Genomic DNA, 72,089 nt, shown 5'->3' with positions numbered 1-72,089 from the left:
AACCCATTAATCTTAAACAAACCCAAATATTCGAGGTTTTTCTTTAAAAACTAAACTTACCTTCTATTGCATTTGAGATGGAGAGATTGAAAGGGGGAAAGATTCAGAATTTGTTATTTTCGAATTTGATGGAGATGGAATTGAAAGGGGATATGAAATTAGGGTTTTAGATCGATTTTAATTTGGAGTTACTTGGGTTTAGGGGGGAAATCAGTTTGAAGATCCTCTGAGATATTTGAAACGCGTTTCATTTTGTTTAATTCAACTGAAGATTTCATATGGGTTAAATAAGCTTTTGTTTCATTACATAACTATATAGCATGCTTGGCCTGGTGGCAAAGGCAATCCTATAGCACGTCTTTACCCCAGGTTCGAATCCCCTTTTACGCAAGTAGCAACCTTTAATTTATTCTTGCCAATACACACTAGTATGAGAGTGACACGTGTCACTCTCTTATTGGTGCAAAATTCTAATTGAAATTAATTTTTTAAACATAAAAATTACTGACATGTAAGTTCCACGTCAGCATATATTAGTGACGTAGACACACCACGTCATTATTATTGTCCACCTATGCTTGCTTAGTTAGCTGGAGCCGTTGACCGTCAGTTAACTGACGGACTTTTGAATCAGATTTAAACGTTGTGGGTACAAATGCTCTAAAAAAAATGATCTGGGCATAATTGCATATATGGTCAAACGTTAGGGGTATTTGTTTGCATTATGCCCCATAAAAATCTACTTAACATGCTCAAACTTAACTTTCTAGATATCTTACCTTTCTATTGACCCACTAAGGGTATGAAAGAGTTGTGAGTGTGTTACCTGGCCTCCTTTATAACAACCCCAACCCGTACCCGACCCGTATACGGATCTGAGGAGTCACATTGGCTTTTCAAACTATACACAGTAATGAAAAACCATAGAAAATTTAAACTTTCATTAACATAAAATCTGTATTTTACAAAAGAAGTTCAAACCTTACAAAATTCATCAGAGCATACGTAAATTACACATTTGTTCATGCTAACATTTTTGACTCAACAAAATACCTAATGTGTATTCACTTCTGATCTGATCTTTTAGTGAAGATATGTTGCTCCGCCAATCCTAAGGCTAATCCTCTTGTTTTCTTGTACCTATGTGTAAATCAATTACACACTAAGTCGTCGACTTAGTGAGGTATAAACATATCATAATGCGTTTCTCATAAATATAAACATGCACCACAATATTCAAATAAAGTCATCCCTATCAATTTATGATTCCATCACATTACATATGATTCATGATAACTGATAATAAGATGATAACATATAATTCAATACACATACTTTTCATATTCTTTATAGGTCCATACATATACTGAGAACTTAAGGTATTCGAGTACATGGAGGTTGTGTACATCTGCTGTCACCACAGCTCGTATAAGTCCCACTGAGTGGCATATGAAATTTGTCCCTAAGGACCTATGAATATGTCTTGAAGGACCTATGAAACCCTCGACTCTTGGCATGCCGACTATACCTAAAGCTCTCATATCACATAACATGGGCATTAGTGTTATATTTCATATAAGCATGTACTTGTGTCATTTCCCTTGTAATCACATATATCTTTTCTTCTATCACATTCCACATTTGCATATAACCATCAATCTCATATCATGTAACATAAGCATTGGAGCACATTCACATGAGTTATATAACATGTATCAAATCATAGGTAAACATATATAACTTATGCATGTTTTTATAAAAACCATAATGTATGCATGTTCATAACTATTAAACTGTGAAATTAGCCTAGGAAATAGACTTATCACAAGTCTTATTTCCATTAAATTACCCCTATATTATGTACTCACCTTGGCCTCACTAAATTTCAAATCCATTTTAACGATTTCCTTTCTTTCGATCGAATCTTAACTCGATAGTCGTTCCGAAACTTGTTTGCTCCCGATGCCTACATAATCATACATTAATACATATCAGTATTCCAAAAAAGTATACTCTAATATTTCGTTTCTCAACTAAAGAAAATGTGAATTTCATTTCTTATTTAAAGTAGGTATCGGTACCCTCTATAGGGTATCGGTACATTACTTGACTGAGGTATCAGTACCTTGCCTAGGTATCGATACCCATATTGCATTCTGTAAAATTTTCGTTCAAATATGGTATTGATACCCTCCTTAAGGTATTGATACCCTTGGTAACAACATTGTTCTTCAAGGTATCGATACCCTTTGAATTCATTCCTTAATTTTACTATTGAGGTATTTGTACTTGTTGAATGGGTATCGATACCCCTTGCCAAAAAATCACTTTTAAGCCCGAAAATTACTTCATTCTAACTCAATTGATTCATATTTCATCCCCTTTCATATACTTAACTCACCTACATATGCTTAACTTACTTTATACTCATTCAATACATCATTAACTTCAAAATCCTATCCTCTATATAGAATTCAAGAATCATACTCAAATTCCAACATGTTCTAAATCCAATTCTAACACTTCATACTCTTTAATTAGGTTAATGACAAGTCAAATTTTGTCTGGAAATCTAATTAATATCTTTCTACCAAGATTTCACTTATTCACTTCCTTTCTTTAATCATTCTTATACCTTTCATCTTGTTGTTTTAAGACAAATTAAGCTTTCTTTAACCTTAATTATCATCTAATGATCATAAACCAACCTTAAATTCAGCAAAAAACTAACTAACAAGAGGACTCACCTTTGCTTGGCTCTCACGTATGAAGAAGAAAGGAAGAGAAGAGCACTCTGGAAGCTTAAATTTGCTTCATTCCCTTCCACGTGAAATATATAGAACCATAACAAATTAAATTATTTCCTTGCTAATGACCAACTTGTCCTTCAATTCTTTATTTTTGTAATTCAATCCTACACTACATTTCCCATATAAGTCCTTAAACTATTTAATTATTATACTTTAGTCACCAAATTATGAAGTTTTATAATTTAGTTACTAACCCGTTATTGGGGATGTTAAAAATCTCCCCTGAAGAAAATTCATCCTCGAATTTTCATTATACAAAGAAATGGGGGTACTGATTCCTCATATCTTCCTCACGTTCCCATATTGCTTCCTCCGCCTTGTGATTTCTCCACAATACCTTAACTAATGAAATAGTCTTATTTCTTAGTTGTTTCATCTCATTAGCTAATATTTGGACATGTTCTTCCTCATAAGTTAAGTCAAGTTGAACCTCAATCTCTTCTGGTATCACGATATGGGAGGGATCTGATCTATACTTTCGAAGTATTGAGACATGAAAGACATCGTCTATCTTTTCCATTTCCGAGGGCAAAGCTAGCTGGTATGCCACTGGTCCCACTCTTTTTACAATCTCATAAGGTCCAATAAACCGAGGACTCAACTTCCCTTTTCAAATAAACTTCAACACCTTTTTTCATGGAGATATCTTTAAAAACACTTTATCTCTAACTTGAAATTCAATTTTCTTTCTCTTTAGACCCGCATATGATTTTTGTCTATTATATGCCGCTTTCAGATTATTCTGGATCACATAAACTTTCTCTTCCACTTTCTGAATCAATTCAAGACCAAGAACTTCTCGATCCTTGAGCTCGTACCAGTTCAAAAGTGTACGAGATTTCCTTCCATATAAAGCCTCATAATGAGCCATTTTGATACTTGAATGGTAACTATTATTGTAAGCAAATTCGACAAGTGGCAAATATTTTTCCCATGATCCTTTGAACTCAATCACACAGGCTCTCAACATATCTTCTAGGATTTGGATAGTCCGCTCAGATTGTCCATCAGTTTGAGGATGAAATAATGTACTAAAATTCAATTGAGTCCCCAGTGCTCCATGCAATGACTTCCAAAACCTTGATGTAAATCTAGGGTCTCTATCAGAAACAATGGAAACACACATACCATGCAATTTGATAATTTCCCTAATATACAATTCGGCATACTTATCCATGGATAAATCGGTTCGCATCGGAATAAAATGGGCTGACTTAGTCAATCTATCCACAATCACCCAGATTGAATCTCTTTTGTTTGGGGTCAAGGGTAATCCCATCACGAAATCCATCGTTACATTGTCTCATTTCCACTAAGGAATAAACATTGGTTGCAACAATCCTGATGGAACCTGATGCTCAACTTTAACTTGGTAGCTAGTCAAACACTTGGATACGAATTCCGTAATAGTTTTCTTCATTTCAGGCCACTAATATCGACTTTTAAGGTTCATGTACATTTTGTTTCCTCCTATATGCATCGTCAATGGGCTACAGTGAGCTTCCGTTAACAAATCATTCTTCAACTCATCATTATCTGGAATTACTAATATCCCTCGATAATATAGATTTCCATCGGCTTTAATCTCATAATCAGGAAACTCTCCATTCTTTACTTGCTACAACTTCTTTGAACACTTTTCATCTCTATATTGCAGTTCTTTGACTCTATCTAGCCATGATGGCTGAAGGGTTAATTTTTCACATAATGCACCATCACCATTCAATGACAACTTAGCATCCAAAGCTCGTAAGGCTGTAAACATCTTTCGGCTTAAAGCATCTGCCACCACATTTACTTTTCCAGGATGGAAATCGATTACTACATTATAGTCTTTCAGAAATTCTACCAATCTCATTTGCCTTAAATTCAACTCCTTGTAAGTCATCAGATGCTTCAAACTCTTATGATCTGTATACAAGTAGCATGTTCACCATACAAGTAGTGAAGCCAAATCTTAAGAGCGAACACTACTGAAGCCATCTCCAGATCGTGTATCGGATAATTCTTCTCATGCAGTTTCAATTGTCTCGATGCATAAGCCACCACCTTACCCTCTTGCATCAATACACACCCCAATATATTATGAGACGTGTCGCTATAGACCACATAGTTCTTACTAGACTCCGATTGAACCAATATCGGAGCTTCTGTCAAAATCTTCTTCAATATTGCAAAGCTTTCCTAACAATCAAGAGTCCAAACAAATGCTACACTTTTCCTCATCAACTTAGTCAAGGGTAAGGCTATCATCAAAAAGTTCTTAACAAACCTTCGATAATAACCAACAAGTCTCAGAAAACTCCGAACTTCAGATACATTCTTGGGAATCTCCCACTCGAGAATGGCTTTTACTTTCTGAGGGTCGACTCAAATTCCCTCAACGGAAATTACGTGTCCAATAAATGTTACCTCATTTAACCAGAACTCATATTTCGATAATTTGGCATACAATTTCTTGTCTCAGAGAGTCTGGAAAGTTATTCTCAAGTGTGCACTATGATCTTCATTCATTTTTGAATACACCAATATGTCATCGATGAACACTACTATAAATTGGTCCAAATAAGGTTAAAATATTCGATTCATCAAGTCCATGAAAGTAGCTGGTGCATTTGTAACTCTGAAAGTCATTACAATGAACTCGTGGTGGCCATACCTCGTTTGAAATGCAGTCTTTGGAATATCTTTCTCCTGAACCTTCAACTGATGATATCTAGATCACAAGTCAATCTTAGAGAAAACAGAAGATCCTTTTAACTGATCGAATAAATCATCTATCCTAGGGAGAGGATTTTTATTCTTAATGGTTACTTTATTGAGCTGTCTATAATCGATGCAAAGACGTATTGACCCATCTTTTTTTTAACGAACAATACTGGAGCTCCCCATGGTGAGACACTCGATCTTATGAATCTTTTGTCCAACAACTCCTGAAATTGTATCTTTAACTCTTGCAACTCTTTTGGAGCCATTCTGTATGGTGTCATAGCAATAGGCGCAGTTCTAGAATTATTTCAATATGGAATTCCACATCTTTATCCAAAGGTAACCCCAGTAATTCTACTGGAAAAACATCAGGAAACTCTTTGACTATAGAAATTTCTTCTAATCCTTTTTCCTTGGTTCTAGTGTCCATTACATTAGCCATAAAACCCCGACATCCCTGTAACAATAGCTTCTTTGCTGACATCACCGAGATGACGTTTGCCAATGCATTTTATCTTTTACTGAACACTATCACTTCCAATCTATCTGAATTGATTAGTGTTACCCTCTTCATTCTAAAATTGACATTCGCATAATAATGATATAAACAGTCCATTCCTAGTATCACTTCAAATTCGTCAAAGGGTAATTCCATCAGATTAGCAAGGAATTCAATTCCCTGAATCCGTATGGGATACCCTCGACATACTCTATTAACCCTAGCATTATGCCCTAACGGATTTGTCACTATAACATCATTACTGGTGTCTTATACTGAATTCCCAATTCTCTAACCAATTTACTACTAATATACGAATATGTAGACCCTGTATCAATCAATACCATAACACATTTATCAAATAGTAGAAAGGTACCCTTTATTATCTCTGGATCATCACGGTCTTCATTAGTCTTGAGGTTATACACTCGAGCAGTAGATCATACTTCCTGTTGAGTAGAAGATTATGTCTGATTTCTTCCTCTACCTCTACCTCGTCCCCTTTGGGACACTGAAGTTGATCTCTCCAGGGGAACATGCTCTCCGGCCCTCAAAGGACAGTCTCTCATAAAATATCATGTTTCCCCACATCAGAAACAATTTGTTGTTCTGACTTTGCATATCCCACTATGGTTTCTTCCATAAATCTGACACTGCCTAACTTGACTCTGTTGTGCTCTCCTATCACCAGACCCTACAGATTGAGTCTGTCTCGCTCTCATCTAATTTGATCCTCTTGCAGAGGTTGGCACCGACTTTGACCTCGCCTGAGACCAGAAACTAGAATTTCTACCTCTCTCGGGCTGTGCAGAACTTGATGAAGCTCCAATTTTCTTTGACGGCTGGGCTCTTTACTCTCCAAATCGTTCATTCTGAGCTCTCTCTAGAGCTTTAGCACGGTTTACTAACTCTTGGAACGAGGATAGGTTCAACACGATCAACATTTCCTTCAACCTCAAGTACAAGCCCTCCACAAACCATTCGCACGCGTCCTTCTCTGTAGGCACCAATTCAGCCGAAAAATGATTCAATTTGTTGAACTCACACTCATACTCATACACCGTGCGGTTCATTTACTTCAGGTTCAAGAATTCTTGCTTCATTTGTTTTATGAATTGATCGCCTATGCACTTGTGTTTAAACTCTTCAAGAAACAAAGACTGTGTCACCTGATCACTTGTCATCCTTAAAGTCATATTTGTCTACTAGATTCTCGCTTGCCCTCGAAGCAAGGAGACCACTCCGTCTAGTTTCTCCACATCAGAGCAGTAGATTCCCTCTAACATAATCTTTATATCATTTAGCCAAAGGTCCGTGACAACTAGACCTTCCTCAGCTTCACCCTTGAACTCTGGAGCTCGTAATCTCTTCAACTCCTTGGCTACATTCATTCTTGGAGTTGAAGTAGCAGGAGGTTGGAAAAGCATCAATACAATGTCCAACGTCTTAAAGAAAACATCTTGATCACTCATAGGCACTGCAGAAGGTGCATGTTCTTCACCTTGCCTGGCCAGGGCAGGTGAATTACTGCTCTCAGTGGGCCTATTGTCTCCCGCTTCACTTCTAGAACTATCATGTCCGGACATCTATTAAGATATAACCAAATATTTCTATTAGCAAAACAACATACATATTATCTTATAAGATCAGAAGTTTTCACATTTATTGGCATGTACACCTATAAAACATTCTAGACTTCGGTTTATGCCTATAATGGCTAAACCATAGCTCTAATATAGTAATGAAGTTTAAACCCGTATACAGATCTGAGGTGTCATAATGACTTTTCAAACTATGTACAGTAATGAAAAACCATAGAAAATATAAACTTTCATTAACATAAAATCTGTATTTTACAAATGAAGTTCAAAGCTTACAAAATCGATCAGAGCATACGTAAATTACACATTTGTACATGTCAACATTTTTTACTCAACAAAATACCTACTGTGTATTCACTTATGATCCGATCTTTAAGTGAAGATATGCTACTCCACTAATCCTTAGGTTGATCCTCTTGTTTTCCTGTACCTACGTATAAATCAATTACACGCTAAGTCGTCGACTTAGTGAGGCATAAACATATCATCATGCGTTTCTCATAAATATAAACATGCACCACAATATTCAAATAAAGTTACCTTATCAATTTATGATTTCATCACATTACATATGATTCATGATAACCGATAATAAGTGATAACATATAATCAATACACACACTTTCATATTCTTTATAAGCCCATGTATATACTGAGAACTTAAGGAATTCGAGTACATGGAGGTGGTGCACATCTACTGTCACCACAGCTCGTATAAGTCTCATTGAGCGACATATGAAATTTGTCCCTAAGGACCTATGAATATGTCCCGAAGGACCTATAAAACCCTCAACTCTTGGCATGCCAACTATACCGAAAGCTCTCATATCACATAACATGGGCATTAGTGTTATATTTCATATAAGCATGTACTTGTGTCATTTCCCTTGTAATCACATATATCTTTTCTTCTATCATATTCCACATGTGCATAAAACCATCAATCTCATATCGTGTAACATAAGTATTGGAGCACATTCAAATGAGTTATATAACATGTATCAAATCATAGGTAAACATATATAACTTATGCATGTTTTTATAAAAACCATAATGTATGCATGTTCATAACTATTAAACTATGAAATTAACCTAGGAAATAGACTTATCACAAGTCTTATTTCCATTAAATTACCCCTATATTATGCACTCACCTTGACCTCACTAAATTCCAAATCCACTAAAATGATTTCCTTTCTTTCGATCGAATCTTAACTCGATGGTTGTTCTGAAACTTGTTTGCTCTTGATGTCTACATAATCATACATTGATACGTTTCAGTATTCCAAAAATGTATACTCTAATCTTTCATTTCTCACCTAAAGAAAATGTGAATTTCATTTCTTATTAAAGTAGGTATTGGTACCCTCTATAGAGTATTGGTACATCCCTTGACTAAGGTATCGGTACTATGCCTAGGTATCGATACCCATATTGCATTCTATAAAATTTTCGTTCAAATATGGTATCGGTACGCTCCTTGAGGTATCGGTATCCTTGGTATTGATACTGTTCTTTAAGGTATCAGTACCCTTTGAATTCTTTCCTTAATTTTACTCTTGAGGTATCGGTACCTGTTGAATGGGTACCGATACCCCTTGCCCAGAAATCACTTTTAAGCCCGAAAATTACTTCATTCTAACTCAATTACTTCATATTTCATCCCCTTTCATATACTTAAATCACCTACATATGCTTAACTTACTTTATACTCATTCAATACATCATTAACTTCAAAATCCTATCCTCTACATAGAATTCAAGAATCATACTCAAATTCCAACATGTTCTAAATCCAATTCTAGCACTTCATACTCCTTAATTAGGTTAATGACAAGTCAAATTTGGTTTGGAAATCTAATTAATGTCTACCAAGATTTCACTTATTCACTTCCTTTCTTTAATCCTTCATATACATTTCATCTTGTTGTTTTAAGACAAATTAACATTTCCTTAAGCTTAATTATCATCTAATGATCATAAACCAACCTTAAATTCAACAAGAAACTAACTAACAAGAGGTCTCTCCTTTACTTGGCTCTCACGTATGAAGAAGAAATGAGGAGAAGAGGACTCTGGAAGCTTAAATTTTCTTCATTCCCTTCCACGTGGAATATATAGAACCATAACAAATTAAATTATTTCCATGCTAATGACTATTTTGTCCTTCAATTCTTTATTCTTGCAATTCAATCCTACACTACATTTCTCATATAAGTCCTTAAACTTTTTAATTTTTCTACTTTAGTCACCAAATTCTGAAGTTTTATAATTTAGTCACTAACCCGGTATTGAGGATGTTACATCCTTGACTGCTAAAACTTCTCTCGAATCAACTAGGGGTCACCTTTTTCTTACCCCTTACTTTAGAACTCTCTCCTACCTCTTTCACTAACTTGTTTAGAGCTTAGAAATAAGGTTAAGAACACTAGAAATTAAATCCAGTCAAGAATGAATCAAAGCCCAATGATATCCCGGTTGCAGATGAAGAGGAAACCGTGGTTTTTGATCCATAAATGAAACGAAAGATTCAAGCTTTAAGGAGACAAGAAACGAAGAAGAAACGAGAAGAAAATAGAGGAACATCAATGTCATCGAGATGCCACCAAAACGCTGAACTTCGAAGCAAAGACAAAGATGTAACGGAACAAAGAGAATGCCAATGGAACAAAGTTGAAGAATTTTTTGGGGACGTCAGTCTTAATTTAAATGCCCAACTAAATAATCTGTTGGCGTACCCAATTTTTCCAGTGCGAGTCCCGTACCGGTACCCTTATCTCCAGTTTTTCCCCTATTCTTGCGTGAATTCGGTGCCATCATGGGGTGGTGGTGCAAGGAATTGTAAGGTTGCAGTGAATAGCGAGTTACAAACGGGTCATGTGCATCATGCAAACAGATATGATTCAGAGCAGAATAGTAGCATAGATGATGGGAATAAAAAATTTGGGTCCATCCCTTCTTCCAAATATAGTTCCTCTGTTACTTCAGATCTTCAAAGCTCTTCTAATCCAGGCACTACCTCTCACCAAATGGGCTCTGCTCAAAGCATCGACAAGGCGGCGTAGATGAACCCGAAGAAAGTGCCACCCAAAGCTGAAACCGAAACTGAAACTACAAGTTCAACGAAAGATGTCGATAATGGGGAGATCAGGAAACCTCCAAAGACCCGAACTCCTACTATTTACGACATCCTTCGTAACACGCCTTACGTTTCAACAACGGGGAATGGACCCGATGGAAAAACCATTAATGGGTCTGTACAGATATAGTAAATCAGAGGTGAGTATCATCTGTGTCTGCCATAGAAGCTCATTTACACTGGCCGAGTTCGTGCAACATACTGGTGGCAATGATGTATCACATCCTCTGAGACATATTACCATCATTCCTTCGGCTATACAACAAATGTAGCCATGTTTGATTCTTTTGCACGGTGATTAGGCCTTTTTTTCATTTCAAAAATATGGGTAGCAAATTATGGGTTGTATATTTGCCAATGGCGCATTTTCTCCCGAAACTGAATAGACGAGACTCGTCGTTTCTTTTCCTTGCAAAAAGGTTTAACTGCAGTAACTAACAAGAATAGGTCATTTCTTTGGCGATTTTTCTCTGTTAGACACTTTTTTCATCATAATGTTTTGATCTAATACCCTTTGCAGAAAGGATCGGCACATACACCGCGTCTTACGTTGATGTGGCGCCACGTGGGGTAAGGCGCGACTCATGCACCGCACCTTATGCTGACATGGCAACACGTTGGGTAAGGAATGGTGTATAGGTTGCACCTTCTGCCACGTAGGGGTATGGCGCGGTGCATGAGACGCGTCTTCCTGCAATTATGACACGAGTCAGAATGACGCGGTGCATGTGTCGCACCTTATATAATTGTATCCGTACTTCTCAGCTTTGAAGCGTTTCCTCTCGATTATAAATACCTCTCTCCCCGTAAACTTTCACACAACAATCTCTCAACCGAATACATCAAATAATAATTATGAGTCAGGACATGGAAGTAGTAGGTTCTTCGACCTAAATGTGGAGAGCATGAAGGACCATCATCTCCACTAGAAGAACCGCTTCGTGAGCCAGGTATGGATGGTGATGAGACTGGACTATTTATTCACCCAGAATTATTGTTATTCAACTCCGATGGTGATGATGATGTACCCACAAATGTGGCACAAACTGAACCTCCAGCACACATGTATGAAGCTGACTATAGTGCAATGTACGTGGCAGAATTTACGGATATACCTAATCTCGGTGACTATGGATTTTACTCATCTGCAAATAATTATGAGTTATCTTTATGTATGAATTTTTCAAGCAAAGAAGAAGCGATGATAGCTATAAAAAATTACAATATCCGTAATTCTGTTCAATCCAGAGTCGACCGCTCTACGACAGAAAAATATGTATGTCATTGTATCCGACGTGAAAACGGTTGCAATTAGATGGTTTGCGTATTGAAGAGAAAGAGGAAAAACAATACATGGGAACTAACGGTATACAACTGTCCTCACACATGTTGTGCTGGAGGGATCAACCAAGATCATCCCAACTTGGACTCTGAAGTGATCTGCCAAGCCATCATGCCCATGGTAAAAGCAAGCTCTCATATAGTTATTGGTGTGTTGATTTCAGCTATACAATCGCAGTATGGGTATTCTGTCTCATACAAAAAAGCATGGAAGGCAAAGCAAAATGCCTTTAAAAAACTTCACAGTGAATGAGATACATCTTACAACGAACTTTCAAGTTGGTTTAGGGTGGTGCGGAGGTTGAATCCTGGTATAATTGTGGACTTCGAAACTTGCCATGCATATCATAATGATCGAGTTCTTCGCGATCGATGCCAATTCTATCAGTTTTTTTGGACTTACCCACAGTGCATTAATGTTGTCAAATATTACAAGCATGTGGTTCATATCGACGAGACTTTCTTGTATAAAAAATACAAGCAAGTTTTACTATTGACAGTTGTCCAATATGGTAATTGCAACATTATTCCAGTTGCTTTTGCTCTTGTTGAAGGAGAAGATACAGATTCTTGGGTTTTTTTCCTCCGAAACTTATGTTCACATGTTATCACGAGGGAAAACATCTGTGTCATTTCAGATCGCGAAACTGGGATCAAATCAACAATGGAGTCATTGGGTCTAATGTGGCAACTACCGTTTGTCTAACATTGGTATTGTATTGATACATTGCTCGAACTATCATGGAAGGCTCAAGAAGAATGATGAGTGTCAATTACTTGTGCGCGTGGGTAAGTGAAATTGCTGTAGTTTTTTTTTCTTTCGATCATTTTTATTTTTTTTTAAAGAAACAAATTTAGTAAGTTCTATATTTTATGCTCAGGTTACGAACTACTACCTCAAACATTTAAATCCATGCTTTAAGATTTGCGGGCGAAGAATGATGAAGGATACGATTACATCAGCCTTATCAATAAAGAAATATGGACAAATGCATATGATGATGGATATTGATATGGACACATGACGACCAACTTGGCTGAGGCAATCAATTTGACCTTAAAGGGTGCACGCCACTTACCTGTAGCGGCTTTGATAAAAACTATATATTTTCGTTTGGGGGCGCTTTTTACGAAGCTCGGGGGACAAACTCAAACATGGATGCAAGGCGATCATGTCTATCACCCTAGATTAGTTACAGATCTACAAAAAAAAAAGTGTTGCATCAAATGAAATATCTGTAACAAGCTTCTCTAGAACGCATGAATTGTTTCGTGTCACAGAGTTACCGCGACCTCTTTAATGGATTGAAGTTGTGTCGTTAAGAGTAAATCTACGGGATAGATGGTGCGATTGCGGGTTTTTTCAAGCTCTAAAGTATCCATGCTCTCATGCGATAGCAGCTTGCTCGCATACCCGTCAAGACTATAACCGATTTGTGGATCCCGTATGCCTACTATCAGAAGTGTTTAAGGTATACGATTTTGAATTCCCCCATAAGTAATGATAAAGACCCTAATGAGGTTCATAATTAGGTTTCGATTGTACCAGATCCGACTTTATTGAAGGACCATGGTCGGCCAAAATCCACTCGAATTCATTGTAATATGGATATTCGAGAAACATCTAGACACGACAAAAAATGTGCATTGTAGAAACCCATGACACACTAGAAGAACATGTCAACTTCTTTTGTCATCAAGTAACAATTGATGAGGATCTAATGTAGTTGTTGTTTATCAAATAATAATTCTTGTAGTTTAATTTACATTTACTTAAATTTAATTTCATTTTATAACCACTGATTAATTAAAAAATCAATACAAGAAAATGTGATTCGACGTTGTTGTTATATATGATTATAATAAAAGAGATAATAAGTGACAAACTTAAGAAAGTTATCGAACATAATTATTAAATTTTATCAAAGTAATAGCAATTTGGTATTTGAATATAATTTTAAATACAACAAACTTACAATAAGTATTAAATGATAAATAAAAAAATTACAATAACTGGTATTAAATGGTAATAAACAAAATTAACAAAAAAATTAACAAAAAGTCCAACAAAATTAACAAAATAAATTAAGTATTAAATTGTAAATAAAAAATTACAATAAAGAAAGTCCAATAAACAAGTCAATAAAAATATAATAAAATATAAAAACTATCGATTTCTGCGGTGCGAATGTGTTCCGCAGGGGGTGGCTGTCTATCTCGAGGAGGATTTCTTCGTATAACTGGTTCTGACTCCTCACTGTCATCATCATCACCATCATCGTCGTCATCGTCGTCGTCGTCGTCGTCTTTAGGAGAAGATACATTTTGTTGATGAGGAACTGATGACGATGTAGCACCTCCATAGAATAAGGACCCTGGAGGTATATGACTAACTAACCCACCGCTCATAGAAAACTAGGAAAACTCAGAAAATATAGACATCGATGAGTGAGAAAACTGTACAGGAAATGTCTGTGCGGCGGTCATTGGTGATGAGGCTGCCCCCGCCAAATAACTAGCATATAAACCCCCAAGTCGGATCTGCAAACATAGAACCATACTATCATCTAGGAGGGGTCATATAACTCTGTGACGGTGGCGGTGGTGGTATCTGGTAAGAGAAAGGCAGTGGCGGCATCAGATATGGCTGCGGGGTCTACATCGTTACAGACAGTGGTTGCTGTGAAGGTTCCGGTGGTGCAGCTGACGACAAACCGGAAGCACCTGCTCTCTGTCCATGAGTCGGGGGTCGATGGGGTTGTGACAGTGCACGTCTCTATCGACATCGATGAATGCTCCGTCCTCGTGCATCCTCGAAAAGTAGAAACGATTTCACGTTACTGTTAAATCACTCATAATAACCATCTGCAAACGTCAAATGGTCAACATCAATGAGGTCTCTATGGGGAATGCGCCGATGTCGATCCTCCCACATCATGACCCACTCATAATGCTTCACCAGCCAATCTATATCCATCTTGCCGCATCAATCTGTGTTATGCTATTGATCCATATTTTGAGGTGCTTCCGGAATTAGTTGTACAAAACCAAGTTGTCGGAGCACGCGATCAGTGGGGTGCCACTCGACAATCGTATAACAGATCAGAGGGACCACCGCCATCCAAACATCTGATGGGCCCCTTAACTCAGGTGGGATGCACATCCTCATATCATCATTACAATAAGGAACCCATTCAAACTAAAACAAATATATATAATTCTTATCAAAATAATAATCTAATTATATGACTATAATACAAAATAGATTTTCAAACATTAAAATACATACATCTGTACCAGCCTTTTGATCTATTAGTAGCCTGATTATTTCTAATTCATCAGGTAGATCCTGATAATTTTTACTGTTAATAGACCACCTATTCAAGGAAATAATTTTTATTATACACTGGATAAAATGATTAATATACTAAATCAGTTTTGTAATTACCTCAATAGTAGCGGAAATACGAACGAGTTCTTCACAACATGACATAAAAAGGGCAAGCGATACCATGCCCAAGACTGCAGCAGAAGGAGATATCCGCCGATATCATTTTTCCTGTAGTCAGTCGCTCGACACATCTCCCTATACAGGAATGCCAAAACTGTCGAGCCCCAACTCAGTGATCTGGCCAGATGAAAATTGCCAAAATTCCATAACCACATACAGTGAATTTGGTTGTGCGATTTGTCTGGCATCAACAACCCTCCTATCAGATGCAGTATGCATGCCCGTGCATACTTTTTAACTTGATCCTCTAAGGCGTCCTCACTCAAATTTTAAAAATTTACATATAACCAATTTAACGGTATCCGACCACTGTTAAAATTTTGCAGGACACCTCCTAGATAATCTTGGCACAAAGTAGTCCAGTTACCGTGTGCCATCCCTGAAATCACATCTCCATCCACCAAAAGCCCCAAGTGCATGGAAACATCCTCAAGCGTAATCGTGCACTCTCCTCACAGAAGATGGATTGTGTGAGTCTCCAGCCTCCACCGCTTCATTAATGCAAAAATCAGGTTTGGTTCTATCCTGTAATAGCCTTCATATCTAGCTATGTGACCGAATCCAGCCTCGACTAAATACGGCCAGACACATGTCGATATCACTAACTTAAGGTTCCAGATAAAATGATCTAATATACAGTCGCTCTCCTAAAAATACTAATAATTACAAAAATTAATTTATAAACTAATAATCATGCATTAAATAAATAAATTATTACTAATAATTTAAATTAAATTATAATGTAAAAATGTTACCGTATCAGTAAAATATCGAGATATATGATTTCCATCCAAACGAAGCAGACCGCCTTCCATTTTATAACTGCAAAAAAATTAATTAAATAAAATATTAAAAAAATTAAATAATTAAATAAAATACTAAAAAAATATTAAATATAATAAAATATACCTTAAAGAGCTATGAGAGAATTTAATAGTATTTGAGAGAAGTTGAGAGGATTTGAATTTGGTGTGATAAAAATGATTGAGAATGGAGATATTTATAGGGAGGGATGGGGGTGTGAACGGGCGGGGGCGGGGGATTTAAGGCGAAGGCGCGACCTATGCACCGCGCCATTCTGACGCGTGTCAGAGTGTCATGAAGACGCGACCCATGCACTGCACCATACCCCTACGTGGCAGAAGGCGCAACCCATGCACCGCGCCTTACCTAGCGTGTCGCCATGTCATCATAAGGCGCGGTGCATGGGCTGCACCTTACCCCACGTGACGCCACATCAGTGTAAGGTGCGATGCATGGGCCGCGCTTTTCTGCAAAAGGTGTTAGATCGAGAAATAAAGATAGAAGGGTGACTGACAGAGAAATAAAGATGGAAGGGTGCCTGACAGGGAAATAAAGATGGAAGGGTGCCTAAAAGGTAAATAAAGAGGGAAATGGTGATTTATTGGGAAAATCGCCGATTTCTTTCATACGTTCTGCTAATTACTATGGAAATAATGTGTGAATAAATATAATTAAGCTCATATTGTCTTAAATATTATAATAGTTATTATATTAGCATAGTTAAAACTCGATTTACTATAATATATAAATTTATCTATTAAAACTTTCATTGAAAATTTTATATTAAATAAATATTAACATGAATAACCAATACACTCAAAAAATAAAATTTTATTTTTCAATGTAAGGAAAATTTTCCATTGTTTAACACACTCTCTCTATAAGTGAATTTATATATGATAATGATATAAAAAATAGAAACAATAAAATAAATACAATATGAATAATTATAATATCAGAATATACCTAAGATAAATTATTTATATATAATATTTTATTAAATTTATTACAATTTAAAAACATAAAAATTAGAATAAATGAACTAAGTCGTTTTAGTGTTTTGGAACTATTGCTATCCCTTGAGGTTTTAAGTTCGAGCATGACATCTGTAAAAATATGTAAAAATATATAAGCATTTATTATTAAATGATTAACAGTTTTTTGAACATATATTATCTTATACTCACTCTAATCTAAAAAGAAAAGAAAGTAAAAAAACATTTCATAATTTTTCTTTTTATCATTTCCCCTTCTCTTACCTTCTTTTTCTTCCCTCATTTAAACACATCAACTTTTTGTTGGGGGAGGGTGGGTAGGGCATAACATCTATGGTAATAAGTGCATCTTCCTTTGACTATGTAATATAATAGATTTAAAATAAATTAATTTTGTCAGTACGCCCAAAAACGAAAACATTATACCTTTAAAAGGTAGGTTTAACGGGATGAATCGTTTATATCTTTAAAATTTTTAAAATTTTATATAATTTAAATATATTTTTATTAATAATCTAACTTTATATCCTTAAAATTATATAATTTTACATCATAATATATATTTTTTGAAAAGTTTTCAATATAATCCTAATTCTACCTAGAGAAAAGAGGAAGGAGATAATTTTAAAAGAAAGGGGAATGCTTCTGGTTGATCTACATCTCAATATTTTAAATAGCCTTTTGTACATTGATATAAAATCATACGTTTATGTTTGATGCATTATATTATAGTTATTAAAAATAGTGATAAAAATTTAGATAATTTATATCAATGACTACTTAACTATTGTCTCTTTTCATTTTAATCATTGATTTTTTAATTTTGTCAATCAGACCATTTAACTATTTAAATGATGTTAATCAATCTCCTTACCATTAACATTAAATGATGTTAATTACACGTTAATCAAACCCCTTATCAATTTGGTCCTAATTTTAATATAGTTCAATAAATTTAATTCTATAATCAGATGGTGACTCGTGTCATCATTTGATTAAAATATTTTTATAATTTAATTATTTTCTCTTTTACTTAGATGATGACACAAGTCATCATTTGGTTGGAAGAAAAACATGTTACAAGGAGTGTGAGGATTAACATGAAACCACACTAATAGTTTGAGGATTAATATAAAATGCTTTAAAGTTTAGGGATCAATTGAAAATATGAATCATAATTGGGGGATTTATATATAATATTTTAAAGTTTAGAGACTAATTTAAAATGTGAGTCATAGTTTAGGGACATCATATACAATTAATTATTTAAAAATTATTCAAAACTGATGAAAGACTAAGGGGTTGTTTGATAAAATAAAATGATTAAGCGCTGAATGATTCAATTGCCTGAATGATTCAAAGACTCTGTATGAATTGGCTCTGAATGTGACATGTTGTTTGATAATAGTTCTGAATGTACAATCTGAATTATGAATATTTTCATTTTTACATTCATAAAGATTTATTATATTATAATATATGATTGTTTAACAAGACAACAAGTGAAAAATAAGTATTATGGTAAAATACCGGGTGCTTAATGATTCAGAATGTACTTTAATGTTGAATCATTCAACAGTGTTTTGTTGTTTCATTCAGTATAGTCTTCATTCAGATGTGAGAATCAAACACGTTGAATGTTGAATGGTTCAGCATTCAACAGTAAACAAACGGCCCCTAAGAAAGAAGAAAACACCCGGTAATAATACAAATTATCATTTAAAAAAAGATTATAGATTATACAAAGTTGGTACTTAACCTATGACACCTAACCGATTAGTTTTTTTGTAATATATATTTATAATAAGGTATTATTTAAACTATTTCACGTATAATGTGTTCATATTACATAGATGTAATATGGTGCTGATGTTACATCTAGAGTTGATAAAGATGATGAGGAAGGCGAGGTGTGAGGACAAGTTGAAGAGGAGTTGCCTTGGTCATGGTTGCACTTGCACTTTGGTCTTCCGTCATGTCAACGGGAGCATTTAAGGGTGTTTTTAAGTCAAACCCTTGAAGCAACCGAGCCATAGTCAAGCGTATAGCTTGCAACGCCCAATTCGTCCCCGGGCAAGATCGTCTACCAGATCCGAATGACACCAGCTCAAAGTTTTGCCCCAAAACATCCACGTTTTCATGGTTGGTGAGAAACCGTTCCGGTTCAAACTCCTCGGGATTAGACCAAATCCGTGGGTCTCGATGCAACTTCCATGCATTCACAAACAAACGAGTGCCCTTGGGAATGCGGTAGCCGCCCACACAACAATCTTCCATGGGGACATGAGGGATTAACAGTGGTGCAGGTGGATAGAGACGAAGTGTTTCCTTAATAATGGCTTGCAGATAGACTAATTCCTCCATATCAGATTCTTCCGCCCATCTGCGTCGACCAATTTTGAGGTCCAGCTCTTGTTGAGCTCGCTTTAAGGCGTGTCTATTGTTCATCAAGTTGGACAACATCCAAGTCATTGCAATGGCTGTGGTTTCAATCCCTGCTGCGATTAGCATCTAGAATATGTAAAAAGATAAGCCCAGATCAGGATCATTGAACTATATGTACCAACGAAGACTAAAAGATTGCAAAAACATATGGTATATATATATACAGTTATTGTAGCCTTGATAATATTTTCGCGTCTATGGCCATATATGGACTCATCGTCATCCTTTATCTTCGACAGCATCACATGGATGAAATTTTGGTCGTCGTCGTTGTTGTTTGCGGTTGTTTTAGGGTTCTTTAATTTATGTTCATCAATCCAAGTTTCGATAAGAGATTCCATCTCCGTTGAAATACGCTTCATGGATTTCACTTGGCTGCTCCATTTATCCATCCATTTTAGAAACGGAACCACTTCCGAAACTGTTGTAACAGTGGCAACCACCGAAGAAAATTCTTTGATAAACTTGATGACGCGTTGTGCTTCTTCATCGGCTTCACCGTCAGGAGCCGACGAATATCTTTTCCCTGCAATCATTCTTACCATCATGTTTACGATCAAAGCTTCAAGCCGTTGACTCATCGAGATCTTCTGGTTTGGAACCTGCTCATTTTTATTGGCAAACAAGTACAAGTGTTTTATAAATGCATTCACCTCCGAGACTTGTACATGCTTTAATAACCCTATCTTATGGACCGAGAGGAGTTCAACCACGACTAGCTTACGAATCTCACGCCAATACGGTCCATAAGAAGCAAACCCAAAGCTTGCTTCGTCGTAACCGAGGTAAGTTCCTGCATTTGACATCGGACGATTGGCGAAGACCCTATCGTTAACGGTGAAGCAGTCTCTAACTGCTTCCCGGCTGCTGATGATAAGGGCTCGGAATCTGCCGAGTCGGATTGTGAAGACCGGTCCATATTTATCCGCTATGGCCGCAAGGGTTCGGGCACCTGTTCGTTGGGTATGAAGCAGGTGAAGGTGGCCTATGAACGGTAACGCACCTGACGGTTCTGGGGCAAGTAATCCGCCGCCAGCACTGTTGTACTGCCGGTAAGTCCTTCGCCTCCACAGATTGTACAACATGAACAGTGCTAAAAGACCTGCAAAAATTGGTGGTGAACGACATAATAAATCCATGATCATCTTGATAAAGACTAAGTAACCTAACTTCAATTCGTTGGTGGATTTGTAATTTTATTAGGATAGAACGTATAACGTGGTGCTTTTTTTTTGGGGGGGGGGGGTATTGTTGTAGGAGTAAGCAAGGCAAATTCCTGACCAGAATGAGAGGAAATAATTATTTGTAAGATTACTCGTAAACTTTTTTTATTGTCTTAATCTGATTTATAACACGGAATGAATCTTCAATTTATATGGAATATAAAATGGGGGATTTTACTAACACAACGGCCTGTTTTTTCTTCTCTAAATGACTGGCAAACAATACCACACAAGTAGCTTCCATAGCTAGTATTTGTTGTAGATATGTTAAATGAATCACGTATTTACACACACACCCTATGCTTAAAATTTAACCATCTCCTAGTGATTCTACTCATCCTAGTTTTAGGAACTCTTCACACGCATTGGGGATTTGGTTTTGCATGGTTAGTTTCGTAAGATCAACTGCGAGGGTAGTCGGTAATTACCCGACGCTTTAGGGGACAAGTCAAAATCACCAATGGTGATAGAACAAGTGGACATCGAAGGGACTGTAGAAATCGAAAAAGGCTCGACTAGCGGAAATGAAATAACGATGGATATGTCGTTAAACCCCAATCCAAAGGATGGTAATCAAACTGAAGGACGGGAAGGCAAACCATCTTATGCGGCTATGGTGATAACCACAAATCAAGGTAACAATCCATCCAAAAGTTTTAATCAAGGTAACGGTTTATGAAACTTTAATTTAAGTTCTTTACTATTTTTTTGTTTATGGTGATAATTGCATTAAGGGGTCTAAAAGGTGCATGTTAAAAGGGCTTCAACGGTCGACAAATGCGACGATCGACGACTGTAGACACGACGATCGATGGATGTGACGTTCAAGACGCGACAGTCGGCAAGTTCATCCGTTAAGTTTTTAACAACGGGTACTAAAATAAAATAAAAATTAAATATTAGATATTATTTGACAAAAAAATAGATATTAAAACGAATAAAACTGGTAGTTTAGGTATTAAAGACTTATTTTACCTTAAAAATTAATCTTGGATGGAGTACTATTTATTATTTAGAGAAATAGCTATAATTGTAACTTTTAAAATTTCTCCATAATGTCTAGAAAGAGGTGATCTAGCTTGTAACAGTTTAGGCGAATATAAGAAGCTTGATTCACTTTAATTTTTAGGTTAAGGGTGTCCACCACCATTATATGTGTCCACCACCTATACTATGGCATGTTTATAATAATGATGGTTATCAAAATCGGACCGGCCAGTTCAACCGGTTGAATCGTGAACCGGTGGCCTGTCCGATCCGGTTACCTCTCAAAACCGATCTGACAATGAACCGGATGAAAACCGGTAAAACCGGGATGAACCGGCTGAAAACCGACAAAACCGATTTGAACCGCCGGTTCACTTTTTTCTTTTAAAAAAAATTAAACCAAACGACATTGTTTGTTCAACGAGCCGAGTCAAATTCGAGTATTGCTGAGCTTGACTTGAACTCGAAAACTTTACAAGTAAGCTCAACTCGACTCAAAAACTCACAAGCTAAAAATTATCAAGTTCAACTTGAACTCGAAATATAATATTAAAACTTGAACTCGAAAAGGCTCGAAATCAAAAAAAAAAAATTAGAAGTTCGATTGAAGTCTAAAATTTGAGCTCAATTGTCGCTCTGTGCTCACCAAAAGGCTCCATGATTTTGAATGTCAAATTACCTCTATTATTTATAGAAGTAAGTTGGGATGCTCTTCTATATTTCTTAATCATGTGAGATTGTTTTGTTCTCATATTTTTACTCTTTAGACTTTTGGGATGCTCTTCTATGTTTCTTAGCCATGTGAGATTATTTAAAAAAAAAATTAAACCAAATGACATCATTTGTTATGATTTTTTAAGCCTCAATTTTATTTTTTGATTATAGTTATATAATTATATTTATTATTAATATGTTTTACTTAAATATTATGTTGTAGTTGATTTGAATCATTTTGTTTCACTTGATTTTATAGTTTTTAATTTATATATGTTATACTTGTGATATTTTTATACCTTTTAATATTGTAAACTTAAAAAAAGTGTTACATATATATTAGTATTGCTTTGAATATTATGTAAAATTAAAAAAAAATTATATAAAATCCGGTTCAATCGCGGTTAAACCAGTGAACCAATACCTTTACCGATTTAATATCCGGACCGATTTTAAAAACATCGATAATAATTAACCTGCGAAATGATGAAAATCATTATCTTCATTTATTTTCCATTCTAATGTTCTTTTATTTTATTTTTCGTGTAAAAATAAGTCGACATATGTTTGATATTTTTTATTTTTAATAATATTTTATTAGTTTTGATAAATTTATTTTATTTAATTTATCTCTTTCTTTCTTAATTATACCTTTTATCTATAATTAAGAGTGGATCTAATTAAATTTGATTTTTTAAAATGTTAAACAGTTTATGAAAATTTAATTTAAGTTCTTTACTTTTTTTTAGTTTTGGATTTTAAATTTTTAAAAAATTATTTTCAGAAAAATAACTTTAGTTATAATTTTTGGACATTATGTGATAAAATTTTAATGTTTTCCATAAATGTTTTTAAAATATAACTAGCAATTTTTATAGAGTATGTTTTAATTGTTTTTCATTGATTTTAAAAACTAAATATTTTTTGTATGATTTATATTTCATAAATAAATGTGAGAGTATTTGGTTCAAATAATTTTTTTAGCATTATGATCCATTTATACAATGTAATTTTATTAGTTTTACATAGATTTAAGATTGTTGGATAAAAAGAAGACGACTGAAATTAACTTTTTATTTTTCCAGTGAATATCTTCTCATTTTTTACTATTAATTTTAGTCGTTTATTTTCACTCATCTAATGATCCTAAATAAATGTAAAACTAGCAAGTTTTACATTGTATAATTGGATCCTATCCCCTACTATAAAAATAAATTAACATGTTACATAATAATTATTGATAACTTTTTATTTAATTAAAAAATAATTGTTTTAACAATATTTATGAAAAAATTGACACTTTTCCACAAAATATCTGAAAAAATATAAACTAAAGCTACTTCTATAAGAATATATTTTTAAAAAATAAATTATACAATTAAAATGAAAAAGAAGGAGAAATAAAGTTAGGAGAAACTAATTATCATAAATAATTGAATTTTTTTAGAAGATTAAAACTTAATTAAAAGAGATAGTTTAGATAAAAGATAAACCAAATAAAATGAATTCACTAAAATTAACGTTACATAATTTAAAATTTTAAAAACTATTAAACAGATGTTGACTTTGTTTAAAAAAAAGTAAAAGAACAACAAATGAAAAATAAAGATAATAAATATAATAATAATAAATTTCCTTTAATTTACTAATAAATTACGTTTAATTTACTAATAAATTACCTTTAATTTACTAATAAATTAATACATGTGTCACAGAGTAAGTAGTGGGGCACATATAGGGAAATGAGAATTGTATTCATTTATAACAGGGTATGACTCTTCAAATGTAAAACGGGGGGTTTTACTAACAGAACGGCCTGTCATTTCACTTCTAAACGATTGACAGACTACTCTCTCGCACAAGTAGCTTCTTCCACAGGTGGTATTTGTGGTAGACATTTTAAAAGAACCACATATTTTATTTGTTATTTTTTTAAGGTAATGTATGTAGTACTTAAATTATTAAAGGGTAAATTACACGTATTATCACTGTATTTTGCGTTATTTCTTATTTCACTCACTGTACTTTAAATCCGTTCAATTTCCTCACTGATCTTTATACATTTAGCATTTTTGGTCACTAAGCTTAATAAAATAAGTTTTTGGGTCACAGATCTGTTACCCCTGACTAACAGAATGCTAACGTCGATAGAGTGATGATAGAGAGATGGCGGAAGCATGATGATAGAGCGACGACGAAGGGACACTACCACATGGGTTTTGGTCGAAACTGGACAAGAAACTCATTGGTGAAGGCGATGAGGTGCAATGATGACTGAATCGATTGAAAATCGCAAAAATCAACAACGACGTCGTTATGGGTTTTTAACGAACTTCAATCAGTCATCGACGACGAACAGTGACATTTCACAGAGCAGGGTCGATAAGGTTTTACCGGAGCACGAAGACGCGTCCGATGCCATAGGCGGTGACACTCACCGAAAAACAGTGACTGAGATCAACGGTGAAGGGTATCGAGCAACTTTTTCACAATTTGTGATGTTTTGACGATCAATTTTGGATAGATGGTAGTTGGGGTTTACTTGGGAGGTGATACCGGGACTGTTGGTTGCTGTTTTGCAAGCTACCGTTGGCCAAAGACGATGGACCGAAAGAGAGATGGGTTTTTGGAAATGAAAGGGAAAGAGAGTTAACGCCGTTTGTGGGGGAAAACGACTAAGTGACCAAATTTGTCAATTATATTAAATTCAGTGATGAAATTGACCAGTTTTAAAGTACAGTGAGTGAAATAGGAAATAAAGTGAAGCAAAGTGATCATTCGTGTACTTTAACCCAATTATTAAATTTGGTTCATTTTAATATTTTAATATTTATTTTTTAACATCATACCTCAAGTTTAGTTTTTATTTCATTTTATTACATTTGTTCAAAATTTAACATTAAATTTTGAAAAAATTTAATATTTATGTACCAAAACATACCAAAATTGATAATTTAAGTACTAAGTGTGTTACGTTTTTAACGATGAGTACTAAAATGAAACAAAAACTAAACATTAAGTAATGTTTTGGAAATTTTTTTGAATATAAAAAAATCAAAAGTGATAATTTAGGTACTAAATACGTAGTTTACCCTATTTTTTTATTTTGATTTAAAAATAAACATTATTTACTGGACTTATGAGAGAGAGAAAAGGTGATATCGCATGTAAGAGTTTAGGCTTAGTCTAACTCAAATTAAATCGGTTCATTTATCCATTATGCGCAAATGTAAGAAGCTTGATTTCACTTTGATTTTCAGGTTAAGGATGCATAAGCTCTCCAACTTTTGAAAAATTAATTAAATTCTTAAATTTTTATATTTTAAAATTTTATCAATTCACTCATTTGATCAACATTAACAATTAAATTTAATATTTTTTAATCAATCGATATCACTTGTCATATATATTATAACGCTGTCAAGTGATTTTTTTAGAAATTTATTAAATTTTAACATATTTTGAAAATTATTTTGGAGTTTTAATATTTTTCATGTGATAGATTTATCTCATAAAAAATGTCAAGATTTAATAGCTAAAATTAGTTAAAGAGTAAATGCGTGTACCATATCAAGTAAAAGGCTAATGGTGATTGTTGATAATGCTCACTTGAATATTAGAAAAATGCTTAAATTAGGTGTTTCTACTAGCGTTGGAAAAATGCTCAAATTAGGTTTTTCCACTAGCATTGGAAATATGCTCAAATTAGGTTTTTCCACTAGTATTGGAAATGATGATTTTGCCCTCATTATTTAGCCTATAAATAGTGAGCAATTTCATTCATTTTGATATAATCCCAAGCAAACATTTGCTTTGAAACACTCTTCTCTTTTGAGTGTTCTTTGAGTTGAGAGATGAGCAATACCACCAAGTTCACTCCAGTTTTTGGGTGTACGAATTCTTGGAGAGTCGTGTTAACCTCGGGGGAACGGTCTGCCTACTGCAGCGATTACACACATCGGGGCGAATTCGTTTCTAAGGCAGTGATTTTATCACGACACGGTTTATCAATTTGTTTCTTTAAAATTATTATTTATCTTTCCTTTCAGTGCTAACAGTGTTATTTTGCAGTCTATTTTTCAACAATTTAGAAACGAATTCTATATACTGCAATCATGACAACACTTTTGAGCCAACTGATTCCCGATCTTTCCAAGCTCGATGCACTTGATGGAAAGAATTATAGAATGTGGTCCCAACGAATTCTGATATTCTTTTAGCAGCTTGATCTTGACTACGTGCTGCTCAAGCCACCACCTACCATGCCGCCAACCCCAACTACCGATAATGATACGGATACAATCCTGAATAATTATGCCTTAGCAAATGCCTCTCTCGCTACCTACGAGAAACACGAGAAAGATAATAAAATGGTGCAAGGACATCTGCTCAGTCACATGTCAAATAAATTATTTGATATGTTTCTTAGAGAAAGGAGTGCCAAGGCGATTTGGGAAACTCTGGAGAAAAAGTATGGTGCAGATGATGCGGGCATAAAAAAGTACGTTGTCGATGAATGACTTAAATTCCATATGACAGACGAAAAGTCGATAATGGATCAAGATCATGACTATGAGAACTTGGTCACTGACATCATTGCCGAAGGGATGCAAATGTGTGAGGTACTGCAAGCCAATGTTCTCATTGAGAAGTTGCCCAAGTCCTGGTCCGACTACCGCAATTCTATTAAGCATAAGAAGAGAGAAATTTCACTTGAAGAGCTGGTAGACCATATGAAGATTGAAGAAGCCAATCGTTTAAAAGATAAGGTTACTAATTCCCTGAGTAATTTATCTTTTAAAGCTAACTTGGTTGAGTCCAGATTCAAGAAGATCGTGAAACGAGGGAATCAAGACAATAAGACAAAACCTCATAAGGCTACCAACTTCGTGTTAGGAAAGGCCAAACCTGAAGGAAAGACATTCAAGTGCTATGTATGTGGTTTAGCCGGCCAAAAAGCTTACCAATGCCAACATCGCTCAGACCGCCAGAATGACAACAAACCGCAGATGCAGGTTGTAGAAAAAGATGATGAAATCATTGTCGCGGTGGTCTCAGAAGTTAATCTGGTGGAAAATAGTTCGGAATGGGTAGTTGACACTGGTGCTTCGAAGCACTTTTGCGCAAGGAAGGAGTTATTCACCGAATTCGAGAATGGGAACATAGGTGAACGTGTGTACATGGGGAACTCTAACAGCTCTGAAGTGCTAGGAAAAGGCAAGGTTTTACTCAAGCTGACTTCTGGTAAAACTGGCCTTAAATAATGTTCTGTATGTACCTGCTTTGCGTAGAAATTTGATAAGTGGTGGGCTTTTGAATAAGGCAATCATTAAGTTAGTTTTTGAGATAGATAAACTCGTACTTTCCCAAAATGGTGATTATGTTGGGAAAGGTTTTTTAAACAATGGTTTATTTGTCACATAAACTCAATTTAATGAAAATAAAGCTACCACTTCTGCTTATATTGTTTGAATCCATTGATATGTGGCATGCTAGATTAGAACACTTGGATATTCATGCTTTAAAGAAATTGATGAATAAGAATGTTCTGCCTAAACTAGACACAACTAGCTTTAACAAATGTGAAATTTGTGTAGAAGCTAAGCATACTAGACCTTACTTTAAGATTATTTCTAATAGAAAGACTGAACTGTTAGATCTCATCCATACAGATCTAGCAGATTTTAGAAACACTGAAAGTAAAGGAGGAAAACACTACTACATAACTTTTGTAGACGATTATTCAAGATATACAAAAGTTTATCTCCTAAGAACTAAAGATGAAGTTGAAAACTTCTTTGTTATTTATAAGACAGAAGTTGAAAATCAGTTAGATAGAAGAATCAAATGGGTTAGATCTGATAGAGGTGGTGAATACGAATCTAATTTCTTAAAAGATATTTGTGAAAAGAATGACATAATTCATGAATCTTCAGCCCCCTATTTTCCTCAACAAAATGGTATAGCAGAAAGGAAAAATAGAACTTTAAAAGAGATGATGAATTCTTTACTAATAAGTTTAGGTTTATCTGATAACATGTGGGGGGAAACCATTCTATTGGTAACTCATATCTTGAACCGAGTTCCTCATAAGAAATTAGATTCTACCCCATATGAATTGTGGAAAGGATACGCTCCTAATTTACAATACCTGAAAGTGTGGGGGTGTTTGGCTAAAGTGGGTTTACCAGACTTAAGAAGTCCACCATCAGACCTAAAACCATTGATGCAGTGTTTATAGGGTATGCTACGAATAATGTTGCATACAGATTCATGCTTTTATAAGATTATTCTATTTGTGAGTCAAAAGATGTTGTTTTCTTTGAAAATACTTTTCCTTCAAAGGAATCGAGACAAATAGAATATATTCCATCTACTTCTTCTAGTAATCCTGCTAGGTCTTCTGAACAAATTGTTTTTGAGCCTAGAAGAAGTAAAAGGCAAAGAGTTGAAACCTCTTTTGGACCAGACTTTATTACTTCCTTTATTTATGAGATAAATGATTTAGAATCTATTTCAAATCATATAGCTCAAATTTTTCTGTTAGATGAGAATCCTAAAACTTTTAAAGAAGCTATAAGATCTATCGATGCTAGTTTCTGGAAAAACGCTATTAATGATGAACTAGAATCGATAATGTCTAATCATACTTGGGAATTAGTTGACTTGCCTAAGTGATTCAAACCAATCTGCAACAAATGGGTCTTCCAGAAGAAACTGAGGCCAGATGGTTCGATTCAACGGTACAAGGCAAGGTTAGTTATCAAAGGGTCACTCAAAGGTTTGGTTTAGATTACTTTGATACATATTTTCCCATTACGAAAATCTCAATGATTCGTGCATTATTTGCACTAGCCTCTATTCATAAGTTACAGGTACGTTAAATGGATGTTAAGACTGTATTTTTGAATGGGGATCTAGATGAGGAGATTTATATGGAGCAGCCACTAGGTTTTGAAGCACCTGGTATGGAAGGCAAAGTCTGTAGACTTAAAAAGTCACTTTATGGACTTAAGTAGGCTCCTAAATAGTGGTATGAGAAATTACATAAAACTATTCTTAGTTTTGGTTTTGTTGTGAATGGTTCAGATGCTTGTATGTATTCGAAGATGTTTGGCATTGAATGTGTCATCATAAGCCTATATGTTGATGACATGTTAATTTTTCAATTCTAACATTGAGTCCATTAACAACGTTAAAAGTTTCTTGTCCACTAAGTTTGAGATGACAGATTTGGGAGAAATCGATGTAATCTTAGGAGTCAAAGTTACCAAAACTGAAAATGGATTTTCTTTAAATCAAGTACATTATATAGAGAAAGTGCTAAATAAATTTGACAGTTTTGATGTCGTCCCTGTTAAAACTCCTTATGACCCTAACATACATCTCTTTAAGAATAAAGGAAGTAGTGTTTCCCAAACAGAATATGCTAAATTAATCGGAAGCTTAATGTTCTTAATGAACTATACTCAACCTGATATTGCTTATGTTGTGAGTAGACTGAGTATATATACTCATAATCCAAGTGTTGAAAATTGTATTCCTCTTAAACGCTTACTGAAGTATCTTAAAGGTACTTTGGATTGAAAACTTGATTTTGTTGGCTTTCCAATGATACTAGAAGGATATTGTGATGCCAACTGGGTTTCTGATAATGATGAGGTAAGCTCTACGAGCGGGTATGTTTTTACTTTAGGTGGAGCAACAATCTCGTGGAAATCATCAAAGTAGACTTGTATTGCTCGTTCTACCATGGAGTCAGATTTTATACCTCTTGACCTAGCTGGGCAAGAAGCCGAGTGGCTCAGAAGCTTGTTAGCAGATATTCTGTTATGGGGAAGACCGACTCCTCCGATTTCTTTATTGTGTGATTAACAAACTGCGATATGTGTGGCTAAAACCAAGCTTACAATGGTAAGAAAAGATACATTCTCATAAGACATGAATCAGTTAGACACTTAATAAAGAATGAAGTGCTATCTTTAGAGTATGTGAAGTCAGAAAGGAACCTAGCAGATCTACTTACCAAAGGGTTAAGTAGGAAGATGGGTCTAAAGCCCTTTAGTTGATGAATTCATGGTGGAGGCCCAACTTAGTTATCTAAGTTCCATGTGGTCAAACGAAACCATGGAAAGACTCATAGTGCACATTCATACTGCCTATCCCTATGATGAATAATGTGCATGCCCAGGATGAGCTTAATTGCTCTTAATAAATTCATAGCCCAGGATTTAGGTGGTCTTAGTGAGAAAGACTTGATGAATTTACCAATTTTGGCTTAATATCTATTCTTAATAAGTTCATAACCCAGAGTTGAGTGAGTAATTCTAATTGCGAAGGACTGGATGAACTTACCGCTTGAGAGGACGAGTTTTATTAAACTCTTAATGAATTCAAACCCAAGAGTTTGGGAGTTCCTAGTGAGAAGGACATATTGAATGGGAGTTCCTAGTGAGAAGGACATATTGAATTCACCGAATTATGAGGTTGAATATTTATTCTTAATGACTTCTTATCCCAGAGTTTGAGTGGTTTATTTTTAATGAACTTGAAGAAAGTCACCATACCCTTTGTGAGGTTGAGCTATTATAAAAACTCTTAATTATTTTATAGCTCAGTTTGAGTGGTTTATGTTGAGATAAATTTGATGAAATAACATACGTAAGTGAGAAGGATTAGTCACCTTCTATGAAAAACGTTGGGTCATTTTTCTAGTACAATTATTAGAATTATGAGGAAAGAGGGCTAAACATATATACGCTTTTGTATATATTCTTTGTAGACACATCGAAGACTTTGGTGGATGAAGGGGTTAGTTGTGTGTTATGCGTTTACCCCAATCTTAGAAAGTTCAAGACTAGTTTCATTTATCTAATAAAAGGATTGCTCATCATCACTAGTACATTTACTAGTGCTTAAGCAACTAATCTCGCTATTGCTCTTCTTATGTTTTAACTTTATTGCTCTCATCTTTACGAAAGAATTCTTTCGCATTAGTGGGGGAATGTTGATAATGCTCACTTGAATATTGGAAAAAATGCTCAAATTAGGTATTTCCACTAGCATTGGAAAAATGCTCAAATTAGGTTTTTTCCACTAGCATTGGAAATATGCTCAAATTAGGTTTTTCCACTAGTTTTAGAAATGACGATTTTGCCCTCATTATTTAGCCTATAAATAGTGATCAATTTCATTCATTTTGATATATCCCAAGCAAACATTTGCTTTGAAACACTTTTCTCTTTTGAGTGCTGTTTGAGTTGATAGAAGAGCAATACCACCAAGTTCACTCCATTTTTCGGGTGTACGAATTTTTGGAGAGTCGTGTTAACCTCAGGGAAACGGTCCGCCTACTGCAGCGATTACACACATCGGGGCGAATTCGTTTCTAAGGTAGTAGTTTTACCACGACACGGTTTATCAATATATTTCTTTTAAATTATTATTTATCTTTCCTGTCAGTGATAACGATGTTATTTTGTAGTCTATTTTCCAACAGTGATGTGGACCGGTTCAAAGCCCGACCTGTTGCTAAAGATACACCAGTAGGAGTGGATTGATTTGTCATGATGAAAGGAGAGTTAGGGTTTAAAGGTATTGATTTAGGGGGAAATCGAAGAGAAGAATTAGGGTTGTAACAGAAGAATTTGGGGGAGGATCAGAAGAAATTGGGGGAAGATCGAATAGATTTAGGGATTCAAAGGGGGTTAGGGATTGATATTTTATCTGGGGGAATTGGGAGTGAATTGAAACAGGAGATGGGTAATGAGATTAAGGTTGGGGTATATGCGGGTGGAGGAATAGTTGGGCATATTGGATTGCATTCAATTTAACATGCAGGTGGACCTAGTCATTTGGGCTTGAGTCTGTTAGAACAATATCAGGGTAGAGATTTGGATGATGAGTCAGCTTAGAGGCAGTTATTTTGTTAGATTTGCTGTTCTGATAACTGGTACCTTTTTATATATAATTTGTATCAAATTCCTTAAGAATTATCTAATGAATGAATACACGTTTTCTGTACCTAAATCTCTCTATTTCTGAAATCCCTAAATTTCTTCTATATTCTTAGCCTAAAACACAACAAATTGGTAATCAGAGCTGAGTTTTGTGATCCAAAATTATTTTTCAAGCTAGGAAAAAGAAAAATGCATAAGACTGGAACCGTCGAGGTACCAGAACAAGCAGTAGAAGTGAAGGATGAGACCTTACCATCTTGGTGGGTTGAGCAGAAGGCAGAGCTGGAATGAAGGATACAAACTTTGGAGGAAGGAATGACTGAAAAATAGGGGTTATTTACAGAGAATCCTACATATGGTAAATCAGGAAGCTGAGGAAAAAGACTCACCTTAGTCAGTCTGGAGTTAACCACCAACAGCTACACAACAAAACAAAGGTGAGGGTAAGCAACCATGCTTAGTTACGGTTCTTAGTGAGCATGAGAAGTATACTTTTCAAACTAATGAACCAGGGATATTAGCTTCTAAACCTGTGGGGTTTACTGGCCCTTTACCTTTTAATCAGAAATTGCAAGAGGAAAATATTATGGCCAGTTCGAGTGAGGTTAAAGTGGACAGTAAGGGTTTATTTGGGAGTTCAGGGTATATTATACCTCGACCTAGATTAGAGCTACAGATGTTTGATGGCAGTAATCCCAGAGGATGGGTTAGAAAATGCCAAAAATATTTTAATCTTTTGGGAGTTCCTGAAGAACAAAAAGTGGATATGGCTGCAATGTATTTAATTGGAAAAGCTGAGACATGGTTTGATGGATATATTATTCAGAAGCATAGAGTAACTTGGCATGAATTTGAGGCTAATTTGTGTCATCGGTTTTGTGATAGAAACTATTCAGATATTATTGAAGAATTTAAAAAGTTGATGCAGAAGGGGAGTGTAGAGGAATACCATGAAAGGTTTGAGGAGCTAAGACCTTGCTTACTACAACAGAATATGCATTTGGGGGAGGATTACTTTGTTCCAATTTCATCAGTGGTCTCAAGGAAGAATTAAAACATAAAGTGAAGGTGTTAGAGCCCAAGAAATTATCTAAAGCATATAGACAAGCAAAATTGTATGAATTAGCTAATGAAATTGAAGTGAAGAAATATAAATTTTCTAATAAAATTTTTTTTACACCCTTTCAAGTGGTCAACAAAGCAGTGGAAATAAAGGTTTTATACCCAAGACAGTTTCTCCTAACACCAATACAAAGCAGAGTTTGGTGGAATATAGGATAACACATAATTTGTGTTTCAAATGTGGGGACAAGTTTACTCCTGGGCACCAGTGCAAGGATAGACAGTTAAATTGAATGGAGGAAACAGAGAAAGCGGCTGAACAGGAGTTGATTGAAGGAGAACCTAGAGAAGGGGTAGAACTAGCAAACGAAGCCTTGGAAATCTCTATTAATGCTATTACAGGGAATGTGGAGTATACTACTTTAAGAATTTAGGGTTCCATCAGAGGCAAACCTATTAATGTGCTGAATGACAGTGGCATCACTAATAGTTTTGTGACTCCTAAGTGGGCTAAAGAAGGAGTAGAGGTAGTTAATACTCAGCCACTGGTTATTACAGTAGCTAATGGGGGAAAATTGTTCAATACTGCCAGAAGCAATAAGGTGAGTTAGAAGATGCAATGTTATAAATTTCAGCATGATTTCATGGTATTATCTTTAGGAGGCAGTGACATGGTATTGGGGGTGGACTGGATGGAGGAATTTAGCCCTATATTGATGGATTTTAAGGAAAAAACCATTAGTTTTGATAAGGATGGAAAGACTGTGGTGATTAGAGGTACTAAAAAATTACCACTAATCAGACCCATAACATGTGAAAAATTTCAGAAATTGATGGAAAAAGATACTGAATTGGCTGGAGAAATTTATTTGTTAAATGCTGAAGTACAAGACAGTTTAATTCCCCAACCTTTGCAAGAATTTTTTGCAGAGTTTACTGAAGTGTTTGAAGAACCAAAAGGGATGCCTCCTAGGAGAAAACATGATCATGCTATTGTTTTGAAACAAGGAACACAACCAGTCAATTTGAGACCCTAAAGATTTGCTTATCATCATAAGACTGAAGTGGAAAAGCAGATTGCTGAGATGTTATCCTCTTATATCATACAAGTAAGTAAAATCCCTTTTGCTTCTCCTTGCTTGCTTATTAAAAAGAAGGATGGAACTTGGAGATTCTGTGTAGACTATAGACAACTTAATTCTGCTACAATTAAGAATAAGTGTCATATTCCTATAGTAGAAGACTTATTAGATGAACTACATGGTGTTACTTTCTTTTTAAAGGTTGATTTGAGGACTGGTTATTGGCAAATCATGATAAAAGATGAGGATATTCATAAGACTGCTTTTAGAACTCATCAAGGGAATTATGAATTTAAGGTCATGCCTTTTGGACTTACTAACGCTCCAGCTACTTTTCAAGCTTTGATGAATGATATGTTTGGACCTTATTTAAGGAAGTTTGTTCTTGTATTTTTTGATGATATTCTGGTTTACAATGCTAGTATGGCAGAACACAAACAACATTTGAGGGTTGTATTGGAGATTTTGTTGAGGAATAAGTTATATGCCAAGAAGAGTAAATGTTTTTTTGGGCAGCACCAAGTTGAGTATTTGGGGCATCTTATTTCAGCTAAAGAAGTGGCAACTGACCATGCTAAAATTAAGGTTATGCAATATTGGCCTTTACCTAAGAACCTAAAAGCTTTGAGAGGGTTTTTGGGTCTCACAGGGTACTATAGGAAATTTATAAAAGGGTATGGAGAATTGAGTAAACCCTTGACAAACATGCTGAAAATAGAAGGATTTCATTGGTCCACAGAGGATAAAATAGATTTTGAAAAATTAAAAGCTGTTATGTGTGAAGCTCCAGTGTTGGCTTTGCCCAATTTTGAACATAAATTTTTTTAGAGATTGATGCTAGTTCAAAGGGAATTGGGGTTGTTCTATCTCAGGTAGGCAGACCTATAGCTTACTTGAGTAGGGCTTTGGGTCCTAAGCATGCAGATGTGTCTATTTATGAAAAGAAATATTTAGCTATCCTGATGGCAATATCTCACTGGAGGTATTATTTGGAAAGTGGGTCTTTTGTGATTAAAACAGATCATGAACCTTTAAAACACGTCCTAGAACAAAAATTAACTACAACTATACAGAAGAAAGGACTTACAAATTTGCTTGGGCTTGATTATACCATTAAGTATAGGAAGGTTAAATCTAATAAGGTGGCAAATGCACTCTCTAGGCAACAGATTGATTCTGGTGAGTTTTTACAGATGAGGGTCACACTTATAACTCCTACTTGGGTAAATGACATTGAAAAGAGTTATGAAGTTGATGTCATAGCTCAAGAAAAAATTCCTAGTTTGATTCTTCAACCAGACAGTATAGAGGATTGGAAGTTAACTAAAGGAGTTTTATATTTTAGGCACATGATTTATGTTGGAGGCACATGAGACCTTAGACAGAAGATAATTGTGGCTCTACATGATTCCCCACAAGGAGGACACTTAGGTATTCAAGCTACATACCAGAGAATTAAGTCTTATTTTCTCTGGCCAAGAATGAAAATTATGACTCACGATCATATTAAGCAGTGTGACATTTTTCAGAGGACTAAAGTTGAGCATATTCCTAAGTCTGGACTGTTATAACCTATTCCAGTTCCAAATAATGCTTGGGAAGTGGTAACAATAGACTTTATTGAAGGGTTACCACCTTCAGCAAAGTACAATTATATCCTAATAGTGATTGAAAAATTTACTAAATATGCTCATTTTTCCTTTATCTCTCCCTACACAGTGGTGGAGGTTGCTAAAGTGTATCTTGATCAGGTTTATAAATTGCATAGTCCACCTAAAGTTGCAATTTCTGACAGAGATAAGTCTTTCACCAGTTTATTTTGGCAAGAATTAGTTAAGTAAATGGGGACAACAACCTATTTTAGTACTGCCTATCATCCAGAAACAGATGGTCAGATTGAAAGACTCAATCAGTGTTTGGAGCAGTATCTAAGGTGCATGTGTTTTCTAAATCCAAGTTCATGGTCAAAGTTTCTACCACAAGCTGAGTTCTGGTATAACACAAATTACCACACAGCTTTACAGATGACCCCATTTAAGGCATTATATGGGTATAAACCCCCTAATTTACATTAGTAAGGAGAGTCAAGGGTGGATACAGTACAGAGCATGATGCAACACATGAATCAATTGAATATATTCATAAGAGAGCAACTACTCAAAGCAAGCAATAGAATGAAACAAATGGTAGATAAAAATCGCACTGACAGGGAATTTCAGGTGAGAGATGAGGTTTACCTGAAACTTCAACCGAGACAAACATCTCTTGCATTGAGGAAGAATCTAAAACTGGTTGTTCGGGTCCTTACAAAATACAGAAGAAAATAGGTCAAGTTGCGTATAAACTTGATTTGCCACCATAATCGAGGTTGCATCCGGTGTTTCATGTCAGTTTACTTAAGAAAAAAAGTAGGGAAACATGCGTTTACCTCGATAAATCCTCCGGAGGTTGCCTCAAACGGTCAACTAAAAGTTTACCCAGCCACGGTTTTGAATCGAGGAGTGGTAAAACAACATAATCAAGCTGTTGATCAATTTCTTATCCACTGGACGAACATGGCACCAACAGATGCCACTTGGGAAGATGCTACAGTATTGAAGAGAGTTTCCCGATTTCGATCCTTGGGGATAATGATCGACTGATGGAGGGGGTATTGTCATGATGGAAGGAGAGTTAGGGTTTGAAGGTATTGATTTAGGGGAAAATTGAAGAGAGGAATTAGGGTTGTAACAGAAGAATTTAGAGGAGGATCAAAAGAAATTGGGGGAAGATCGAACGGATTTAGGGATTCAAAGGGGGCTAGGGATTGATATTTTATCTGAGGGAATTGGGAGTGAAGTGAGACAGGAGATGGGTAATGAGATTAAGGCTGGGGTATATGCGGGTGGAGGAATAGTTGGGCCTATTGGACTTCATCCAATTTAACATACAGGTGGACCTAGTCATTTGGGCTTGAGTCTGTTAGAATAATATCAGGGTAGAGATTTGGATGATAAGTCAGCTTAGAGGTAGTTATTTTGTTAGATTTGTTGTTCTGACAGCTGGTACCTGTTTATATATAATTTGTACCAAATTCCTTAAGAATTATCTAATGAATGAATGCACGTTTTCTATACCTAAATCTCTCTATTTATGAAATCCCTAAATTTCTTCTATATTCTTAGCCTAAAACACAACATGATTATGGTGAAACATTCTCTCCAGTTTCCAAACTTGTCGATGTTCGTGTAGTTTTGGCTTTTGCTTTGATGCATGCCTGGCCTTTACATCAAATGGATGTTTATAATGTGTTCATACAAGGGGATTTATATGAGGGTGTGTAGGCTACAAAAATATCTTTCCGAATAGAAGCAAACTTCACGACAATGGAACATGAAGTTAACTGAAGCTTTGCTAAAAGAGTGGTATCAGTAATGTATATATGATTACTCACTGTTCACTTAAGTAAAGGGTGAAAGCATTGTTATTCTTCTTGTGTATGTAGATGATTTGCTTATCACTGGTGGTGATGAAAGTCTGATTGCAGAATTGAAAGAGATTTTGAACAGAAGCTTAAAAAATGAAGGATTTGGGAGATCTAGAATATTTCTTAGGTTTTATGGTTCTTTGGTCCAAAGAATGGATCATTTTAAATTAGAGGAAGTATGCACTAAAGTAAATAGTAGATATTGGTTTGGGTACTGTAAGACTTGCTCCAACTTCATTGGAGCAAAATAAAAGGTTAACTTCATTCACGTATGACAAGGGTTAACGCATAAGTGAAGAAGAGGACATTATGCTCGAAGACAAGACAATTTTTCAATGGTTAGTGGGAATATTGATATATCTTACTCACACAAGGCCTGACATAACTATCACTGTATTCGGATTGGGAAGTATGTCCCATGACTAGGAAATCTGTGACTGAATTCTGTATTAAGCTCGAAAATTCACTTATTTCTTTCAAATCAAAGAAGCAAAGTACGGTTTCCCAATCTTCAGCCGAGGTAGAGTACATAAGTATGGATGTAACAGTAATGGAAATAACATGGCTGTAAGGATTGTTGAATGAACTTGGAGAAAAGAAAATGAGAACTGCGATAATGAAGTGTGACATCAAAATGACACTCCAAATAGAAGCAAATCCAGTTTTCTACTGAGCACATAGAGATTAACTGTCATTATTTTCAAGAAAAAATTCAAGATGGAAGCATATAGGCTAAGCATGTTCGTTCGAATAAACAGTTGGCAGATCTGATGACTAAAGCCTTGAGGGTTCATCATCATGAATACTTGACTTCCAAGTTGACGATTAAAGATGTGTTCCAATCACCAACTTGAGAGGGACTGTTGAATGTTGTTAAGTTAATTTATAATTAGTTAGGAAGTTTTGTAACTACTTGTTAGTTAGTTAGTTAGTTAGTTAGTTGCTAGGATGCTTAGTGTATAAATACTATTAGTAATCCTACTTGTGATAAGTGGAGAAACTACCCATTTAATCATTTGTTTTCTTGAATATTAACAAAATATTGGTCGTGTTAGCGTGAGTTTAATAAGAAAAAAAGATTTATAAGCTTTTCACTATTTTTTTCATTTTTTTTATTTCTTCTTCGAACCTCCCATAACACAAAGGAACCCACTTTGTATAGCAAAGTTTTCATCCGAGATTTATGAAGGCGAGATTATTATTTTGCATCCCTAAAGCTTCGAATTAAGCCTCATATCTCTATTAAATAAGTTGTAAAGCTAGAAGAACATTCAAGTGCAAGAGAAAAGGTGATAGTAAGGATAGTTAAATAAAATAGCTTCATTTTGAGGTTATCCAACAATATAGTGTATTTATAATCTTATATAATGTCACAAACTTCGTAAATATAATGTTTCGAACTTGGTTTAACATTTAATCATATTTTGAGTGTTATTCATGATTTACGTAGTGGTAGATTTAGAAATATTTTTTTAGGGTGAGCACACATATATTGAGGTAAACTATGCATTTAGTACCTAAACTATTAGTTTTAGTTCGTTTTAGTACTTAAGCTTTCAGTTTTTTCAAAATCATACCTAACGTTTAGTTTTTATTTCATTTTAGTACTCCACCGTTAAAAACTTAACGCATTTAGTACCTAAACTTTCAATTTTTTAAAATTTTAATGTTAAATTTTGAACGGAATACGAAAATGAAGCAAAAACTAAAGTTTTTAATGGTGGGGTACTAAATTGAAACAAAAACTAAACTTTAGATATAATTTTTAAAAAAAAATAAAAGTGTAGGTACTAAACATGTAATTTACCCTATATATTAACCACAAATTGTTTTATATGAAATGAGCACAAATAAAATTTAAAGATAGATATAATCAATAAAATAAGTCACTAATTAAATTTTTTTTATTTGCCCACATAACTTAGGTGCATCCACCCCTGGATTTATGACTTGGGTGTTGAAATGATTTTAAAACATGTGTTCTTATGATGGTAAATTACCCTATGTAAGTTTGAGTGATCGATTTGGGCCTAAAATAGAATGTTTATAAGGGTTTTGGAGCAACTCTCAAGCTTAGAAATAATAATTATGAGCTTAGATATCAATATTTGGAGAACAATATCAATAATACATGAATTAATGAAAAAATTAGAAATTTTAGCTAAAATATCAAAACTGTTCTTAGGAGTATCAATATTATTCGTATATTATTAATGTCGAGGGTTGTGTATTGATACCAGAGAACTTCAAGGTATTTGTTTTGGGTATTGATACTCTAAACTTATTATAGATACCAATAAGTGAGTATCGATATTTCAATGCATGTACTCCTTGTTTGAGTATCCATACTATTCGTTTGAGTATCTATACTCCTTAAATCTATATCCATACTCTCCAACGTCGAAAGATTTAAAAATCTCTCATTACACCCCGAATATCTATTAATTACTATGAAAGTATAAACAAGCTTCGGAAAGAATACCCTTAAACCCTTAAATGGAGTATATAACCAAATTATTCTTGATAGGTAAGAATCTTTAAAAGTGCCCTTAAATGTACTCGTATTAAAAAAAAATGATAAATTAATAATGTGTAAGCCATTTATCAAGTCAAATGGAAAATTGAAAGAAGAGTGAGATTGAATTTGAGTAGTACTGATTTATTAAAGAATAACCATCTTCAATTTTTTTAATAGATGTCGTTAGTGTTATTAAAAATGAAAATATTCAAAATTATAATAAGAGTTTACAACTATCATCGTAAATTAAATACATAAAAAATTAAAACTAGTTACTTTAGATAGTATAAGGACCATACGTGATAAAATTAAAAGCCCAATCAGAAGACTCGAATGAAAAAGATACGAACAAATTTGACTGCATTGACAAATAAACTACAAAAGAGGATTGAGCTATTGAAAGACCAATGAGAACTGCAAATCAGATCCGAGCGTTATGAGAAATTATCTACGAACGTAAAATCACGTATCCAAATTCAATTTGAGGGTCAATAGCAAGGAAGATCAATATGATTACTAATAAGTGTCATCTTTGATCAGTCATGACGTTGTCAAATTCAATCATGAGAAAACAAAAAATAAAAAAGCTCAAACAATCGAGAAAGATGAAAAGCGTACCACAAAGACAGAGAAAAACGTGTCTCAAACGCAGAGGAAAAACGTGCTACAAAGACAAAATTATTTTTAATAAAAAAATAAAAAATAAAGAAAAAGATAACCAACGATCGATAATCAGCATCAAAACTGTGTTTTCGCCGGTTAAACAAAATCAAAGAAAAAAAATTATATGATCTATAGAAAATGACACAAATTTTAAGAATAAAATGAGAGAGTAACTAGGGTTGAAAAAAATAACCATCCTCAAATTAAGTATTATGATAAAAGCATTATGATCATGTGGATAATAATAATAATATTTAATATATTATACGCCATAAAATATTAAAAGATTAAATTACCTTCACATAATATCATAGATAAGAGAACATGTTATGTAATGAAATGATGAGAGAGGCACGAATCAATTTACTTTAATGGTTAAAGGAATTGTTGTTGTTCCTAGAGATTATGGATTTGAGTACTAACGGCTGTTGCAAGGTGATTGAACGTTCATTGTCAAATGGTTAAGAGTATTTAGAACATATATATTGAAGATATCCTATTTTGCTAATTAATTGTTCCAATGGTATCATTGATTACAATTTGTTTAATACAATCAGACATGAAAAATCATGGATTATTTATCGACAAAGCCGCTTGTGCCATGCGCTGTCATATTTGCCTCGCAGTTGGTATAGTGAACTTTAATTCTTTGGTTAGCCCAAATGATGTTTTGTTCTTCGTTGAACATCAATCCGATTGAACAATTATCTTCCTTATAATTCGTGATTCCATTGATAATAGAGATAGCGTACAATGATCGTGTTTTGTCATCGTTTTCAATAGCAAACTTTATGCATTGGATAAACGCTTGTGCCTCTGTAGATTCTGCATTGAAAGGAAGTTCGATTTGTTTTCTCATGCCTTCAAGGACAAGTCCGTTATGGTCCCTTGCCACCACCCGTATAGCTGCCGTGTTGGATCCGGCTTGAAAGGCCGCATTCATGTTAACCTTAATCGTGTTTGGCGTGGGTTTAACCCACCAATGTTTTCTTCGTGTGTTATCGTAAGGCCTTGGGTTCATGAAGGAAGAATTGGCCAATTCGAACTCAGAGCATCTTGTGAAGATGGCCTTGTTAATTTGGGCAAAAGATCATTGTAAAATAGAAAGATGGGAACTTTAATTTATTTCCAATAGACAAGAAGAACACTCTAAAAGAAAATCCAGCCCAAATTCCAAAATCGTGGCCTATATAGTCTGATTTTGTGAAGATTGCCTTGTTAATCTGGTCGGACCCTATCTCCTGACAACCAAAATAAAATTCTCAGTTGTACTTTTAAAACGTTAATCCGCAATCATGGCTCCTGCAAAACTCAAATATTAACTAAACAACTTGTATAAGCACCAATTCACCGACACGATCTACCAAAAGAAAAAAAAATGGCGGCCAATTTCTGGACTTCTTCTCACTTGTAACTACCACATACCAAACTTCTTTCACTGATTTTGCAATCCATCGCATGGGTTTGGATTGCTTCAATATTTGCGTTTTTTATGCCTTCTTCTTCTTCTTATTTGATTTGATTTTGTTTTTGCAGTAAACAGCTTTTGGACCCGGAAGAGGTGGATGTTGTACCTCAGCAAGATAAAGATAAAGGCATCACTCTTGAAGAATTTAAGCTCATTAAGATCCATATGGCGAATTGTATGTTCTCTTTCTCTCTTACCCTTTTTGTTTTTGTAAATTTGGATTTTCATTGTGAATCTTATAATCTGGGTATTTGTTATTTATTGGTAATATCGGATTTTTTTGGCTTAAAAAGTTGAGTTTGGTTTTGGGGTTTTCTTCATCTTTTGAATCTTCAACCTGCAAGTTACAATCTATGGGAGTTTGTAACTTTTGCATCTTGGGTATTCAAAATCACGAGCATTTAATCATCTTAAATTCTCGAATTGTCATGAAAATGAGAATTTTTGGATTTGTTTGCTTCAAATTGTCGCCAGGGGATTGTTTCATGAATAAGAGGGTCCTTCAGTTTTTAATATTAGATTTAATGTTTGCTTCTAGCATGGCTGTCAAACAAGTTCGTCAAAAGAAGAAAATTTGTAATTCCATAATTTCTTTTCTGAAATTTACTTTGAGGCCTCTCGGGGCTTATTTTTGTAGTTAGAGACATAATTTAAAAGGAAACCAGTAGTGTTTTGGAATGCATTTTGCATGCAGATATGTGCCTAGCTTAATTTGATTGAACAAACCTAATAGCTTTGTTCTATATTACTTCCGGATTAAAGATTGTGATTTTTTGCCTTTTTCCCCCTTCCCTAGATATAATGAAACTGGCTCAACATGTTAAAGTGAGGCAAAGGTTTGATCTTCTCTCTCTTTTTTTTTAAAAGAAACGCCATTCTGTTTATTTAATGATTTCAGTGATGTCATCAAATTTTTTATCTGTACATTTCCTTTCAAAATTGTGTATGCTCCTGTGGTTTTTTCATGCTAACAGTAACAATGTTTAATTGTAGCAACTTTTGGTGAACATGGACTAGTTTGACTGCTGATGTGACTAATATCTCTGTTTCATTCGGCTGATATAGTATGTTTATTCCTGCCTCATAGTGATACCCTATAATGAACTTGACTATCTAAGGGTGGATCATCTATTTTCAATTACTTACTGTTATTCTGCTGGGAAGCTTAAAAAATGGGGAAACAGAGGCTCCTCATTATGTGCCATGTATATCTGTTTGAATGTTGTTGTTGATTTTAGCTGAAAACTGATTATCACATGCTCATGCATGGACACTCATCCGGAGACCTCTTATATTAGTTAATCCAATTATTAGTCCATGTATAGGCATTTTGTTTGCTATAACTGTCATCCTAACACAATAGCTTCAGAAAATAGTTGGTTACAAATTGTGTGGAAAATTGTAGCAAGTAGTCACCCGAAGTGTGTTAACTGCAAGGTGTTCTTAAGATTTGTATCCTTTATATGATAATATGCGTAAACAGAGTTAATTTCTTTCGTTTGTGAGGCAATTGTTTCCTGAAAAAGCATTGCATCTAGCTGGTTTCTTTGCTCAATGAACCGATTATAAATCGCCATCATCACGAGCATGATGCACAAAAATTACTTTGCTGGTTCAGTTTTCACATTGCTATAAGCCTTAAGTCATGGTTGATATTTCAGGGTTGTGGCAACTGCAGTTACATATATGAGACGTGTCTACACCAGGTATTTTTCCTAGTTTAGTTGTCTTGTACTTTCATTGATTTTATTTTTTACTCGAACTATGAATTTATTTCAATTTCTCAAGACTTAGTGATTCCTACTTTATGCAGTTTTCTCTATATCTTTCCATCCTCGAGGCTAAATGATCTGCTACTTATTATAAGCCATTCTTCATAGTCACATCTTGATAATTAATTTTCCCATGTAAATTTACACTTGTAATTATTTTTCCTACCCTGCAACCATGAATTATTAGATGGGGAGAGATGCATTGAATGTAAATATGTAGAAGCTTTGGTTTTCCTCCATACAATGGGTTATGAACAACTGCTCATGGTTTCTAATCTGTCTTACAGAAAGAGCATGACTGAATATGATCCACGCCTTGTTGCTCCTAGTTGCTTATATTTGGCATCCAAGGCAGAAGAAAGCACAGTGCAGGCTAAACTTCTTGTATTTTACATTAAAAATTATGTAATTACTTGTACCTAAGCTGGTTGGTTATCCTTTAAATTTCTTGATTTTTGTTTGTTTACCGCAATTTCTGCCATATTTGCTTTGTAGCTGCTGATGAAAAGTATAGATGTGAAATCAAAGACATACTTGAAATGGAAATGAAGATCTTAGAAGCACTTAACTATTATTTAGTTGTATTTCATCCTTACCGCACATTGTCCCCGTAAGTTTTTATCTTCTTTCCCATAATTTTTATTTGTATTTAATTTGCTGGACTTTTCTTGTGCATGGTTACCAATTTATTGTTGGAATAGGAAAGAAATAAATGGTGGAATAATGAAACCGTAAATTTTGCCTTAATAAGTCAGATCACTGTTGAGATCCAAACCTGTAAGGTCATTCTATCTATTATTTTGTCATGCTCTATGTCTAGTGCATGTCTTATTTTCCCATTTTTGCCATTGCACTTCTAAATCTTTCACATTTCCCTAGTGACATGATTGTGTCAATTATTTGATATTGATGCATTTTTTTCTTCATATAATTAGGTTCGCATTTAGTAATTACTTGTTTTATATTGTAGAGATGCACATTTATGATATACTCCCTATTAAACATTTTTAATGAACGTAAACTGAATGCAGCCTTATCTGATAATCTAAAGTTGATCTGCGACTTTAAGACGACACGTCTTTCCCAATACCAAATACATTGGAACTAAGCTACTTTAGATTATTTCAATATCGTGCTTTCTGCTAATTATTATTGGGATTTTTTTTCCACCTGTGAATGTATCTTGTGCCTGTTACCTTGGCAGGTTGTTGCAGGATGCTGGCATGAATGATACAAATATGACTCAGATATCTTGGTAAGTATCAAAACTCCATCATCTGTACGTTTTGAAGTTAAAATATTTAATGCGTGTCTGAAAAATGCCTAAAAAGTCCGAGTTTTTCCCACAAGTCTTAAACTTGAAAAGGAGCTGCCGAAAATATTGTCTTTGGCTTTGCCGACTATGTGTGGACGATGTTGCCTTTAACCCGACCTATGGAATTAAATAGGATCATATTTGTGCTATAGTCCATGTAGGTTATCTTGTGGTGACTATTCAGCAGTATTTATTGAGAAACTGAGAATGGTAGTTGGTTGAGATAGAAGTTTGAATAGTTGTGGTTGTGAAAACTCGTTTATTTTGAATATTTGTAGCTAGCTTTCCATTCCATAGCTACCACACTCGAGACTTGATGACTTTCGACACAACACAATTACGCAACACAAATATACTACATGAAAAAAATAACTAAAACACAAAAAAAATTAAAAAAATAATACGAACACGACATGAACAGATGAACATGTCAAAAATCTAAATTAATCATTGGTCTAAATTTGTCTTTTGGATTTCTCTTTTCTTCTTTTCTAAAGTTCTAGTTAACTGAATAAATATACTACACTTGGAATTTTGAAACACAGGGGACTTCTAAACGATACATACAAGATGGACCTTATTCTCACACATCCACCGTATTAAACTACTCAGTCATACCATGAAGCTATGGGAAAGGGTGATAGAGGCTAGGTTGAGACATGTTACTAGGGTTTCGAAAAACCATTTTGGCTTTATGCCAGACAGGTCTACTACGGAGGCGATTCATCTACTTTGACGGCTTATAGAGAAATATAGGGAAAAAATAGAGATCTTCACATGGCGTTCATTGACCTTGAGAAGGCGTATGATAGCGTTCCTCGCGATACAATCTGGAAGACCTTGGAAACGAGACGGATCACAACTGCTTATATCCGGGCGATTCGTGATATGTACTATAGATCTACTACATACGTCAGGACTACAGTTGGAGACACCAAGACATTCCCGGTGGAAATCGGACCCCACCAGGGATCGACTCTTAGCCCTTACATCTTCGCCTTGATTATGGACAACATCTATTGTGCGACTCCAGACGGTGTTCCATGGTGTATGCTTTTCGCTGACGACATTGTCCTAGTTGCTGAAATAAGAACTGAGCTAAATAGTAGACTGGCTACTTGGAAGACTGCTTTGGAAGAAAAAGGTCTAAGGATCAATATTGCAAAGACAGTATCTATGTTCAAACTTCAGTGGGAACCAAAACGATGAAGATGTAGAGGTATGCATAGAAGGACACGTTCTCCCCTTAACGAATTATTTCAAGTACTTAGGATCTGTGATACATAAATATGGGGGTGTGGATGATGACGTTACACACCGTATAAAGGCGTGATGGCTAAAGTGGAGGGCTGCTACCGGAGTTTTGTGTGATAAGAAAGTGCCTCTAAAACTTAAGGGAAAATTTTATAGAATGGCAATAAGACCAGCGCTACTGTATGAATCAGAATGTTAGGCAATCAAGAAGGATCACGTAAGGAGGATGGAGGCCGCAGAAATGAGAATGCTTCGATGGGTATGTGGTAGGACTCTGTGAGACATGACACCAAACTCTGCTATTAGGATGTCATTGGGGGGGTGCCTGTATTCGAAAAATTGAGGGAGGGAAGACTACGGTGGTTTAGGCATGTTATTAGGTGACAACCGTCGGATGCGGTCAGAAGGGTAGAGTCGATTACAGTCGACGGTGCCAGAAGGAGAGGACGACCAAGGCGGAAGTGGGAAGACTGCTTGAGATATGATTTGAAGGATTTAGCCCTTACCGAGGACATGACCTCTGATAGGAAAGTATGGAGACTTAAGACCAGGGTAGCCGAGTAGTGCGGGTCACATCCATAGGGTGTATAATCTCTGTCTTCTTTTAATGCCTTTGTAGAAATTTTCATGACTTCTACTTTTTATACGTTTCTATCATTGGAATTTTTGAAGGCTTAGAACTAGGGTAGCGGAGAAGTGTTGCTTTAGTTTAGGTTTTAATCCATTCGACTTTATTCCTTCTCCTTGTTTGCTTTCGTTGACTTCTGTGTATCATTCACTTCATGTTTCCTCTTTTTAATTTTAGTCAGGTCTTACGTTTCTGTCTATATGCAGAGCTTTTTACGCATGGATTTATTTGCAGGGATTACATCCTATTACAGACGCGCATATGAAGACTGTTTCAACTATGTATTTATTTATTTATTTATACATGTATTGCATTTTATCTTCATTTTTAATTTTCTGACTGCCGGATGGACAGCCTATTACCCTACCTCCCCCTTGCCCCATTGTATATGGGAATAGGATTTTGTTGTTGTTGTTGTTTGTGGGGGCCAAATAAAATTTTTAAAAATTTTAGGAGCCTAAATTATAAATATTTCAAAACATAGCCTTCTTGTGTTCCACCTCTGCTAATTACGGAACTGCATTTCATGTATTTCTTAAAGTTCAATGATGCATAAGTAATAAGCCTAACTTCTGTATAAATTGATTGATCCACAGAACATTGAAACAGGCTCTGCAAATTATTGCAAGACTCAAATATCAATTGTTGAATGGAAGTTTCTTAAATAGTGATTAAAAATGATAAAGTACACATAAAATAAAAATATTTAGTTAATCAAAACGTGTTTAATTTGATTAAAATCGAATACGCAAAACCGCCTGAAATGCGAGGTTAGATCTCTAATTTTGTTTTATCTTCGCATATTTGTTTGTCACATTCACGAAGACAGTATCTAACCTGCCTCAACTAAATCATTACAGGGAAAAGAAAAATAACAGAGAAGACACAATATCCAACCTGCCTCAACAAAATCATTACAGGAAAAAAGAACAGTAACAGAGAAGACACAATATCCAACCTGCCTCAACAAAATATTATTTTTCTATAGTAAATGTTAATTTTATTATTTAAAAATTTGTAAAAAATAATAATTTAGGTAGCATCCAATATTAATATTTTCAGTAGAAAAATAATGTTTTAAGTAGTGTTCAATATTAATATTTCTGATAGAAAAAATAATGTTTTAGGTAGCGCTTTACCAGAAATATTAAAAAAATAATAACATTTTCGGTAGCACATTTCCTTAACTGTATATTAAGGTTGTCGCACCTGAGGCATCCAAATAAATTGTGCTTTTCCTTTGACGATGGTTTGTAGCAGGTTAAATATTGAGAGATGTCTTAGGTGCGGCAACCTTAATATACGGCTAAAGAAAGATGTCAAAAATGTTATTATTTGTTTAACATTTTTGGTAAAGCGCTACCTAAAAAAGTATTTTTCTACCGAAAATGTTAATATTGGGCTCTACCTAAAATATTATTTTTCTATTGGAAATGTTAATTTTGGGCGCTACCTAAAATGTTATTTTTTCTACCGCTCTTTAAATAGAGAAATTAACATTTCTAGTAGAAAAATAATGTTTTAGGTAGCGTTTTACCAGAAATGTTAAAAAAATAATAACATTTCCGTAATGCTTTTCCTTAATTGTATATTAAGTTGTCGTATGACAGAACTACCGACAATTTCTATAAATATATTGATAATAATAGCATGTATGATAGGATATTGAACTAATAGGCTTGTCGACGAATTATTTTTGAATCATTCTTATACTATTTATTTATTTGTTAAATTTAGGGTAAATCATATGGGTGACCACCTAATTACATCTCTTTTTATGTTGACCATTATTTTTGAATTTTTGTCAATCAAATTACTCAACTATTTAAATGTATTCAATCATGTCATTTGTTATTAACAATTAATGGAAATGTTGACGTGACAATTAATAAATTGCCTTCGAGCATTTTTTGATACAAAATCATTGATGATAGTGTCGACATCAATGCTTTCCAATATATTTTTATCAATACATAACATATCATTTGAAAATAAAAGACCGATCTTATCAGGGGCGGAATTGAAAATTTATTATAGTGGAGGTTAAAATATTTTTTATTTTTCATAAATATACATTTTTTTAATTGAAGGGACCTGATAAAATTTCCTTTCTTTATTTTTCAAATATATATATATATATATATATATATATTTAATATTAATTAATACTTAAAAATAATTGTCGGGGGTAATGTTAATTCTTATCTAAAATTTGAAAATATATAAAATTCAAAAGAAATAATTTCAAAACATCATCAATTATATATATATATATATATATATATATATATATATATATATATATATAATCTTGATTTGCTCGTTTAGCCGAAATATATTATACATTGTTTAATTAATGAAATAAATGTTTTTAAAATATTTTATTAAATTATCATTCTATTAGATATATTAAATAAGTTTAACTTTCAAAATTAAATTAGAATATATTATTATCAATTATTTATAAAACTTTATTTATTAGGAAATCGTCAATCATATTGTCATGATATTTTTAAAGATTTAGTGATATAATTAAAATTAAAATTTAATATTATAATTTAGATAATCAAAATTTTAATAATAAAACCAATATAAATTCTAAAATTTAATAAAATTTACTCTAAAATATACATAGCATTACTAGATTAACAACTTTTTCTTGGATATCGTAATTTTCAGTGTGTCGTTTTCTACCGAATGCCAGTACCGGATCAAATCTTTCATCTTATATTGCAAAAAAAATATAATTTAAAAAGGAAAAACCAATTTGTACTGCTTTTATATTTTAAAAAACTTTGCTTCTTAAAAGTATAATTAATTGAATAAATTTTAATTTTATGTGACATAAATAATTTATATTAAAATATTATTTTATTAATAAAATAGAAAGATACATCTTAAAGAAGTATTCATTTAAGGGATTTATAAAACGCATTTTTTACTTCGTGTTTTTTATATAAAATTTAAAATTTAATTAAATCATTGAATTCCAAACATAAATCAAAATTATATAAAAGAATTAGATAAGATATTTCTTTCTCTGAACAAATAAGTGTTCATGTAAAAACTAGGGGTGCACAAAAGATATGTTTCGGTTGATCCGGTGATTCGATCAAAAAATTTGGATATGTGATCCGTTTTTTTTATTTTGTGGATAATTCGGATTTGATAACCGAAAAAATTAGATAATCGGATTGGATACAAATTAGATAAATTTCAATTTCAAATTATCTGAAAATCTAAAAAAATCGAGCTTTTAGATTTTAGATGCCCTTCAACCCATTAAAACTTTAACTCAATAAAAATTAGGATATTTAATTATTTATTGTGTGTGAGTAATTAAATATATATACAAAATATAGTAGAAGTATAGAATAAGTTACATTAAATCAAAAAAAAATATTTTTTTCAAATTTAAATTTAAATTCAGATTGGATACGAATCACTATTTTAGGTATCCAATTTTTCAAATATCTGAATTTTCGAATCGGATGGGATTCGATATTCGGAATTGTACACCACTAGTAAAAACACATCCTAAACAAGATGAATATTGTACAAACTTAGGCTGTAATAAAATGTTTAATTCTATTGTTATCTTTAAATTTAGAACTCTAATAATTAGACCAGTCATTGATATATCATATTTTTAATACACACTTTATTGAAATATACCATTTTAATATATCTCTATATAGGTTTTTTTACTTAAAAATCATTCAAAAAAATTATTATTTACCGAATTAACAACCTTTAACCAATATTTACAAAAATGTCCTCTTTCTAATGAAACGCATTTTGCTTAGGTATAAATTTAAAATTTAAAATAAATTTTAAATTTAAATCGAATCTCAAACATAAATCAAAATTATAAAAAAAAAATAAGATAGGAAATTTTTTATCTCTGAAAAAGTAAGTGTTCACGTAAAAACACATCTTAAACAATATGAATATTGTAGAAACTTAAGCTCTAATAAAAATGTTTAATTCTATTGTTATCTTTAAATTTAGAACTCTAATAATTAGACCAGTCATTGATATTTCATATTTTTAATACATACTTTATTGAAATTATATCATTTTAATATATCTTTATAAAAGTTTTTACCTTAAAAATCATTGTCTATCGAATTAATATTTTTTAACCAATATTTATCAAAATGTCTTTTTTCTAATGAAGTGTGTTCCATTGACAGTCCACATAGAAGACGCTTTCTGTAGAAGATGCCTTTCCCCCTAATAATACGACTTCGATTTTAGGGTTAGGATTAGTGGTTTAGATTTTTTAGTATTTTATTTATTTTATAGGGTTTAAGGTGGTTATAAGTGGGGTAGGGTTAGGGTTAGCGATTTAAGATTTAATTGTTGGTACTCGAATTCGTGACTTTTAAGGTTAACAATTATCCCTTTAACGAATTTAATATATTAAGAAAAGCTTACCTTGAAATTTTCTGTTAGAATAATTGAGCACATATTTTTTATTTTCCACTTCAACAAAAACACAATAAAATTTACTTTTTGAAAAGTAGAAATGAGCTTACAACTTACACGCATGAAAAAAAAGCATGAGCAATAAGCAAAGAAGCATGAGAATTTGGTAAATTTTATGAAATGACAAGTAAAAAAATATCATTCAAGTTAGCTAATTTTACTTAAAACTTTTAACACTAATAAGATGTTCGAAAATTTTCAACATAACATTTTTAATATTAATATGTAAAGTATAGATTAAGTTGACAAAAATAATAGTAATATATTATTTTTAGGGAATAAACATCTAAAAAAATTTATGTCTTTCACTTCTAAACCTCCACTTTTTTTTTACATGGCTACTTTGGTTGCAATTTTTTTTTATGATTTCAAATCGTTCAACATGTCTTTCAAAAAATATTCAACTATACTAACTGATCATAAAGACTAAAAAAAGGTTCAACCAGGAAGAAATAGAAGGCTATCTTCGTTACATTTTAAATTGTCAATATCATGCACGAAGTTTTCTCTAAACCATGATGCTGACTTTGTTGGTATGATTGACTCATGCAGATCTCCTTTTATATCAAACGTGGAGCTGTATGTAGAGTTCATTAAGGTTGATGTTGACATCGTTATTTTAATCTCCTTAGGAATTTAGATGGAGCACTTATTTAATAATGCGTGGTGTGATGGTTGCGGAATATTACGGTTATGTGAAATGTTTGTTGTTTTCATCTCCTTTAGTATGTAGATGGTGAACTCTTTTAATGTAATATGTGATATGATTAGTGTGGAACATTAAAAATGGCTGTCCCTTTTTCCCATATGTATGAGGTAAGGGGAGGTAAGATAGTAGGCTACCCCCAACACCAGGTTGAGAGCAACTTCCGTAAGAGACCTCCGAATTATGAAATGCCCTAATGTGAAATATTTGTTGTTTTCATCTCCTTGAGTATATAGATGGTTAAAATAATAATTTAAGAATGAAGTTCAACATAAATATTAAACATTATAGCTCCTTAAATGTATTACATATTACACCCCTTAAATTCCGACCCTCAATAACTTATTACTTAAAACCCTAAAGAAAATCTTTAATTTAATTAGTCCAACTAATAACAAAATCTATTACAATATTGTTTTCATGTTTCCAAAAAGGCTTATATCATAAATAAATATCTAAAGTATATCATTTTTTTATTTAGGTATCTAAAGTATTTTTAGGTCAAAGTAGGTAGTTAAAGTTTTAATTTGTACATATTTTAAATTTAAATCTAACTTCAGTTTTAAGAAGGAAAAAAAACAAAAGTTAATAAAAAATAACAAATGACATGCTAAATAATTATTTACATAAAAAATAAAAATATTAAAAGATTCTATAGCAATATAATACCACCATATACAACACATATAAACAGAACAATTTCAAAGAATAACTTAGCTTCTCTAAATCGTCTTTTCCTTTGTCTGTTGGGTTTTGAAATTGAAATCTTTCGTTGTTTTTTCTTTCTTTCAAATTTCAACAACCAAAATCATTTTAAGATTCTATTGTTATGTTTTTGTTTGTTTTTTTCTTTTTTTTAATCAAGGGTGAGTTGCATTTTTTTTATTTTTTATCTAAATAATTGTTTAACATGTCATTTGTCACTTTTAGTTGGTTTCTGTGTTTTTTAAAACTAATGTTAATTTTAAACTTAAAATATTCACATATTAAAATTTTAGGTACCAATTTTTATCCGAAAATACGTTAGGTATTTAAATGAAAAAGGTGATATACTTTAGGTAATTATTTGTGATATAAGTCTTCCAAAAACAATGAAAATTGTAACACCCTAATTCAGTCCAACCCAGAGATCAAAGGATTAAGTGTCACACAGGACCACCACGATGGCTAACACATTTTTTTTGTTTAAAACATTTTTGAGTCGATATTAAATCATATTAAAATATCATCCAATCAAAAATAGAAAATAAAGGTAAAGTTAAAGTTTATATTGAGAAGCTCCCAAATAAGTCCAAAATATTAGTACAATGTTTGAAACTAAAAGAGAGTTACGACTGAGTACACGAAGGTCTATGAATAGTACATACCCTCTAAAATATAAATCAAGATGTACTTTGAAGCCTCGACTGATCCAGAATCACTGACGACGATATTGCTCCTCGACTGGTATTCTAGGAACCTACCCACGAAAACACATTCTGAACCCTAAGCTTACAAGCTCAGTGCCACACTAATAATTGTAATGTACGTTATACATCCACTACATGAGCATGCTAGTGGAATATGTATGAATATATAGGAATATTGACATGACATATTGAGGTATGCATCATAATGTGACTGAGGGTTCTGCATCTTTGAGCACACACCCACTAGCCTTCCTAAAATACCCTCGGGTATATGGGGCGAGATCCAAAACTGCATCAGAAATGTACACCCGACCAACTTACTTCGTCGAGTCTTGGGACATATATGCCCAGCTGGCGACTGAAGTGTCTTGTCACTGACTGGGATATATCCAACGACACGATCATCAACTACTAGAGTAACTCGGGTGTCCGGGATATTTCCTAAACATCAAACAAGGCTAGTTTTATGTCGTCCTAGTTGTTATGGTTTCTAGTTGTATTGCGTTTATTATTTCTCACTTATAGTTTTGTTTTATGACATTATGGTGTTATTGGGCACCTTAAGTCTATCCCCTTAAACATTTGGATTCTTTATCCAAAATTGTACGCTATTACCGATACTAAGCTCTTTGTATCGGTACTGACCTCTGGGTATCGATACTCACCCTTTGGTATTAATACTGATATGGCTATTATAAAATGAGAAGAAAAGGTAGTATTGATACTCTTGGACTGAGTATCGATATTATCATGAGTACTGATACTAAATTTTACTTTGATGTTTTGAAAAATTACTTAGTATCAATATCCCTACTAGGAGTATCAATACTCTCCCTCAGTATTGATACTCCCATGAGTATCGATACCAAAGTTAGCTATATAATTTACTTAGTAAACTCGATAGTGATACTCCTCATGTGAGTATCGATATCCAGCCAACAGTATCAATACTTCTAGCCTAAAACATCCTTATTTTAAATCATCTGACGAACAATATCGGTATTGTTATTCTAGTATTGATATTCAAACCCAGAAATACCCTGTTTGGGCGCGAAAATAACTTCCCATTTCACACAAAATCCCTACTGAGGTTCCCAAACATTATTAGAGTTTTATGTATGTTAAAAGGGGTCATAATATATCTATAAAAGCTAAAAACATCAAATGTTGAAATATACCATGAACATGCTTCATAACTCATGCAACCTCCCAAACACATCTAGTAATCTACATGTTGTACAATTAAGTTACAAGTGTGTTACCTTGAGTCCTAAGTTGCTGAGAACACCCAAAGCTCAACCAAATGTTAGCTTTTCCTTTCCCTTGATCTTGGAGCTTTCTCCAACTTCTCTCACTAGGAAAGAATTAAAAACATGAGTTACTAACTTAGTTGGAAACTTAGAAAAGGATTTAGAACGTTTCTTGAGGCTTAAATCTCTCAAAAATAAGTTGGTTACACTTAGGTTTCTAAACGCCCACTCAAACCCATATTTGGATATAATGACCAAAACTTGATCTTGTGGTCCCAAAAAGAATCTCTAAAGATGTTAGTTTCGATTTTTACCTTCACTAAAATATACTAGGATTGTTGGTGATAAAGTTCCCACCTTCGAGCAAGTTACAAGGGAGAAATATGGAGGTTATGGGGATAAGAATAAGATAAAAAATATTGAAGAAAATGATATATAAGAAGCAGAGAGTCAGACGTGATATCATCAACCTTAATGGTTTTCATTCTTTTAAGCAAAAAATGGTGTAATTGCTTCTTTTTTCATCCTAACTTTGATTACAACATAAAAAACCCTTTTTTTTTATCATCCAATGGGCCCAAACCAATGCTCATTTGGACCAAGCTCCCCTACAAGGCTAATAGGTTTATCTAAAACACTCTCGGTTAGCCTGAAACTACTAACCCAAGATTCGAGGAGTTACAAAAATAACCTTGAAAATTTTATCACATGAGCAATATGTTTGTGGAATCTTTACTATGTACGAAACTGATAGAAGTTTTGCAATAGTAGACATAGTCATGGTTCTACAATGCATAAGCTCTTTTCTCTTCATTATTATATGCATTCGATGAAGAGTATATAACACTTGATATCCTTGTTACAACATCTCTTTAATGTTAAGAAATCATATACCCATCGTATAAGTTACTTCAATCACACTCATCATAGAGGCTTGGTTCAAAATATTACGGCCAACATCAACATTGATAAAATACTTGGAAAACATTATATTATACCTTCCCTAAATAATGCATGAGGATTTTTTTTGAAATATAAGTCTTAGTAATATCAAGTATTCAAAACAATCCAAACGTTTTAAGGAATACCCATGAAGTGAAACATTTACAAATATAATTCTTAAATTTAAAGCCAAACAAAAGTCCCAACAAGTTAAACGAATGTTGAGAAAATCCTCAATACAATTACCAGCAGTGCAACAAAAAATATCAACTAATATATCATTTGAGAGATAAGATAAGATAAGGAAAATTTAGATGTCATTAAAGAATAAAGTTTTTGTCATGGGATCAGAATGAAAAGGAAGAGAACAAATGAGGCAATGAAGATCACGACTCAAAACAAATGTGTAGATAGTGAGTGAGGAAAATATTATATGTACATAAAATTGAGTGAAATATACAAAGAATCACTATAAAAAATTGAAGACTTTTTTCACAAGAAGCGGTTTCACCTTTTGCAGGGAATTTATGCCATGTCATAGTGTCTCATTCCATCAGGCATGAGAGTTACTGGGATGAATTGTTCCCAAAAGAGAAACATTATATGTACATAAAATTAAGTAGAATAAGCAGAGAATCTTTGAAAAAAAGAACGTTTTTTTTCTTCACAAGAAGCGTTTTCACCTTTTGTATGAAATCTTTGTCATGTCATAGTGTCTCATCCCATCCCATCAGGCGTAGGAGTTATTTGGATGAATAGTTCCCCGAAGGGGAACATTACCTGTACATAAAATTGACTGGAATATGCATAAAATCTCTAAAAAATGATAACTCTTTCCACAAGAAGCGCTTTCACCTTTTGCAAGGAATCTCTGCCATGTCTTAGTGTCTCATCCCATCAGGTATGTGAGTTGTTGGGATGAATAGTTCTCCAAAGGGGAACAATATCTGTTCATATATATTTTTCTATTCATTTTAATACTTACACTCTCTAAATATGTACATTTATTCTTTCCAAATCTAAAACTCTCAAACTCTTGACATCTTACTTTCATCTATAAAAGAACGAGTCATATTTTACTTTTGTTTATTATTGGTTAGTGTTCAAATTTGCATTTATCTTGTTAATAATTATTCCTCGTTTTTGGTTTTACACTCCTGATTTGGTTATGTTGTACTTATTTTTTTGCAGAAACTTTATTTTCCATAACCAACGGTAAAGAGGGTGAATTCTGTAATTTTTTTATTTCTGGAATCGTGACTGGAGACATAATCACGGTCTAGGGCACGATGTGGCCTGACGTGACATAATCCGATGATCCAGTCAGTAACAATTTTTAGAAGATCCAGTCAGCATCCTCTGAAAGGTGGACGAGTAGAGTTATTTTAGGAACTTAACTTTGAATTTGAAAATACTTTGGGATTTATCTTTTGAATTATTTTTAGAATATTTTTATTTTTGAATATTATTCCATCTTTAGGATATTTCAAGACTATAAATACACCTTTGGGTAAACTTAAAGATTTATTTTTTCTTGTCTTTTGATTTTATAAAATTGTCGAGTATTTTTTTATTTCCTTTCAACTTTTATTTTACTTTAAGTTTTTTTCTTTTCAATAAATTGCTAAATATGATTCCGATCATGCTTAGCTAAATTTTCAATTAGCTAAAGGCTTAATGATGACTCAATTACTATTGTGAGAATTGAAAAGAAATTAACATCTTCTGATAACATTCTTGATTTTTTGAGAACTTGGATTGACCATTGGCCTTTCCTTTAAAAATCTCGACACTTTCATTTCAAAAAGTTGACGTTGGTTTGAATATTGTTCTGATTTACTGTTGGGAGGAAGAATAAGTTGATCATAATTTGACTTGCTATGAACAAACTTAGCTACGGTATGCTAAGGTGAATTTTGATCGGGTTCGATTCTCATTGAGACACCATAACCCGAGTCAGGCTTTTGTAGCGCTTAAAACTATATTGGTGCTAATGGCAATAGCCATGGTTAGACTAAAAAGGATTGAATTTCAGAGATAGAATTGGGAATATCGGTTTACCGGAGATAAATCTAGGTTACAAGGGTTCGGTCTTGTAGACTGTAACCTACATGTATACCGAAGTAAAATCTCTTTCGATGATCAATTAGATTGAGGCAAAGCGTAACTTGAGGCAATTTTCATCTTATTGATTTCTTTTCAAAATTTTAGTTTTGTTTATTTTTATCATTTCTAGACTTTATTTTTTAAATTTTAAAACCCCCTTTGTATTTTAATCTTTGAATCAAGATCAAAACAATTCACCATTTGAAATTCCAAAGTCCCTACGGATCGACCCTACTTCTATTTAATTCTTTACTATTCATTCATTTTGAGAAACATGAATATTTTATTTGACAGTTACAACGCTTGTCAATTATGATGGTCAAATTCTTGAATCCAAAATGGGAGTTGTTTTTGAATCACAACATTATATCTCTATATCCTTCAAGAGAAACATCACTCTTGAGGAGTTAATCCAAAAAAATTCCTTAAAATTTCATGTTGGAAGTACTATAAGTGATATATGCACCACACGCTTAAGACAAAATGATGATGAGCTTACCATGCCGCTCAGTCCAATCACTAGAGGACGAGCCAAGCTACTCAAAAACCAACTCCAGACTGTAGTCCAGGCCTTCATTAGTAAAGGCCTACACGCCCACATGGAGATTGAAGAGTTAAAGGAATGAAACTCACTCATCCTTCCTCCCACATCAACTTGGATCATTAGAACCCAAGTTACTTCCGGACCCAATTGCAAGACTCAAGAAGAATAGCAAAGTAACAGACTTTTGACTATTTTTTTAATAGGATCCCAATGTTATTTGCTCAACACGTATTCTTGAGTTATGATTGTCTTTCTCTTATCTTTCCAAAGGCTCTTTAATCGCATCAATATACACTCAATTTGTTGAAGAAAACACATGCAAAAATTCTTATACGGGATTTTCTGAATATGAAGATATCATAACCATTTTTAAGGTTGGAACAGTAGTTTAATTGTTGTTTTAAAAACTGTTACAACTTTTATTTTGGAAAATCCGATGTTTTGGAATTAATTTGGATTAAATTGAAAAGAGTAGCCATCGACCTTTGGGTTAGGTAGGTCGAATACCTAAAAAACGTCTTTTAAAAACAATTTTAAGAAAAATTATTTCTTTAAGACAAAAGTTGGTCTGCGTTTACCAAAGATTCGATTAAAACAGGTTAGGAGTCAATTACGCGCGGGGAAGGATAACACCCCCACAACGCCCAAAATTGGTACTGTGTCGTTTACACGTTGTCGTAAGGGTGCAAATCATAAATCAAATATTAAGTTAAAATATGATCCATTTATTGAAATTTAATTAATTTGCTTCAAATTAATAACTTAAAGAAATAAATAAACAAAAATAAGTATTTAAACTTATAAGGACAAAAATGGAGAAAAATAGAAACTTAGAGTATTAAAATAGCTAAAACAAAAACTTAGGAGGCTAAATAGAAATTACAGACATTTAAAGGACTAAACACCAACAATAGAAAAATTAAAGGACTAAAAAATAATTACAAGTAAAATAGAGCCCAGAATCACAAGCATTAAACAATGCAGGTACTAAAATTAAAAATAACCCAGAAACAATATAAAGGAGTAAAACGAAATATATATAAATCCTAGAACCAAATTCGAAAATCAATAAAAATACATAGCTCACTGACTTAGTGACTAAACTGAAATAAATAACAAATACCATGACCAAAGTTCAACATTAATAATAATGAGAAAACAAACAAGTGCAGGACTAAACTACAAATAGTGAAACATTAAGGCTTGAAATAAAATAAATATAATTTTATTTAATGACTAAATCATACATTTATAAAGTAGCAGGGACTAAAAGTGTTAACATGAAAATACGCAGATGCCCCCCAACCATATGACGTCGTTTTGCACATTGTATTTAAGCCCAAAAATCAGATTTTATCCATCACTTCCCTCATTTTGCTTCAGTCTCAAAGAAGCAGAGGGCAGAGGGAGTTGAGAATTCTCTCAACTCTGTCATCGGAGAAATAGGAAGCTGTTGTCACCTGTGTCGCCTCACGGAGGCGCACGGTGGCCGGAGTTGGGGTAAAAACTTTAAATCACTATTCTCACATCCCTATACCCGAAACTTAAAATAGTTTAACAAGAAAATACCCCTAGGACCATAGATCTATACTATTACCTTTCGAATAATATGCAACTCCGATGACCTATGGGCTTCCCGATGATCCACCGATAAAAGTAAGGGTTCTCTCATTCTTTCTTTTGAATAGGTTGATATCACTCGGTTTCTTCTCTCTTGGTGGTATTTTTTATGGTTTTCGAATACCCCCAATCGAATCTCTCTGTCTCCTCCTCCCTCTGGTTCGAATACCCCCCATTTATAATATGTTTTTGGTTTCTCGATATTGGCTCTTCCACTGGTGTCCAAATAATGGTAGGGTACGATATCAATTTTCCAGATTTGATTTAATTTAGTGGATTTGTGGTGGATCTTTGAGTGGTGTATGATAATTTTTTATTTGCTTTTTATTCGTTGATGGGTGATGACAATGGTGTTGACGATGGTGGCCTCTATGGTGGTTCAGCTCATTGGTGGTTTGATTACTCGTTCGGTGGCTTAGTGGCGGTAATGGTTGGATATTAATAGTTTATGGATTCAAACCCTATATGGCTTTGGATCTAAACCATTGATTTGGGTCCATATCCAACAGATGATGTTGGGTGGTGCTAGGGTAGATAATATGAAACCCTAAAGGGTCTGGGTCAGTTGGGTCGGGTCATGGACCTCAGGTCTGGCTCTAGTGGGTTTCACTGGGTCAATCTGCTATTGGCTTGTAAATGTTGCACCTGGGCTGCTGGTTGAGTCTCCACTTGGGCTTGTATTGGGTCTCAGTTAGGCTTCTATTGAGCTTTGTAATGAGCTCTGCATGTAAATTAATAACAATAATTAGTAATAATAATGATAATAATAATAATAATAAAATATATTTAAGCCCGATCAAAAATGGGTATCTATAACTGCCCCTCTTTGCACATTCTTGTGTTAACAAGAATAGGGAAAAGATGAAAAAGATAACAAGTTTTTGTCCAGTCTTCTTTCGTTGTTGGACTGAACAAGTTCTTCTCATTATGAACTTCTTCTCTTTTGTTAGATGAGTTTTTCTCATTATGAACTCTTCTGTAAATGCTGATGCAATGTTAAACAAGTTCTTCTCATTATGAACTTCTTCTTCCTCTTTGGATGAGTTCTTCTCATTATGAACTCTCCATTAAAAATATTGATTCACCTCCTTCTGTGAGGGAATCAAACCAAGGTTGAATAAGTTCTTCTCATTATGAACTTCTTCTTCCTCATTGGATGAGTTCTTCTCATTATGAACTCTCCATTGAAAATGTTGATCCACCTCCTTCTGTGATGGAATCGAACCAAGGTTGAACAAGTTCTTCTCATTATGAACTTCTTCATCCGCATTGGATGAGTTCTTCTTATTATGAACTCTCCATTGAAAATATTGATCCACCTCCTTCTGTGATGGAATTAAACCAAGGTTGAACAAGTTCTTCTCATTATGAACTTCTTCTTCCTCATTGGATGAGTTATTCTCATTATGAACTCTCCTTTGAAAATATTAATCCACCTCCTTCTGTGTGGGACTTGAAAGGAACAAGTTCTTCTCATTATGAATTTTCTCCTTTATCATTGGATGAGTTCTTCTCATTATGAACTCTCCATTGAATGAGTTCTTCTCATTATGAACTCTCCATTAAAAATATTGATCCACATCCTTCTGTGATGGAATTTAACCAAGGTTGAACAAGTTCTTCTAATTATAAACTTCTTCTTCCTCATTGGATGAGTTCTTCTCATTATGAACTCTTCATTGAAAATGTTGATCCACCTCCTTCCGCGGTGGACTTGAAAGGAACAAGTTCTTCTTATTATGAACTTTCTCTTTTAGGACGAGTTCTTCTCATTATGAACTCTTCAGGAAATGTTGGTTCACCTCCTTCTGTGGTGAATTTGAAAGGAACAAGTTCTTCTCATTATGAATTTTCTCTTTTAGGACGAGTTCTTCTCATTATGAACTGTTCTGGAAATGTTGGTTCACCTCCTTCTCTGGTGAATTTGAAAGGAACAAGTTCTTCTCATTATGAACTTTCTACTTTAGGACAAGTTCTTCTCATTATGAACTCTTCTGGAAATGTTGGTTCACCTCCTTCTGTGGTGAATCATAATCTTTTCTAATATCTAGAATTCTTGTCAAATATCTAGATAAAAATGTGAAATGAATGCAAAGAAATTTGTTCGAAGAGGAACTATCTCAGGTGAGATAAAATTTGTTTTAAGAGACGTCACTGATTCGAAATGTCGTGAATCAAGCAATGAAAATGTTGAAAACATTCTGCCCGAAGGTCTTATGAATTACCCGAAGGACTTATCATATCGCTCGAAAGGCTTACAAATGACCCTGTCGACACCGTTTTTCGCCCGGGCGGGGAAAAACTGATACCGACTCGGGGGTTTTCTCTTTGAAAATCGTTTTGAAATGTGAGGAGTCGCCACCAATCATTTAAGGTGAGATTGGAACACCATAAAAAAATGTGTAATTTTAATAAAACATTTTATTTTAATAAAATATCGAGTTTTGGGGTATGCAAAAATCCAGAAATCAGGTTCAGGAGTCGGTTACGCGTGGGGAAGAATTAGCACCCACACAAGCGCCCAAAAATTGGTACCTAGTTGGTTACCCTATATTTTAAATTAGAAATTTTGAGTTCGATCTTTATTTAATTTAAAAATCATTAAGGATGCAGAGTTTGAAAAAGGGTATTCGTTTATTGAGACCGATAACATTCACCCCCGAGCATAAATGCGGGAGATCACCTATTGTGCCTAATAACCGAATATTGCCTCGTTTTTAGAAAACATGATGTGGTTTTAAAAAAGGATGTTGACTTATTTAGGGAATCACCAGTAGTCACCCCCTGAGCGTGATCGCGGGAAATATACTATTAATTCATTAAACAAGTGAACAATGCCTTATAGTTTAAAATAAAATGCAATCAGATAGAATTTTATTCATCCTAATTAAACTAAAAGTAAATTAAGGTTTTTTCTAACCTACGTGTCAAATTATGAAAATTAAAGAACGTAGGGGCTCAAACCTAAATGTGTAGGCTCTAATATTATTCTTAATTAATTATGTCAAATGAATTAAGATTTTTAAGCACTAAAGTGTGAGAAATCTAAATCTACAGGAGAAATCTAAAATCTAAATATTTTAATTAGTGACCAACCTAAAAGAAATCTTTTCTTAGGGGATCAATCTAAAATCATGATAGCTAATGTAAAATTCGAAAGTTACTTACAAAAATAAAGGATCAAACAATATGCATCAAATTAAAATAAACGTTATGTAATTAAACTAATGAATTTGTACATTCAATTATGCCATATGAATATTAATACCTAAAACATATACATACATTAAAATACTTACCATACATATTTTACATGCAATACATGCATATTAAAATATCAATTGATAAAGATAGAGTTCACATATAAATATAAATATGATATAAGATAATATATGGAGAAAATAATTAAATTAAAAAAGATAGAGAAAACAAAGGGTCAACAGTCAAATATAGAATTAAATGAAACAAGCATGAAATCATATACTAAAATTAAGCAAACTAAATAAATAATAAGTGCAAAAATATAAAATAACAATGACTAAAATGAAAGAAAATAAAATCAATATATATATATTCAAAATAAATAACAAAGTAAATGGCTAGAGTGTAAAGGAAGCTAAAATAAGGGGAGCTTAAAGATAATTTTACCCTTCTAATGACCAAAACATAAAATATGCTAAAACTGTGAGGACATGGACTGTAATTTAACCCTAAAACAAGTGAACAAACTAAAAAACCCTAAAAATTAGGGACCAGATGCGTGATTAGCCCAAAACCCAAAATAATCTTACTTTCTTCCTTCCCAGATTCATTTATGCGTGAGAAATCACAAACCAAACCTAAAATTATTTTTTAGCTCTTCTCTCCCCCTCTTCAACAAGAACGACGGCACCCACTGTGGTGCTTTAGATCAACGACGCTCAGGTCTCAACAAAACACCCCGGCAATAGCAAGGTTAACTCTAAATTCCTACTCTTATTTATTTCTTTAATCGTAAAATTTGCATAAACAGAAAACTAAACTACGAATTTAACTATTTTTTACATTCTAATAACTTAGCAAAGATATCAAGAACGAAAAAGCTAGAATACCTTTTGCTTGAAAAATAATCGGCTCTCTTTATTATTGAGAAAATTCAATTCTTATTGATAAAACCCCCTACCATTGTTTCACTTTTGTTTCCGTTCGAAATCCCCCTCCCCCCATTTTCATACATTTCGTTCATCTTTTTATAACTGAACTTTTAATAAGTTTAACATCAAAAATAAAATAAACTAGTGGGGTGGTTGTGTATTTAATCTTGCAGCGACTCGAGGGGTGATAGGAGTAGGTATGGTGGGTAAACTGCCTTTGACTTCTGATTTGAAATATGGTGTTTACAGACCCAAAGAATTTACACATCATGCTCGAAAGACTTACTGATAACCCGAAGGATTTAAAAATAAAGAAACCCCCGAAGGCTTAGTTTCTTAGTTGTTAAGGAACCCCTTTGTTAGGCTTAGCTTCCTTTAACAACTCTTTTGAGATAATTAAGAAACCCCTAAAAGGCTTAGTTTCTAAAATCTCATTTGAAAACATCCTGCACTAAAGGTCTTATGGATTGCCCGAAGGACTTACAAATCAAGAAACCCCAAAGGCTTAGTTTCTTAGTTATCAAGGGACCCCTTAAAAGGCTTAGCTTCCTTTAACAACTCTTTTGAGATAATTAAGAAACCCCTAAAAGGCTTAGTTTCTAAAATCTCATTTGAAAACATCTTGTACTGAAGGTCCTATGGATGACCCGAAGGCTTTAACATCTTGCTCGAAAGGCTTACAGATGACCTAAAGGATTTAAGAATCATGCTCTAAAAACTTACAGATGGCCCGAATGACTAACAAATTTAGGAAATAGTTTACTAAATAAGAAACTTTGGAAATAGTTTTCTTACTATTCAATAATTTCATTTTCAGAAAATATTAAATGAGAAACTTTGGAAATAGGTTTCTCATTTTTCGAAATAATTTTTTTGATTGGGTAACATGCCCCACTTTAAAATAATGTTTCTTCTGTGGATTGCGACCATCTATTCTTCAGATGTTTGCCTCTCCTGACGTGATTCCTATATTTGAGGTTTTGAATTCTACCTTTTGTTTGTAAGGTATTTTTCATCATGAATCTTCTTTTTTCATACAAAGATCTGCAAAAACTTTGTGTTTGAATGCAATCAAAAGTATCAATGTAATCCATTTTCTATTATGCAAATGATGTTCTTATGAATGCAAAAATGTTGATGCAATCTTCATTTGTCTTCAAAGTGGCAAACTTGGTATTCCTTTACTTAGTCAAAATGTCATTTCAAACTGGAATTTCTAATGAACCATCTGATCCACTTGCATCTTTGTGTTTTCTTTGTTTCATTAAAGTCTCAAAAGAAATGTTTCATTTGTGGAACTCTTGCCGTAGTCAGAATTTTGATCTTGATGCCCCATTTTATCCTGAATAACAACAATTTTATTTTCTTGGACTTGTGTAGAAATCCAACAAAGCTTTCATATTTGAAAAGAGAATCTATCATCTTTGAAGAATGTAGATGTAGATATGCTAAACTCAGAGAGATTAATTAGGAGAGTAGTGTATGTTCTAATTTGACTCTTGAAACATATTACAAGGGAGATTTATCCTAATTCCTTTCATGTCTCCACATCTAATCAAATATCGAACAAGGCTATTCGGACCATATGATCTCGAGATGTTTAAAAAAAACCAATTGTTCAATCTTAGTTGGCTCCACTAGTTTCTTGTTGTTAAAATTTCAACTTCTCTTCCATGTAAAGAAATCTTCATCATTTCTTGAAGTTTTGAACCTTGGGGTTGAAGAAGACAAACTTTATCTTGAGTCCACAAATGGAAACACCATATGATCGCAACATCGGTTCATTACCATAATCACTAATTCGTAAAACATTTGACAACACATTCATCCTTTTTTGTGGCTTCTGCCCAGATTTCTAAATTAGTGATGCTCTTTGCATAGTATTTAGAGCTTTTGTACGATGTCATAAGGACACTAAAGAACAAAGCTTAGTGAAAATACAAGTGGGACGCTTTGGCTTGCCAACATCGAATTACCAGAATAATGAAACTGTATGATGAACAAAGTGATTATGTATAGTCAGCACCACTATCATTGTTTCACCATTTTCATTCTCCATACCTTTCTGTCTCATTGGAAATATTTTCTCAAATCAATGATCTTGACATAGGATAATATGGGCCTTCAGCATGCCCCGACATTTGATGATATAAATTTTCAAAATGCATTCAAAATTGTTTCTTGCTGATATGAGCTTTCAAAATGCCCCACATGAATTATTTCTATCAGAAATGGGCCTTCAAAATGCCCTAACATTTTTCATACTAATGTGAGCCTTCAAAATGTCCCAACATTTTAAGTTGTAAGGTTTACTCTCAATGTCTATTGGATTTGAATCTCATGATCCCTACGAGTTCCAACTTGGATAATGCCCCATTATGGGTACTCGTAGCTCTCTTCGTGCCCAAATCTCTTAATATTGAATGCTCTCATTCTAGTGTTACTAAACAACAATGTTGTCAAGTAACTCGAGGGATTATCTTCATGTTGTCACAAACTTAAGAAGTGATCAATCCTTTTGACAGAAATGTCTGAGATATATGTCTCTTCTGAATAAGGTGATTATCTTCTTCTTGACTGGTTGCATTCTTGCCTTTTTGCTAGACACTGGGATATGTGCCCCCATTTGAATAAGGTGATCTTATTCTTCTTGATGGGTTGTCACAAAGAGAATGTTATAAGTCCAATTATCTAAACTTTCTAGTCTCTTTGACCACTTGCCTTCAAGAATGTGAAGTACTTCATTGATTTGGAATCACTCATTCTTTTTATCCAATAGAGGCATAATATGCATCAACTTGCTTCAAGTACCTTCCTCATTTGAGACTGTCCTGCTTGAAAATGTTTTTCCTCCTTTCTATATCAAAGAATGAAAGAATTTTGTAAAGTATTGTTTTTTACAAGTTCACAATAGAATCAAATCATAAGTATGAGTTTAAAGAATATCAAAAGAATCAACAGCTCTTTAATGTTTTTTTTAAAGTTATAGTTTTTTGACAAGTATCAAGATTTATGGGCAAATTTTTTGTTGGCTTTCTTATCTTCTACTGTTACATCTATTGAATATGTCACTCCTCTCTCACTCTTTGTGAATATTGCCACATGTCTCACTTTCTTGACTTGGAATTTTAACCGGATGCGGACAAAATGACGCAACTAGCATGGCCAATTACTAGACCTTCTAGAATACCTCTATTTCACTTCTCTGAAATCTTCCCTTTAACCAAAGCAATGCGAAAATATCGATCTAAAAATGAAATTTTTGTGTGCTCGTGTGTAGTTGACTAAAACAGGTGTTCCTTAACTCCCTTACAACAACTTTTTGCCATTTTGGCTAGCTGAATTTAGCTTTATTGTATATAATAATATAATCACCTTTATCATGCTAGTTGAAACTTATCCAAAAAGTCGGGGCTATTAACCAATTGTTCTAGAGGGACAACTCAATCTTTATTGCATATAATAGTATAATAGGTTAGTTGAATATTATCCATAAAGCCGGGGCGATTAACCATTTTCTCTAGAGGGACAACTCAAGCTTTATTGTATATATAATAATATAACATGGGTATACAACTTCAACTTGTTAACAAGAACCTGTTTAGTCTAGGTGATTTGGTGGAAATCATAAAATCTCATCGTTGGAGTTCAATTCCCAAGCAATTGACTTTACCTAATTGTGAAGATTTCATTATCGAAGGTTATCAATAAAAAATAATCTAGACAATTTTGCAAAGTCACACAAAAGATGCCACATGTTGTACGCTCCTATATGTAAATACCAAGCCTTTTGTCTAATTTATTGCACTGGAGAAGGCTATCTCATATTTGTAGAATGGTGCAATGTTTGGGTATATTTCATATGAGGTAAGGTCAAGGTCCTTGTTTTACCAAATTTTCAATCTTGATACTTTGTCAAAAATGTATAACTCTAATCATAAAGAGTTTTTAATCCAGTTGATATTCAAAAAACTGCAAGATTACAAAATTAATTCAATGCTCATAACCTTAAAAGAAACACAAATTTATTTATTACAAAAAGGCGGAGAAAGGAAAAAAACATGTTCAAACAAGATACTGAAAATGAAAGGTACTATAGTGGTAGATAATAACTTCCACTTATTCTATCATGCCCCATTACTCCTATAATATTGGGTGTATAATCGGCCCAGGTTCCTTGTCCTCATTTGCCCCATTTCTTGATCATCTTTTGTATTAACTTCTTTAGATAAACCTTCATATGCACAAATCTCTGCTTCTTCCTGAGCAGTTTCTTGGTAAAATCTCATCATCATCTTTTTCTTCCCCAATTGGAAATTAGATTAAATTTTAGATCCATAACAAATTTCCTTAGTGATGATAGTTTTTGACTTGGTTCTGAATGTTTATTGCAGCTACAATTGGGGTGGTATTCACCAAACTCCTTAAACTACACTTGTTTTCAGAAAATATGATATAGGTGTCTGAGGTGTCTTCTAGGTTACATCTGTCTCATTCCTTGTTAGACCAATGGGTCAATCTCGAATTACATTTCCTTTCATTTCTTCATTTCTTCATTTCTTCATTTCTCATCTCTTTCTCATTCTTTAGCATCAGAAAAGTATCGAGAGTTAAATCTGCCATACATACTTCACATTCCTTAGTTTTGTCTTTTTCCCTTTTAATGTCCTCTACTGTATGAACTTCACTTGTTTTGACACTATTAACTTCATTTTAGGGGTTGAATCCCAATTGTCTGATCAACATGGATTGATTGTTAACATCCACTTCTATGATTTTATGAACCAAAAGGTCTTGAACTCGTCGTTTGAAGTTACCACAATTCCTGATAGAGTGTCCTCGGGCTCTGGCATGATATTCACAAAAGACTTTCTCATTATACCATCTTGGGTAAGGAGGAAATAAAGGCTTAGCTTGACATGGGGCAATAAGTTGGGCTTTGAGTAACTCAGGATATAACTTGTTGCACGAAATTGAAGGAAACTTGGGTAGAATTTCCCTTGACATCACTGTCTCTTTGCTTTCTTGAAGACCTTGTGACTGATGGCCAAAATGTTTTCTTTGAATGTTTGATTTTTGATCAATATCATGAGAAAGATAATAATTCAAAAAATTCTCTTTCTCGACCAGTTTTGAGTTTTTATGGAGCTTAGTGATAACTCCATAAAAGGTCACATTTTGGGACCTTTTTACTTAAGTTATTGAATGTTTAAGAGCTCATTTAGGACTATGTAGATGCATTTAGAAGCATTTAGTTACATGTGGTGGAATTCGGTTTGCCGCGGCATTTTAATTTGTCATCGGTGCTACCTTATGGGGAAGGTGTTTATCTAATGATGTGCAGGAATTGAAAGCAAGGGAAAAGAGGAAAGGAAATGTCGTGACATAAGAAGATTGCTGAATAAAATGCAATTGCCATGTTCTACTGGCATTTCGAAAGTGCTTTAAGTGCGAGAAGATATTTTTGAAGCCAGCTGTCTCCGACTTCCCGATAGCTCTGCCCGAGAAATCCACCTCGAAGATCCACCTAGAGGGATCCGCACTGCAACCGCCGGTCCTGCTGACGCCGCCGCCTGACCCTGCAGATCTTGTCTGTCCTTGGGCGCCTGCTACGGGATTATGCCGGGTCACTCAGCCAACTACCCAGGCTGTATCATAGCTTGTTCAACCCGACTCCCAAGTAATTTAACCATGGTTTTGGGGTTTCCTAGGAAAGTCAAAACCAAGTCCTAGGATTAGTTTTCCCCTATAAATAGAGGATAAAGCCACATTGTTGAAGACTTTGGTTCTACCCGTATTTGAGCTTAAAAAGTTAGAGAGAGAAGGTCTCATCATTCTCTGGGAATCCTACTTGCCGTGGCATTTCTCCATGACAAGCTTGAGGGAGTGTCGTTCTAGAAATCCGAGAGGAGCTAGTTCCCTGGGGGCAGTTCGTGGTGGCCAACGGAAGCTCCGGCAATGCACATCAAAAGGCTTTTTCTCATTTTCTTAGTTATTTGCTTTCATATTTTGTTATTGGGTTGTAAGGAACGGATGAAACTTGCTTTGTGCTTGTTTATTTCGAACCCCACCATGAACTAAACCTATTTGGTGGGAGTTCACTTGGATGTTTAAGTGTTATTTTAATAAATGGTTGTTTTTCTATGCTATAATATGTTTTGTTTATGAAACTTAGTGCCTTAAGGTTGTAGGAGCTACGAGAGTAGCCATTCCTTAGGAGATTCTTTGGGTTTGAGAGAATACCGAGATAACACATCCTTAGTGTTCGAGAGAAACTAGGGAGGAACTACATAAACAAGGGGTTCTTGGTAGTAACTAGACCTAATCCACCTTAGAGATAAGGCTAGGATTTCATTCAACTAAAAAGAGTTGTGTATAACGATAGGTTAGATGTTAATGCTGCCACAAAAAGGTATTGCTGAGACATATCCTGTTATCTGGACCAATAGGATCACTGCAGGGGTTTACGCCAACCGGTTTTGCTAGGGCATCTTCAATCTGTCGAGTCCCTTACTAGAGATAGTATAGGGCACCTTAGTATACTCTATCGGGCAGAAGAGGCATAGAGATAAGATCATTCCGAGAAGTAAACTTAGGTTTTCCAGAGTAACTCACATCACTCATTCCCATAGTAGCTTGTCGTGTGAGAAAGACAAAGTCCTATTAATCAATTCGTATATTTACATTTCATTTTGCCTTAACATTTCCATTTGTTTGCACTCAACACAATTTAATTTGCCACGACATTTCCATCCACTTTGCCACGACATATCCATTTACTACCATACCACCATTCCATTTCCACAACATCTATCTCATTTTGCCACAGCATTATCATTTGTACATACCATCACTAACTTTACTTAGGTGACAAAGTAAAGCGCTTTGATAGAACTTGTTCAACTTCCTCCAATCCTTTGTGG

The 72,089-nt window shown here is 34.0% G+C and overlaps 2 protein-coding genes and 1 pseudogene across 2 annotated transcripts; 2 read left to right on the top strand and 1 right to left on the bottom strand.

Moving 5' to 3' along the window:
* The first annotated feature begins 9,081 nt into the window (after nt 1-9,081).
* Nucleotides 9,082-10,684, top strand: LOC120158151 (annotated as a pseudogene).
* An 8,591-nt stretch (nt 10,685-19,275) lies between these two features.
* Nucleotides 19,276-20,993, bottom strand: LOC120158150 (cytochrome P450 CYP82D47-like). The gene is made up of 2 exons (XM_039169065.1): nt 20,019-20,993; nt 19,276-19,920 (listed from the first exon to the last, which is right to left on the bottom strand). The coding sequence occupies exons 1-2, from the start codon at nt 20,991-20,993 to the stop codon at nt 19,288-19,290; spliced, it is 1,608 nt and encodes a 535-aa protein (XP_039024996.1). The 3' UTR covers nt 19,276-19,287.
* Nucleotides 20,994-42,764: 21,771 nt separating this feature from the next.
* On the top strand, nt 42,765-46,703 carry LOC120158140 (cyclin-C1-1-like). The gene is made up of 8 exons (XM_039169056.1): nt 42,765-42,938; nt 43,065-43,171; nt 43,793-43,832; nt 44,658-44,702; nt 45,056-45,183; nt 45,264-45,378; nt 45,973-46,023; nt 46,629-46,703. Exons 1-8 carry the CDS (start codon nt 42,907-42,909, stop codon nt 46,684-46,686), a joined length of 576 nt encoding a protein of 191 aa, XP_039024987.1. The 5' UTR covers nt 42,765-42,906; the 3' UTR covers nt 46,687-46,703.
* The last annotated feature ends 25,386 nt before the right edge of the window (nt 46,704-72,089 follow it).

The sequence above is a fragment of the Hibiscus syriacus genome, unplaced genomic scaffold, assembly GCF_006381635.1.
Source record: "Hibiscus syriacus cultivar Baekdansim isolate YM2019G1 unplaced genomic scaffold, ASM638163v2 tig00111308_pilon, whole genome shotgun sequence".
NCBI lineage: Eukaryota > Viridiplantae > Streptophyta > Magnoliopsida > Malvales > Malvaceae > Hibiscus > Hibiscus syriacus.
This window is presented reverse-complemented; position numbering and strand designations above follow the sequence as displayed.

What these genes read in the sequence shown, in the direction of transcription:
- LOC120158150 (XM_039169065.1), bottom strand. Translation starts at nt 20,993, where the DNA reads ATGGATTTATTATGTCGTTCACCACCAATTTTTGCAGGTCTTTTAGCA. An exon ending in TTATCAAGGCTACAATAACT is followed by an intron (nt 19,921 to 20,018) that starts GTATATATATAT and finishes TACATATTCTAG; the next exon opens with ATGCTAATCGCAGCAGGGAT.
- LOC120158140 (XM_039169056.1), top strand. Translation starts at nt 42,907, where the DNA reads ATGGCGGCCAATTTCTGGACTTCTTCTCACTT. An exon ending in TTCTGGACTTCTTCTCACTT is followed by an intron (nt 42,939 to 43,064) that starts GTAACTACCACA and finishes TTGTTTTTGCAG; the next exon opens with TAAACAGCTTTTGGACCCGG. An exon ending in TAAAAATTATGTAATTACTT is followed by an intron (nt 45,184 to 45,263) that starts GTACCTAAGCTG and finishes TTTGCTTTGTAG; the next exon opens with CTGCTGATGAAAAGTATAGA.